This window comes from Scophthalmus maximus, chromosome 8 (assembly GCF_022379125.1).
Source record: "Scophthalmus maximus strain ysfricsl-2021 chromosome 8, ASM2237912v1, whole genome shotgun sequence".
In the NCBI taxonomy this organism is placed as follows: domain Eukaryota; kingdom Metazoa; phylum Chordata; class Actinopteri; order Pleuronectiformes; family Scophthalmidae; genus Scophthalmus; species Scophthalmus maximus.
Window position 1 is genome coordinate 18,756,824 of NC_061522.1, and position 70,644 is coordinate 18,827,467.

General features: G+C 43.6%; 4 protein-coding genes across 5 annotated transcripts in view; 1 reads left to right on the forward strand and 3 right to left on the reverse strand.

Annotated features, from left to right (window-relative positions):
• Positions 1-7,865: 7,865 nt before the first annotated feature.
• Positions 7,866-11,733, reverse strand: rps15a (ribosomal protein S15a). The gene is made up of 5 exons (XM_035638079.1): positions 11,586-11,733; positions 10,512-10,649; positions 10,187-10,266; positions 9,708-9,793; positions 7,866-8,002 (listed from the first exon to the last, which is right to left on the reverse strand). Exons 1-5 carry the CDS (start codon positions 11,686-11,688, stop codon positions 7,909-7,911), a joined length of 501 nt encoding a protein of 166 aa, XP_035493972.1. The 5' UTR covers positions 11,689-11,733; the 3' UTR covers positions 7,866-7,908.
• A 1,091-nt stretch (positions 11,734-12,824) lies between these two features.
• On the reverse strand, positions 12,825-21,213 carry notum2 (notum pectinacetylesterase 2). 2 transcript variants are annotated; one of them, XM_035638572.2, is made up of 13 exons: positions 20,421-21,213; positions 18,875-18,939; positions 18,394-18,721; positions 18,156-18,208; positions 17,729-17,824; positions 17,565-17,625; positions 16,929-17,041; positions 16,517-16,619; positions 15,947-16,135; positions 15,691-15,791; positions 14,918-15,065; positions 14,789-14,836; positions 12,825-14,277 (listed from the first exon to the last, which is right to left on the reverse strand). In XM_035638572.2, the coding sequence occupies exons 3-13, from the start codon at positions 18,717-18,719 to the stop codon at positions 13,974-13,976; spliced, it is 1,542 nt and encodes a 513-aa protein (XP_035494465.2). In that variant the 5' UTR covers positions 18,720-18,721; positions 18,875-18,939; positions 20,421-21,213; the 3' UTR covers positions 12,825-13,973. The 2 variants fall into 2 exon arrangements, with proteins under 2 accessions (XP_035494465.2, XP_035494466.2); XM_035638573.2 differs by lacking the exon at positions 20,421-21,213 and having other exon boundaries at positions 18,875-19,180.
• A 7,778-nt stretch (positions 21,214-28,991) lies between these two features.
• coq7 (coenzyme Q7 homolog, ubiquinone (yeast)) lies at positions 28,992-32,439 on the reverse strand. The gene is made up of 6 exons (XM_035638197.2): positions 32,266-32,439; positions 31,688-31,866; positions 31,091-31,205; positions 30,663-30,802; positions 29,944-30,012; positions 28,992-29,265 (listed from the first exon to the last, which is right to left on the reverse strand). The coding sequence occupies exons 1-6, from the start codon at positions 32,348-32,350 to the stop codon at positions 29,188-29,190; spliced, it is 666 nt and encodes a 221-aa protein (XP_035494090.1). The 5' UTR covers positions 32,351-32,439; the 3' UTR covers positions 28,992-29,187.
• A 16,131-nt stretch (positions 32,440-48,570) lies between these two features.
• The window catches only part of abcc6a (ATP-binding cassette, sub-family C (CFTR/MRP), member 6a), a 22,708-nt gene continuing 634 nt past the window's right edge, over positions 48,571-70,644 (forward strand). Inside the window, exons 1-30 of the mRNA XM_035638348.2 lie at positions 48,571-49,095; positions 51,873-52,049; positions 52,236-52,361; positions 56,179-56,316; positions 58,608-58,730; positions 59,815-59,876; positions 60,017-60,148; positions 61,214-61,420; positions 62,730-62,907; positions 63,124-63,285; positions 63,391-63,483; positions 64,064-64,267; positions 64,392-64,538; positions 64,649-64,736; positions 65,269-65,338; positions 65,431-65,557; positions 65,653-65,829; positions 65,922-66,089; positions 66,325-66,508; positions 66,616-66,700; positions 66,795-66,912; positions 67,530-67,737; positions 67,834-68,144; positions 68,441-68,640; positions 68,840-68,966; positions 69,171-69,272; positions 69,391-69,537; positions 69,655-69,813; positions 69,983-70,149; positions 70,283-70,477. Coding sequence (XP_035494241.1) covers positions 49,054-49,095; positions 51,873-52,049; positions 52,236-52,361; positions 56,179-56,316; positions 58,608-58,730; positions 59,815-59,876; positions 60,017-60,148; positions 61,214-61,420; positions 62,730-62,907; positions 63,124-63,285; positions 63,391-63,483; positions 64,064-64,267; positions 64,392-64,538; positions 64,649-64,736; positions 65,269-65,338; positions 65,431-65,557; positions 65,653-65,829; positions 65,922-66,089; positions 66,325-66,508; positions 66,616-66,700; positions 66,795-66,912; positions 67,530-67,737; positions 67,834-68,144; positions 68,441-68,640; positions 68,840-68,966; positions 69,171-69,272; positions 69,391-69,537; positions 69,655-69,813; positions 69,983-70,149; positions 70,283-70,477 — 4,424 coding nt within the window. The 5' untranslated portion in view covers positions 48,571-49,053. The remainder of the gene's footprint in view (positions 49,096-51,872; positions 52,050-52,235; positions 52,362-56,178; positions 56,317-58,607; positions 58,731-59,814; positions 59,877-60,016; positions 60,149-61,213; positions 61,421-62,729; positions 62,908-63,123; positions 63,286-63,390; positions 63,484-64,063; positions 64,268-64,391; positions 64,539-64,648; positions 64,737-65,268; positions 65,339-65,430; positions 65,558-65,652; positions 65,830-65,921; positions 66,090-66,324; positions 66,509-66,615; positions 66,701-66,794; positions 66,913-67,529; positions 67,738-67,833; positions 68,145-68,440; positions 68,641-68,839; positions 68,967-69,170; positions 69,273-69,390; positions 69,538-69,654; positions 69,814-69,982; positions 70,150-70,282; positions 70,478-70,644) is intronic.

Here is a 70,644-nt window from a genome sequence, read left to right on the forward strand (position 1 = left end):
CTCGCGTGTTGGCAGATGGGAGCCTGAAGACTGCACAGAAGAGCTCTGCGAAGTATACGGTGCATGGAGACGACCAAGAACTTGCAGGAGGTGCAAGGAAACGGCTACGTGACATCAACACGAAGAAAAGAAGCACTACATTTCAAGCCAAGTCAAGAGTGTCGAATATCCTGTTTTTGATACAACTAGGGGACGTGATGCTTTGCCATTCGAGTCGATTTAATACAATATACGGTCCAATGAGACTGAAAAAGGACAAGCATCGACCATCTGTGAAGCTTTGAGGGGGACGTCGGGAGCACAAAGTGTGCGACACACACACAAGAAACCAGTGCTCAAAATGTGCCACCGATCCTCGAGCGATCGGTCCGTCCAGACGGATATATCTCAATAAATATTTGATGGATCGCCGTGAAATTTGCTGCAGATATTTATGTGCTCCACAATGTGAGCTGTAAAGAAATTGGAGAGCAGAGATAAAAAAATAAATTAAAAAAACCTTGGAAAGCTCATCCAGCACAATCACCGGGTCAAAAAAGTTAAAGGGAGGAAGAAAGAAAAAGTAATGGCTAATCTGCACGCTCAAAACTTGAATGCCTTTATTGAGAATCAATTTTTAGACAAACTGCCTCATGCAGCATGAAGAATAAAAGACAAATGATGTCGCCACGCGTTCTGCTATATATTGTGTTTAGTGCTAATTGAAAAGAATGACATCACATTCACTTGCAGGGCACAGGAATGTCCAGAGTGAAAATGCCTCCGGACTCGACCCAAACAAGAGCTGATGGTAATGACGTGGTAAATATCACTCCTGCTCAGCATCTGCGTGTTAACGCTGAAAGCACATTAGCGTGCTGCTGACATTAGCATTCGACTTGTAGGCACAAACTGTGCCCGGCGGCAGCCTGGAGAGCATCTATAGCGAGGCGGCAGACCCCTCAGTGTTGTGTTGACCCCAACCACAATCTGTACCTCAACCTTAACCAGGGGCGGATCAAACATCGAACCCATGGGTCCCATGAGTGTAATGGTGTTTTTTATCCTGTGAGGGGGGGGCGGGGGCGTCAGGCCCGAATATCTTCACTTGGATCATTTCAGAAAGACAGTCGCAATCACTCAACACTGTTTGTTTTGTTATTTGGTGTTGGCGTTCCCGTCGGTCGCACTGTGATTTTTACCATAAGCGCCATTACATTACTCACTCATCGTTAATTATTCAAAGCCCGAACGGTAATCACTTCTTTCGCTGTGATTTACTGCGAGGGCAGCGTGCTGTACATCGTGCACATTAGAGGCCCAACTGCTCCACAATGCTCAAGGTGATCTATAGCGGACAAATGAGGGGCCTAATTAATAACGGCGGCCTGTCGCTGGCGCCCCGTGGCCTCCCTGTTATTATATGTACATTAACAGCTTGTGTTCATTGCCTGCTGATTAGCCGTTGCTCAGCATGCAGCGAGGGGTGGAGGAGGCCGGCTCCGTGGCAGTGGCGGCAGCAGCGGCGGCAGGGACCCCCAGCGGGCCGCCCCATCAGGCGGGGCCCCCGGAGAGCGCGGTGCCCTTGGGGACAGCCAGGGGACTGCAGGGCAGAATGGATGGACGGCTGCGTTCGCGGCCATAAATTCAACTGCTTCCTAACTATCTCATTCATCACATGCACACCACACTCCTTCCGTGCCGCGAACACGCCAGCAACAGTCCCACCTCCCGGGTTCGCCTCTACAGTAAATAAGGCATACGGACGCAGATAGGGCAGAGAGTGAGGAACATGAGATAAGTGTATCTGTGAAAGGACCATATGACAATGCGCAGCCCTCTATTTCTCCTTGGAGTGGGTGAATTCATTTGCACTGGGGCGGGGACAACAGTCCCCCCCCCCCCCCCCCCATCTCTCTATCTCTCTCTCTCTCACTCCAAAACATACATTTTCACATCTTCTTCTCAGCTGGTCACCATTTATTTCAGAATTTCCTCGGGTCTTTGTAGATACGGCGGTCTGTTGGAGCTGTGTTGGCTGGTGGAATAAATCACATGGCTGCTGCAATGCAGAATATGATCTCATGCAACACCACCACGATGGTAACATAAACAAGATGTGTATTTTTTTGTTGTTGTAAAGAAGCAGCCTTGCCCGAGACTGTGCAAACCGTACAGACCGAAAATAAATTTTATCTTGTTGTTTATCTGTTTTTTTTTTTATGTTTCTGGTTTCTAATTCTATTTTCACCTGATTCTCTATAAATACAGATTTACTGCGACAGAGGATGATGTTGATCAAAGTTTGAAGAATTCCTCTCCTTTGATCACATTTTTACTGGGTTGGACTTTTCGTATGAGCTGTAGTTATGAAGGTAAATATGTGAAATGCGGAGCGCCTGCAGACATGATATGAGAATTTGAAGTGTAGGAATATGAACTTATATTTTTTTTAAATTTTCACACACACGTGAGCTGAATTTGAACTCAGAAAAAAAACATTGGGGCTTGTAGGAAAAATAAATTGTGGGTCCAAAAGAATTAGTAAATTGTGGATTATACATTTACAGCCGTCATTACGTTGAATCTACACATTGGACAATTGTTTCTGTGACATAACATTAAGAACACGTGTGTGGCTATTTTCCATGAGTGAAGACTTCAGAAGTTCAAATTCAGCCCTCTTGTTTGAATATTTTATGCAAAGGAAAATGTATAGATGTGAGTTAAATCTTTAGTTCTTCAAGTTCAGACATCGAGTCTGCAAGTTTTGCACTACAGGCATGCTTGTTGAAGTCTGACAGACTTTTCCTCAGACGCTGTGTTTGAATGTGAAAAGCACATTTAATATATACATCCACGAGGCCGAAACTTAGCCTCAATTCACTTTTACACATTCCCTTTCAAATTTTTTCCAACCGTCTTTGTCTTTCGTCCCTCGTTTCACTGTGACCCGCTAAGTGATTTATGGTCGCAGCAGACAGTGTGAAGCTGGGCAAAAAAAAGAAATATCTTTCTTTTGAATGGATCCACGTTTCATACTATTACTGCCATTCCAATATTAATTCTGTTATCTCTGAATTAATCATAATTAGTCTTGCTGCTTGCCAACCAGCCTGGCCTGAATGCAGTATGACGACCAGCACTGGAGGAGGACTACTCAACAGGAGTACGCATGTTTCTACTGCCCTCAAGTGTTCAGGCGAGGAACTGTCAGAACAGAGGAGGCAGAGAGGCTGCTGGTATCAGACAGTGTAGTGGCCACATTCCAGCTGGACATGGGGCCACTGTGAAAACTGATGCCATGGCAAGGAGCTAATAAGTTTCCAGACTCCCGTGGTCCATCCCTCAGTTGTCTCGTGGTGATGGGTGTGATGTTTGCACAGGGACCTCTGTGTCAACTGCGAAAAATGTTGTTCACCCTGCCAGGAATTTGCAACATTTAATTGCCTTGCCCGAGCTCCATCACCGGCACACTGGGAAAGATCACCGGCGGAGGCCGAATCATTTCACAGTACGCTCATCTTTCACAAAGGGAATTACTCGAGGCAATGGAGATTTTGTCTGCAGAATGACGGGGGGGGGGTTAGCAAGCATAACAGAGATCAATGTGGATAATGGAGTCGTGCTATTTCAGCACCGGGGGGAACACAAAACAAAGTACGTGTTACAAATTACCAGAGTGGACTGTGATGTCCAGATTTTCTTCTCCATTTTATCACCACAAAAAGAAAAAAACTACACTAAAACTCTTGAATCCAGACAGGCAGACAGTATAACATGTTTCTGATGTTCTAAAAGGGTCATTTCACCCAAATTGTAATGATTTACAGCACTTTTGGTGTTATTTGACAACATCTTTACATTGAAACTATTTGTGTGTGTGTGTGTGTGTGTGTGAGTGTGTGTGTGTGCGCGTGCGTGCGTGTGTGTCATTCATCAGTCATGTACTTACTTTATTTGACAAAATTAATTTTAAGAATTTGAGTGTATTTATTTTACATTTATATATTGAATTGATGCTTTGGCAATACTGATCATCTCGACTTTCAGGCCAATGAAGCTAATTGCAATGGAAATAGAGAGAGAGAGGTGAACTGATCCTTGTTGTGATCTCCTAGCCCATGTCATCGTGTGTCGTCGTGTGGTATCATGTTTTCACGAGTACAGTATTTTCAGTCCCACACGTTCAACAAAGGCTCAGAAAGACACACGACCACGTTGCCCCCCCGCCCCCCATCTGCCTCCGGCTCTCTCTATCAAAGCGGGCCACACAGCAGGCTTTTTGTTTGGGTATTAATGCATTCTGTTTGTTTTGTGAGCCGCACGTCTCCCCTTCTCCTCCACGGTTGCGCTCGAAAACCCCTTCAGGGGCATCTCAGGGATGCGGCCGACATATGGCGAGGGCTGGGGAAGCAATGTTGGAGGCTGCCAGGCTGTGGGCCGCCGCTCCCCCAGATGTAGGGCGGCACATTGTCTTCAAACGGACTCCATCAGCGCGGCACAAACGCAGGGGGAGGCCCTCGCAGATATGTGTTTTCCAACTTCAGGTGTTTTCCTCCTCGAGCCGTCGTCAGATTGAAGGAGCTTTTTTTCCCAATGCACTCAGTGTCACAGTTGTGTTTATATACCGGAACACCTCCGTCTAATTGTATGCAAATAAAAGATGGATGAATGACATACAACATGTCCCGTTGAAAAGACTCTGAGGAACACTTTGCCACTTTCATCAGTGCCCTCTACATTTATAACATTCAATCTGCACAATCTGCACTGAGGAACTTTATATTACACATTTTTAATTTCTTCTATTTATTTAGTTTCCTGCATATTTCACGTACTGTACAGTATTTCCTTTCTATTGCACATTTTAATCTCTTTAGTTTTTACCATACCGTGTGGTTTTGCCTTACTCCTACTTTTGCACTATTTAGAATTTATTTATTGTATATATTACTCATCTTGTTTTTTTTTTGTACTATTGCACCGTGGGTCCGAGATAAACCGGTTCTCAATTCCTCTGTATGTCTGGAACATACTGCGGGAATTGACAATAAAGTTGACTTGACTTGAAAATGTCCTGGAAAAAGACGAAGCTGCTTTAGATTCTCAAAATGCTTCTTCATTTGGGTATTAGCTGCAGTTAAGTTACAATAAATGGATTTTTTTTACAGTGGGGAATTGTATCATTTTTCAAACTTGACTATGTGTCTGGTGTTTGATAATCCTGGTCGTGTCTGAGCCGCAGACACTCGAGATTCGCTCCGCTCTGTCGAGCTGGTGACATTTAACTCACTTTGGTCATGAACTAAAGACTGAAATATTAAATCAACAAGAACATAGGAATCAATTAGATGAACTATTTCCCATTAATATCAAGGAACATGCAATGAATAATATAATATAAATGGGACGGTCGTGATTTTTGACTGAGGTTTTATTTTTGGTTCTCTCATCCTGTTAAAGGTTTGGTAAGAACAGTGGGAATTCATCTACTGGATCAAACCAAGCAAACATAATGTACAAGTGCAGAACATTCTTTTCTTGCCTCTGTCATTCTTACGTCAAATAACAATGTTCGATGCTTTATCGTATGAACCTCCTCTGGTAATTACATCCCTACATGATATTTCAAAGCTCTGCAGTTTTCTTGTGGCATTTTCCTTTTTTATTTTTATTCTTGGGTAACATACTCATCTCGATAAGCCATTGGAAACGTGATCACGTATAATGTCCTTGAAATGCTGAAAAGCACCAGCGATTTGTTTTTCAAAAGCTGATTTTCATTCCGCAGGGAAGTATTTCTCTCTCTCTCCTGTCGTCCGACAGCATTTCGGCTGAAGTTGTCTTTCGGATAATCTTTTCACAGCCTTTTATAATTTCAAAGTGGAGAAAAAGACAAAAGAGACAGAAGTTCTCAAACCTTCTCACAGATTTGATACTCACAATAGGGTCCCGGTGCGGAAGTCGCTCTTTCACACCTCGGCCTCCGTCAGTCGGAGCATGGCAAAGTAGCTCACTGACACTGTGGCATCTCCCCACTCAAGTAGTATCAAACTGTTTACGAGCCATCTGAACAATTAAGTGTAACGCTAGCAGCCAATACGTCTGCCCCCAATAGCTTCAATGTCATAAAAGGCTCAGCGCCAACAGAGCAACAAAAAGTCATAATTCTCCAGCTCTCATGGCTGCTGTCCCCACACTTTTCAAAACAGCAGCGGCAAAAAAGCAGAGAGGTTTGTTTCGTCCTTTTACAAGGCAGCGCTTAAGTGCTGTGGGGCCACGAGGGAGGCAATCAGTCGGCGTGCTGGGCCCGTGAGGAGCACTTGGACAGAGCTACTGCATTAGCGGGCTGTTGCCTCCCTTTTCTTCAGAGTCCGGGGTAGAGGTCAGCAGCCGAGCTCAGGAGAGGCCGGGGGACACGAGGAAATACACAGAGGACCCTGGTAAAAGGTCGGAGTGGTGAGAGGGGGGCCTTTTACACGCCGGCAGCCGTGCAGCTCTTAATGGCCACTGGGGGCACGGCTACTGCGCCGTGTGGATTTCGCTTGAGCTTGGTCCGGAGTTGGAGCTTGAGCTCGGTTCAGTGTCGGGTGCGTAGTGTTCAGAGAGTCGGTCCTCGGAGGTTAAGCGCCCTCGTATGGCTGCACCAGACATCCACGTGCGTTTCCTCATCAGCTGCTGTTGGTGGGTCGACTGATGTATTATGATTTTTTTTCAGGAATAAGACTTAGGTCTTATAGTCTGGTCGCCTCAGGTGAAATGGCAGTGACCGCAGATCCAACTCCTCTCTTCACTCCCGTCACAAACATCCATGATTATATTTTCCTCATGCTCGCACAGTCGAACATGCATCCCATGTTGTTTCCTAAATTTAAATATCATTGAATCCTGAGTCTGCGCATTTACAGTAAGCTTTGGTTTTTAGTTCCTGCTGTAAGGCCACATATTTGGACTTCTGGCTTAAGATCTGTTATCTCATTGTCTTAGTAAACTGTTGTATTTAAGGCTCATTTTACACTTGTTATAGCTGAAACTAATGGAGTTCGACCTAGTTTTTTCTTCTTAAATTCAATTTCTAGCGTTCACGAATTCTTCCTTCCCCCTGTTGGAGTCTGGTCTCATTTGTGCATTGTAGCACGGATTTTTCTGGGAGCCTTAGTTCTTGGTGACATTTTTGCAAATTTATCAGCTGTTCATTCATGCGGTCAATCTCCTGCTCCACCACATCCCAGAGGTGTTCTACTGGATTCACATCTGGTGACAGAGGAGGTCTCTAAACTCAGTCATGTTTATGAAACCAGTTTCAGGCGACTTGGTGCATTATTGTACTGGAAGTAGAAGATGGTAGTAAACTATGTCTATAAGTGATCTGACCAGTCTGGTCCTTCTCCTCCAACCTCCCTCTCACTTGCTATTTTGTTTTTATTCTCTACACTCTGAATCAGTTCAGGAGACGGTTGAATGTGAACATCCCAAATCAACAGTTCCAGAATTACTCATGAAACTCATTTTCCATATTCATGTTTGACGTGAACATTAAGTTTAGCTCTTGACCGGTATATCTGCCATCCTGCTGCAACAGATTGATCGGATAAAGACACAGTACACAAAATTCGGTTTGTGGCTGATTATTTTCCTCATGTTCACCATGTTATGAGCCATTTGTGTCAATTATACCCATGTTACTTTAGACTTTTTGTCTAACCCATGCATTTCTGAATTTAATGTCAGAATAAAATGCTGTTTCAAGAGCAGAAGTGTACCCTGGACTGTTCACCCAATGATTTGATCATCAGTTATTGAACCTCCGACAATAGCTGCGGCATTGTAAAAAAAAATTTCTACAGACTAGTGTGTATATGAAATAACAACAGCAGACCAGCAGTTTTTCCCTGGTTGGTTTTTTTATTTGCAGTTTGTTACATTTTAGAAAAAGAATCCAAGGATTTTGCCTCCTGTGTGTTTTCGTCTGGCCTCTTCATGGTCCATGATGCCAGCTGAGGTGGTCAGCACAATGTATCTGTGGAGACAAAACGTCAATATGTTATGAGTGGATCCATCAGTGTTAGCATTAAGACAGACGGGGGCTTTTCTGAGGGTGGGGGGAGCAAATGAATCAAAAGCAACAAAACAAACGCGTCGTCACGTCGATGACCAGCTACAGGCGGGTGATCACTGAACAAAACTAAGCCAGCCAAGCAGCGATCAAATCTAAAATCTAAATCATTTCTGTATACTTTGTTTGAAAGAACAAAGTATACGTTTGTATAGGTTGGCATTATTTACGCACAATGCCAACCTGATAGTTATTCTCAATGTCAAGATCATGAAACTACCATGCCATTGGCTGTTTCTGCTAAATGCTCTAAAAACAAAAACTGCCATTTATAAAATGCGGTAAAGCCTCAACACACGACTATTTGATACTCCTGACCAGCTGTAACAAAGAAAGTTGAAAAACCAAAACTTAATAGCTTTACTTCACACTACTCCACAACAATAAAATTTCTGCAGTTCACAGCGTTTTCAGATAATCAAAACACCAACTCAGTTCAACAAAACAGAAGTGTGCCGCCTACTAAAGTTAAACTATATCAAAATCTGGCAATTTAAATTACTTTTGAAGTTAAATGATCAACGTCTGAGCTGCATGTTCTGATTCGGCACACAAATCAAATCATGTCAATTACCCACCATAATTGTGCTATAATGTTCATATGGAAGACAATCCCACGAGTACCACTTAGTAAGTCTTTCTATAAACTGTATGGACACTGCAGAAACTTAATAACAGTGAAGGGTTGACAAGGTGGTATAAAACAAAGACTACTTGTCAAACCGTTATTGTGTCCTCCTTAAATACCATAAACTGTTCTGTATCAAGAGCGATCCTGTGTTTAACAGTACATCGCAGCTTCTTCCTCTTGGATGTTTCACTTGAGACTGTACTTCTAAGCCCCCTATGACTCTGGAGACCCTATCAAACAACCACTGATCAAAATCCTACATTTGATATAAGGAAGCATTAAGCCCTGTAAAAGAGACGACTGACTGGCACATTATGACACTAACATAAAGCAACACGATGCATATCAATAATTAAAATGTTAAAAATCAATGCATTCAAAAAAAGGACAAATTATTGGCAAATTGAGTCTGAGCTTACACTCAACCATCCACGAGGCTCTTGATTGAATATACCAAACATCTCAAATCATCCATATTGGAAGGACAAGGGACAGGAAGCAAGTTGAGCACCACAGCGTTAACTCACTGATCAAACAACTGGAGTCTGTTGGACTGACTAACACCAACAAGCTTCACTCTGTTAAATGGGCAGTAAGGGATTTTGGGGAAAGCTTGATTCTCTTCTTGTTGATTTTACTGCACTGGCCGGGCCGCGAACCTGCAGCCTCGGTTACGGGAGACCGACGAGCTAACTGCTAGGCCAAACCGCATTCGCTACCACGCTGGGGAGAGATTTTTACAAACTGCAGTGTTGTGTGGTGTGCACCATTTTTTGTTTCCAATTTACAGAGCCAAGACTGCACTTTTTTTCTCCCCGCACACAAACAACAGCGAGCAGACTGAGTTATCATACAGATTTTTACAAAATGTGTATTGGTTTAAATTCGCTTATTGCACCTCTAACTCATTTCCAACATACATTACAATGACATTTCAGCTAAAAAGCTGTATAATAGAGTCGTGTGGGGGATTCTCACCCAAACTGTCTTGAGGGCAGCAGGTTGTTCTGCCACTTCTCCAGGTCCTTGAGTTGGAGATCAAAACGAGGACTGATCACACCACACTGAAAAGATAAAAAGAAACACGGGTTTATGTTTCACATCCACACACACAAAGCACCATACAGACAGATTGAAGTTTATTACATGCACCATCCGTTTGAGCCTCAATATGCCCCTCGGCACATTCAAAAGTTCAATGAAGACTCCACTTTGACTAAAAGAGTTAAAATAATAAAGGTTGCGAGAAAATATTTCATATTTTATGTCTGAGGAGACATTTAGACAACTGTTTGCAGACATGAGGGCACAGACAAGCAACTGTAATGATATTTTAAAAATCACAATTCCTAATGTAATCCAACACAGCCACTGCAAAAATGTAGTTGATTTTATCATTTTCAATATTCTTATAATGAGTGTAAAATGAAGAGGTTGGTCAACAAACAAGACTTTACCTTGTTCAGCCTGCCCGTGAGATTGACGACAATTTTTCCAGCTCTATGGTCATCGATGATCTCAAACTCACCAATGTAACCTGTGGGTACAAGTGACGGACGTCAACATTCAGTAAACAGCGCGCACATGAGCAAAGCGGCTCAGAGTTGGCCCAACTGAGACGCCAAGTTCCGCAGCCATTTCTAAAAGCCATGGAACCTTTTCAGCCCGATGGCGACATGTTGACCTGCCCAACTGTTACACTAGCTCACACATTAGCTGGGTCACAGTAGTGGAAATACTACTTCTTACATAGCCACAGTATTAGCGTCACCAGCGACTCACCGTGCTTCATCATGACGGTGAGGAAGCGCACAATAACCTTGGAGCAGGGCCTGATGAGGACCTGGCGTTTCCCACGCTTCTCTGCATTGTTGATGCACTTCAGGGCATCCGCGAGAACGTTCATGCGCACCATGATGCCTGTGGACACAGAGAGAGAGAGACAAGGTGTTTAACATGAGCCCTGTTAGCTTAAACTTACAACAACCACACTGTGCCTCACTTCATATCCCACAATTTCCCAATGTCCTCACACCGTAAACCAACGTATAGCGGACCGGAGGGGCAGAGCTCATTTCAATTCGGAGCTATCACATTGCCAAAGGATGTCCCTCGTGCATCTGGAGCACTTCTTCCTTGAGCACGGGGTCACATTCCACTCAGGACCCCGCCACCATTACGGATCGAGTTGAATTGAAGGTGCACAACCTGAAGCACTCGCGTGCCGTTAGCACAGACCTGGCTTGGCTCCGTTCGAGTCGCTACACTTCCGTTGGTGTCACCGGGAGGTGTTCAGCAACTGCGCTCAAACGAACGCGCCACGTTAGAGGAACGTTTCACCGACGCCGGCAGACTTCTGAACGCGGCAGGCAGCGCTGCTTCCAGTTGCAGTCAAGTCGGACGAGACTCCCTCCAACCGACGCATGGTCCTCCGTGAGCCGACAAGAGTAGCTAACTAGCCTCGCCGGCTACATTAGCCATGTAGAGCGCAACAGTAGCACAGACAACGGTCAACACGGGGGCCGGCCGCGTACAACAAAATGTGTCTCTCACCGACGTCAGCGGACAACCTACGAGTCTCCCTCGTTAACGGTGAAAAGAGATTTCTGAGGCCGTAAGCTAACAGCCCACCGACGCGCACTCAAAGCACCGAGTCCCAGGGCCAGGCAGCGGGACAGCTTCGATGAAATTTGAAGCCCAACCGCCATTTGCTACTTACACCAATCGAATCAATAATCGTCCCGAATCTTTATTATGATATTTCGCCTCAAGATGATCACACCGGTGCGATGTTTAACCTTCAGATGCTTCAGATACTTAAAAGATTGAAGGTGACGGTACAAAAAGACATCTTACCGGTTCTGCAATATGGCGGAAAGAGGAAGTAGAAAAAAACCCGCAATGCAATATGGGAAAAAAAAAATCGAAGACGCTTTCGAGTGAAGATGAGCCACCCCATCACGGAAATACAGTCGCTTATATATCGTTGTGCCCCGTATATACTAATGTATTTTTTTGTTTTGTTTTTTGTTTTTTTTGTTTAATTTATAAAAAATAAGAATAGAGTAATATAATAGCGCTGATGATCCACACTCCGTACTTGTTGGTGGCGGTAATGCACCAATTTGTTGTTTGCCAACCGCCCAAAATAAAACTCAAGAAGAAGAATCATACCAACGTTAACGACACAGAGAATTTGAAGATTTACCAGTTTTTCGGTAATGTCGCTTGAGAATTTGAAAGTATGAAATGTTTCATTGCGTATATTTTGAGTCATGTTTTGCCTCTTTGCCTTTATCTCTACATGGAGCTTTTGGAATACTGTACTTTGTTAGGCCACATTATATAAAATATATTGATTTTGTAACCATATGTCTTCAGTTATCAAGTATCAGATTTTAAAGCATGACTGAAGTTGAGTAGTAATATATCTATGTCTTACCATTCTGATGAATTTGGTTTAACCAATTGTTGGATTTGTTAGAAACCAGTACAAAAGAAAGGATTTTTATTGACTCACATAGGCATTGCTGATGACAGTTATGTAGCCTGGTGAGAGTCAGATTTGCCGAAGGCACACTGTACGTGCAACATTTGGAAAGCAAGATCATTGTCCGAATAATAAACAATGAAGTCCAGCCTATTCCGTTCATGCAACACATTGTCAGTTCAAGAACAGGAGTATATGGTTCATTTTAGATGAGGGCTGTACAATTTTCAAAAAGAACAATTTCTGCACAGTTCTCTCATCATGCCACATCCAACAGCCCATCCCTGTTGTTTTTCTGCTGCTCCCAGACTTGCTAGCAGGCGCCCGGGGACACGATGATCCCCGTGGAGCACATTTGAGAATTCTGCTTTTAAAAACGTAGTTGTGCTGAGGAATAGAATTTACTGTGCAAACTATTTCAAAGGTACTCACTGACATTAATATATTATCAAATCTAAACATGTAGTGTGGAGATCAAGCATGAATAATGTTATTTTCCTTTCATTAGGTCAACTGACAGAAGTTGAGAAAAATCACACTGTTTTTAACGAAAATGAACAAACAGACTTGGGTGAAGCAAAAATGCAGACCTCACATTGTCAGAGCCAGTTCATATTTTTTATTTCCTGCTTCAACATGTGCAATAACTCAGTCTACTACTTTTACCAGCAGGTACAATTGAGTCAAATCCTAATCATATGACATAGTTATTACAGTAGCTTGAAGAATTCAAAACACACAGTTACAGTAACATCTACAAACGGCTGGAAAAAACAACAACAACAAAAAAGCTGGTATTAAAATGTTGACGATGAAGAATTGCAATACATAGTCTGTATTGTGTCATTTTATATGGATATAGATTATCTTAAAAGTTGGGCGGTGAATAGTAGTAGTCTTTTTTTGTGGAGCTTTTTCTTTTGTCAAAATAGTTCAACAGTAAGTAACATTTTAAAAAAAATAATAATATTGTCCCCTATAAATGAGAACAAATTATTGTAATAGGACAGAGATTAACTCCCATGACCTACACAGAAATATATCAAATATATCAATAACTTTTGTCACACTTAATAATATGTATTTATATTTGTTAGCATTGCATCAGGAGCTAAAGACTAAAACTATGTCACAAAAACTCATTGTCTTTGTAAGTATGTGTGCAAAAAGTAAATGGATCAGTGTGAGTGTGTTTTGTTATGTAAGAATCAGAATCAAAATCATCCCATCCTGAATAATTGCTATGATAAGGAAAGTTTGACTATTAGATAGAAAGAGAATAAATTAACCTTTATTTAAAGCAAACACTAACAACTCCAGTATATGTTGTACACGTTTCCTTTCTCTCAGTCCTGTCTAAGCAACATGTTTGTGCCGCTGGCTCTGAAGTTAAATTTCCATGTTGAGTGATCAGGATGAAATTGAGCCGTAGATGGTAGAGTATGTCCAGCCACCTGCTAAAAAATGTAAAGCTCTTCAACCAGAATAAGTGAAACCCCTTTAGTTCGGGCCTAAAGCTCTTTCCTCCGATGTCCAGTAGAGGGAGAGCCAAACCACTCAGACCCAGACACATCGACATACCCACCAGCCACCAATTTAACAGACACATGGAGCGTAATGGAATGCTGAGCAGCACAAAACGTAGTAACCAGATTTCTGTACTATTTCTATGGTTACATTAAAATTTCAACACATTTTTTTCCTCTGTTAAGCCTTTGCCTGGCTATCTCATAGGCTGCTTCCCTACTTCCCACTTAGCCACCATTGCTGACCATGCTGGCCAGAGGAACCTCATCTCCCTGGGGATCCAAGCCCAGCCTCTGGAGGTCAAGGCCCATGGCGACTAGCATCTGGAGCAGGGTAAGCTCCTGCTGGGTGGCCTGGTCAACCAAGGCTGGGCAGGTGGGGTTGCACTGGGGCCACTGGCAGGTGTCGACCAGATGGAAAGGACAACCTTTGGCAGGCGTCCTGTTGTTGCGCGTTGCCTCCAGACTCCGGTCCCAGCAGTGCAGGGCCCTCGGCAGAGAAGTGCCTCTCACTTGGTAACTCATCCAGTTACTAGATGAAGAACGACACAGAGATGTCAGGGAAATAAATAAATAAACAGAGACAGAGGCAAAGTTTGTGAAAGAAGCAAAAGACTAGATGAGACTGTTGGATTCGTAACCGTGGACCAGAAAAAGTGTAATCAGCCATTTCATGGTCAAATCAGTATTGGTCAGTTTGGTATGAAGCACTTTTGGCTCATTGTCTAGGTGCAACAAGTGTTACATCACTGCACTATCAGCGCACAACCAGAATAAGTACACTCATTACAACTTAGACTGATGATGTCAACTTAGCCAAGACTGCACTGACCTACCAATGTCCATGTGTTCAAGGGGTACTACCGAGAGGTTAGGGAAAGTGTGAAATAGCATTTGGTGACACGAAGAATGTGGCATGATGAACGGGCGAGCAGAAACAGCAGCATTAGCTCAGTAGGTAAAGATGGCCACTGGAATATGCGAGGGTGAACCAGGGATGGCAAGTGTCAGAGTGCATTCACGAGTCACATAACCATTCTTACCTTTTAGTAAGCACTGTGTGGGACAGGCAAGACGGAGCAAATACAGCCCTGGAAAAAAAACACATAGAAGATTACAGACATTTCTTGTTATTGCAATATGCTGTTCCAAATAAGTTGCAGGGAACTCACGTGACATCTCTCAGGGAGTTCTTGAGCTCCGTGCCCAGGTTCTGTATGTACTGCCACTGCACCTCAGACAGACTCTGTCCTCCGATGTAGATGTTCTCCACCCTAAGCTGCTCCTCATCGAACAGCCACTGCACAACAAACAGGGGGGCTGCAGGGAGCAGGAAGAGTTCAACATTAAAGCTGCTCTGATCCATATGTTTCTATGTTAACAGTGGGTCAAATGTGTTGCTATGTATAATGTGAACAGAGTCGCTCGTTGTGACGACCCCACAAAGAGTTATCGCTCGATCACTCTTCAGTTCTCCTCAGTCTTACAATGTTTAACAGCTTGTTTTAGTTACACAAGTCTGCGGCCTTACTGTTTCAGTTGATTGACAGCTCACATTAACATTGTTTCTAAAGGCAGATGGCAGTTGCGGGCTACCTGCTTATAACACTAAACAGCAGAGAGACAAATTGAGGCTCTAGCTGGTGAATGAAATGGAGCATTTAGCAGCTAAAGAGCCAGATATTTCCCTCAGGAGATGGAAGAGACCAAAACAGACCTAATGGGAGAAAGGCTATTGGACTTACATTCATTATCTGTATCCCCACGTCAAATTCTACACATGGGTTTTTAAGCTCAAATGTCAGATTAAGTTTCTCAAGGGGTTTTCACCAACAATCGGAGAAACTTAAAATCACAGCTCTCATATTAATGTGCACCTTACTTCTAAAACATCTCAAGTCCATTATATAGCATTTGATAAACCTTGGTATCAACCAGCACTCACAGGTCAAGGTAGAGTAGAGTCTGTGTCCAAAGAAGCACTGCCACTCCTCTCCTTTCTTATAGAGCTGCCGACACCTATCAGGCACAACCCCGTTCCACAGTCTGGGAGAAAAACACAAACATTTCACACCCACACAATGTACTGCTTACAAATTTATACTGTAAAACCCAATCGAACAGCACAGTAAAAGAGCGTGTTTCAAATTCTACGCTTGGCCTATAAAAAGCGACTCTCTCTAGCATGAAATTGTCTTCACCTGAGTCCTATCTTGATGGCATCTTCGGGCGAGCAGGAGACAGTCTCGGGACAGTTGGGCGACCTCTGCTGCTTGCTCTCTATAAACCAGCCGGAGTCCACAAGGCCTCGGACCTGAGCCTCAGCACCGAGCTGCTCCAGCTGACTGGCCACCCTCTCGATGTTCAGCAAAACACCTGTACCGCCAGCACTTCAGGGGAGCCAAAAACATCAATTAATAGTTTGGCTCCGAGAGACATGTTAATATTAGGGGTGTCAAAATGACAGTGCATGACAAGTAAGGGCGGGGAAGTGAAAATTTAGCAGCTCTGCATCCAGACAGTGGATCCCGTTTTAGGACCTGGGGGTGTCCTAACAACCATGTTGCTAACATGGGAGGAATGTTCACCATTACAGGGCAAGGCCCGTTAATAAACATTATGTCATTCTTCACAGTTGACGGTAAACATATTTATTGTTGACAAGAGGATGCACCCAGAATAGGGCTTCTCATGTTTAATGGTAGGCATGGAGATGGGAGAGGGGATGCAGGCTCAGGTCAGCATCAGAGCTGGCGATGAAACAAGCTCACCTCGAGCCAGACAGCATTACAACCTTGGCCTGCTTGATTCCTTTGGGGATGAGGTCTTTGATGACCTCGCGGATGATCAGGGATCCCATGAAGGTGTACTCAGCTGGTAACAACAACACAACAACATTACATATTTCGAGCATAACAGACAGAAAAGTTAAATCTATTGTGTTTTGAAAATGGACTGCATTTACATTACTCATTCACACAGTGCTTGTGTTATACATATAGTGTGTCACTAATATACACACACCAATGGTACATCAGGAGCAGTTGGAGGCTCCCAGGGACACCTCAACATGCATACTGGAGGGGCCAGGGCCCGAACCACTGACCTTCCGATAAGTGGACAACCCATTTTCTCTCCTGAACCGCAGCTGCCCCCGCACATCTAGAAGGATAAGAAACTTACTTGCATTTGCGCTCCTCTCTCTTTCTTTCTCTCTGCCTTGTCGTGGCCGGGGAGGAGGGGTCGGAGCCGGCCCAGTACCACTCCATACATCACTGGAACAGTACGGGATGAATCTGCCAAAAAGGGAGACAATCTCACATTTGTTAAACAAAAAACCTTGAGGCCATCAAAACAAATCGTTTTCTCCTCTGTAAAAATCACCTCAGGCTGCAGGTGGCCTTTTCTGTTATATATTGGGACCCTATGTTTCAGCCACTATAAGCCGCCGGCCATACCAGACCAAGTAAAGCTGAAGCAACTAAAGAGTCTCACATCAAAGCTGCACTGAGAAACATATTTTTTAAATATCAATAACAGTAAATGTGTCACTCTTTGAGAATTTTCATCTCTCTGTGCAGTTCCCCTCAGCTTTGTGGGGCATTTTGTTCCACATCTCCACAGGTGCCAAAAAAAAATGCAATGAGTGAAGCTATAAGAACACATCTAGAGGCACAAACAAAAGAAATTTCCTGCTGCATTTTCATGATAATGATATAATTTAATGTCTACATAACTGCGAACGTTGTCACAAATGGCAGCCGTCACTCTGTAGACACAACAATAAAACACACATAGGAAGGACACACAGGTACTTACACAATGTTTGCATTATGCCAGTGAGCGTTTTCTTCTGCTTGAGGAGACAGTATTCCAGTTCCTGTCAATCCAGCAATCAGAGATCAGACTGACAGCGTCTTGTCTCACTAAAGATAACCTAAAGAAAGTAACACTCCTTTTTAAAACATGGCCGCCTGACCTACCTCTTTTTGTTTGGGGCCAACCTGATGAGCTCATCAGTCGCTGGATATTTTGGTACCTGGAATCGCAGGTCTCTTTGCTGTAGCAGCACCAGCCGCCTAAAAATAATAGACACTAATATTAGACATTCACAAGGGAGACCGTTGTTAGCCGATCATAGAGGCCTGTGAGGAACGGAGAAGGAAAGTAATGAGCTTGTAGTCTGGTCTGCTAACAAGACTATACCATACTTTCACTTTTTTACTTTCATGCACAACAACCTCAGTAAAGTCAAGCAAACTTCCTCTATACTATGTCTGTTAAAGGAGGAAAACAGAAGATGACACGACAAGATGACATCCCCATCAAAATTCCAATGGGGGCATTGCGCCAAAACCAGCCGACCTTTGGGGACCAAAATTAACCAGTTGGGTTCTGAAAAAAACTCACCTTCCAGAAATAACAGCCATCGGCGGCTTCCTCTGAACTCCTTGAGGTAAAACCTGCAGAACCACAAACAAACAGGATTGAGGAGATGGTGAGGGGAAATCAGCCCTGTGTGGACATTAGGATGCTCAATGAAGCTACTGAAATCACTGTATTCATCAGTAAACAAATTTGACCATCCAGTTTTCCATCTCAGTCAGTTTCAGGAAAACAAGGGAGAGAAAATATGAGAAAATCGCACCCAGCTGCTGTTCCATCATTGCATGTAACTTGGGTGTTCTTGAGGAAGTACAGCCTCATATCATCTGTCTGCTGTCCAGGTGCTCGGGCTCCCGCAGCGCCCTCCCGTCCGGCTTCAGCTGTACCACCAGCAGTGCCTCTCGTGCTTCCAGAGCCTCCAGTGCTTCCAGGAGTCAGTTCAACAGTGGGGGGTGACTGGCCACCATCACCTCCTTGGTTCCCACCAGACCTCTTGGTGGACTTGCCACCGGCTTTCGCATTACGGTTGTTCTGACACCAGATTCCCCCAAGCAGAAGCAAGAAAGCAATCTGGCCCAGTATCTTCATATCTGTGGCAGCACGACAAAAAAAAGATAAATTCAAACATTCATTCACTATAACTTAATCATGATCTGGCTTCTTAAGCACATCTTTTAATCTCAGTATGCATAACTTGTGGTCTAAATGAAATCCATCACTTTTCAACCTAGAAATGAACTTACCTCTCTAAGAAGCGTTGAAGCCTGTTGCTGAGGCACCTCTGGAGTCCGGCAGATCACTGGTGCTGCTGAGGGAGGATTGAAAAGTTCAGAGCGCAGCGACCAGGTGTGAGAGAACGATGCCAGTCACGATTAGTGATGAAGTCTTGACCAGGTTTTGATGAAGCCTGCAAATCAGCGGTGAGCTTTATAGTGCCACCATATGGATCAGATTTCCTCCTGTTTTCTCATCCATCTCCTGCCAGACCCTGAGATGAAACTGCTGAGGACACACCACAAGGGGAGGTACTGGAGGGCCATTGGCGAGGAGAAAAGATAACACACGCGTCTCTTCAACATATTTCAATTCGTTGCACCCACCCACCACCCCAGCGCTCTCCCATCTGACCACGGCTCAAGAACAAGCTCTCCTTCCAATTCCCCACTCGTCTTCTCCCTCCCACCATCTACCTCTGATTGCCAGTGTTTTGATAAAAAATCTATGGGATAACTGCAGGGCCCTCTCTGTGTGCTATGTGACCCAGAGGTCATTGGAGCACACACCTGAAGCACTGTGCGACACAACAAAGAATAGTACTGCGGGGTTCTCGAATTGAACAACAATTTAGTGGACACTCTCATGGCACAGGCGGACAGTCTGGTTGGCTGTGGCACCAGGATTATGCATTTCTCAAGCTTTGTTAAACAAGTCTCAATATTGTAAGTTACAATAACAGAACATTTTCCGAACAATAGCTCTTCGATAACAACCTTAATGCACTGTGTTAATCTACGAGAGAACAACCATTACATAACGAGGAGTTTGGTCCTGTTTGTTTTTCATGCCACATCCAAAACAGGGAGTTATTTGCAGTGATTTAAAAAAAATATTCTTAAACAAGTATAAAGCTATTTATCTGTATATTCTTTGATTTAATATAAAAAAATAGCATTATTACACAAAGGGGGAATAAGTCAAAATTAGAAAGGAAATAAAAAATATGTTTTGTTTCCATTTTTAGAGTTAGAAAAAAACTGGCTCAACCAAGTCTGATTGAAATCTTTTAGTTACTTGTTGGATGGATATAGGCCAGCTACTATTACTAACATGCTCTAAAAGAATTTTATCAACTCAAACAGGCTACTTGAAATATCCTTATGTAATTGCTAATTACATTTTTACACAGATGATACTATTTTATTCTTGTCACAGACTCTTTTTAAATATTCACTGAGAAATGACTGTTCTCCTGTAATGCATTACATAAGAGGTTTATTAATCTTAAACTGGTATATAGTAAAAATGAAACAAAATCCATGCTGTTCCTGGGATACAAAGATATAAGTTACCTTGAAAGGAAGATTGTTAAAGAAGTTCTGTATTATAAGGATGAAACCGATACAGCATCCTGCTAATTCCACTCTTAGATTCTTAGATCGCATTCATCATTCTAGTCTTCGGTTCATCACCAGAGATAAAAGTTTCAATATTCCAAATAAAGAAACTCAGGTGAAAGCATTTCTATCCTTCAGATTGAAAGGTCCCATGCATGGTGGAAAGTGTCTTTACCTACAGTTGCTTCCTACAGGTTGTCCTCTGCAGACTCCTGGATGGCAGTTTAGGTTAGTTTGCCTTTGGTGAAGAAAGAGGCAGAGTATTTGAAACCGATCTGTGACTGTCCCCCCTGGGATGGTTGTAGGGTGACGGAGCACCGATCCCTGAAAGATCACGAGCCCCAGGGCTCTAAAATTCTCATCAATGAAATGCACACCATCCCAACGTGTCAATCACGGCCAATAATGATCACTCGGGAGGCCAGAGGCTGCACAGGGCATTAGTGAGCTGCTGGGACTGAAAGGGCTGCAGGGTGGCATGAGGGCTGAGAATGAGCTCAGCACAGAAGACAAGAATAATTACACTATAGTAAAGGCGATAAAGTTTCAATTCACATCCTCTTCAGAAAACTAGACACACTGACAGCAGGTTTAACCTACATTCAAACTTGAACTATGAAACACATGAAGGGCAGTGCAGCAGTTTCAATTTGAATGCACAAATGATTAAGTCCAACGGTGGAAAATAAAATGGGGAAAAAACTAGAAGTATTTATTCTGGATGTGTGTGTTGAGGATTATTCATCTTGTTTAGCAAAAGCATGCAGCATTTATCCGCAATAATGAGCAAACCATTTAAAGACTCAAATAAGGCAGACAGATTTATCAAGGTTTGTCTCATTGCTTTGGCAGGGAGAAAAAGTGGTATTCTTGTCCCATTTTCAAGCATTTCATGCTGTTTTAGCTACTTTCAACTATGGCCAGAAAGAAAACAAAGCTACTCAAAAATATGTCTTTGAGATCGTATGCACCTACAATAAAAATGCACCCTAAGGACATCACTATACTGAATTTGATCTACCGAGCTGAACAATTCTTCATTCCTGCAGTTGTCTTGAGGCATGCACACCACCATCTGTCTTCCCAGAAATCAATGCAACAATCTGTTTAACAGATACCTCAAATAGCTGAAAAACGAAAGAAGTTGCAATAAATCTATCACTGTTTCGCCAGAATGTCACGAACAGACAGACGGCATTGCTGCTATTTTGTTTTTCTTTGATATGGGATTGGACAGAATGATACGTTTTTCGGGGCAGGCTTCAGATCAATGGATTAAAGTGAATTTGTTCTCTACACCTCTAGTGGTTCAAGCTCCAGAGCGTGTACTGGGACAAACATCGTCCCTATCAGCGTCTACAGATACAACCACATGCCACACACACCAAAAGTCTGGAGTCTATTACATTTGACTCTTTACCTTTGAAAAACAAACATTTTGCACCCATATGAGGCTCAGGGCGCATATCGAACTTCACTCTGACAGGGGCAGCAGCTTGACCCCTTGTGCAGCATAGGAGGCATTCTTTCTCCCCTGTGTTGTTATTTTTCACAGCCAACCTCCAAGGTCAGGACACCTAGAGCCCGGGTGGTCCGGGCACTTTGTCTGCTGAGCATGTGTGTCATCACCGGCCTCGATATCTGAGGGCCCCGGCCGTGAGCTGGAATATTTGTCTGCTGATAGCTTCAAAGAACAACAAGCCAGAGGCAACAGTCATACGCTGGATTCTTAGGTCTCCACGCAGTGCAGAAAGGTTGCGACCCACAGGTAATAACTATAAAATCCAACCACATGAACAACAGATTGAAACCCAGGGAGTGGTCCAATCCACAGACACCCTGATTTGATACAAATGAAAACAGCTATGTTGTGTATGTAAAACAAGAAAACCTTTAAATAAAGCTCTGCTCCATCCACAGTCAATGCCTTGGAGCTCCGCTTGCCGTGTTGCATGTAATGTGACAATCTGCAAAAGCATCACTCCGAATCTATGTTGTCACCAGCAGTGGAGGGCATAGCTGGGGAAAGAGGCCCATGATTAATAGGAGATTAGAGTGGCATTTGTGCGAGCCACATGAAAACGAGCCTTAGACGAGGGACAGAGACATGGCCAGAGTAACACTGCCAGCGCACTCCATTCAATCTGAGAGGAAGACAGACGGGGTCTTAGTGGGATCGGTGTAAAGTGCTGAGTCACTGCAGGAGGAGAGCAGGTGGGTTGGGCAAATCTATCCCTACAACCAGGTGTTAAGAGGCCTTGCGTGGAAACCTTATGCACACCGCCGATGCATCAAAGTGATGAATGGAGGGATGGCAGGGGATTCAAAGTGTTGGATTCAGGAGGGTTTGCCGGGGAGTGATCTAACAGCCACAGAAAAGGATAGGTGACAAGTAATAATGTGTGCTGCGAGAAGCCGCAGCTCCTCTAACAACCAACTATGTGTTCTGTCCACCTAACTGGCGTGCCAGACACATCTTCATCTTAGTAAAGGAATGCCACAACCACAAGCCTAAACAGCCAAAGAAGAGCATCATATCGCAAAAATCTGTATTACCAAATGTGTACAAATGAACTAAATATCAGTGCACATGACATATTCCTGTGTTTGTCCCAAAACATTGGCTTTCCCCATCTGAGGGGAGGTACCATTTGGAAATCTTTGTTTTTTCTCAAGGACTTCAACACAGTTAACAGTTGTTTGCTGCTTTGCACTTCAACCTAAATTACACACTTTACATGGGTTCTATAGGCCTTGATTACTCTCCGGTTGCCTATGTGGGCCACCTGTTTTTGAAGAGGCGGGCGACATACTGTGCTTGAGTGAACAGCGTGTCTTTTGGGCTCATGACACAGTGGAGCAGCAACGTGGCCTTGCAGTCATGCTGGATGAACCACCGGGCCTGTCAGGGCAGTGATGGATCTCCCAGGGGAGGGGGCCACACCATGCTCATCTACGGCATGCGACACTAGGTCCCTCACGTATAGTAAGCCCTGTGCAAGCCCCATCTGATAAGAGTGGATACGCACAAATGTCACCTAATGTAGGAAAAAAAAGTCAGAAAAACTTTAGTGCATGAGCCAGCAGGACAAAAGGCTAATCTCAGTAAATTGACAGCAGGACAGCCGAGCTAGCAGCTCTGCAAGGATGTACGTGGAGCTGAACGCCAACTTCATCGTGCTAAGGTTCAGGCTAATGTTTACCATGTTCACCATCATGTTAGGTATTGGGCCAAAAAAAGGAATGGACTAATTAAAAACTGAGACACCACTGAGATTCAACGTTTCCTGTAGATGGTGAGATATTCTGGTTGGGACCAAAATGTGGAACGCCGGCATGATCAGGCAGAGATTTTGTCCGTTGTGTCAATTTAAGGTCTTCATATCGACCTCATGTAAAAATTACAGTTACAGAACATTCACATGAACAAATATATTTACATTTAAAGTGTTACTGGAGCCTGTCAATGGAGAGCCTATCCACTCCCTATTAATCCCGTTGTGAGAATGGAAGCTCTCCATATATTAGAAATTCTGTAGTGTAATCTCACTTAAAAGTCGTTTGGCTTTGTGTCAATGTCCATGTGCTGTAGATCTATATTTTACAAAGCGTATTGAAACAGCTAAAGAAACAAATTGTACGTACACCTGTTTAATATCAATACCATGATCAGGGTTGCTTTACCTTTGCTGTGTGCCTGTTGGTTAAAATGGACCTTTGGTGATATGAACAGGGTGTGACACACAGTTTGTCAGGACGGAATTCAATGTTAGAGATTACATACGGATGAACCTTCCATGAAAAATGACCTTGTTGGGGTTTTTTTTTTTGTTCCTTTCTCCAAAGCGGCTTGGTAGGCGGCACTATGTGACAGGCCGTAAATCACAGATTCCAGCCGAAGTGATGTCAGCTCTGTGCATCATGTGTTGTCACTTCACACTGTGAAGACACGTGGACACGTGGTCACAACTCTTTCAGGCCACACACCCCTCTGTCAGCCGAAAGATTTGATCACAGGTTTGAGTAGTCACATGCTCATGTGCATAGTATATAGTATGTAGCATGCCTTTCAGCACAGCAACTGAATATGTATTTACTTCTCAGCTAAATGACAGATGAAAATAAATGCATATGAGAACAAACTGCGTTTGAGATTTACTTAACTGAGCCACTACGTGAAGCACAGCTATCCAAAGTATACAGTGACATCACATACAGTATGTACTGTATGTATGCGTACATACATGTATATGTACAGACATACCGCAGGACAGTAAAAATGTTTGCTGTTCACTATTTATAGAGCGGCCTGTCTGATGGTGCGTGGCCGCACTGCTGTTTGTGAGTAGTTGACCTGGATAACCAGAGGTACTGTATATCAAAGCTGAAATGAGTCGGTTCAGCTCATGGCCCCACACTTCTGGGAACCCCTTGTTAAAGGGTCAAGGATGCATACTCTAATATGTATGCACATCAAATTTATGGTGACATGACAGTTATCATCTGTGTTAGCTTTATCACTCCAAGCATTTGACTGGGCTGAGCTCATCGGACAAAACATAACATCATCATGTTGCCAGAGTGCATGTTGAATCCGTGCTTAGCCGTGCCACGCCAGGATGCAATGCTTATTTAAATTTTTTCCTCCCAAGGCCGACAGATTTAGCAGCATGAGGGACTTAGTAAGTAATTATATTCTTGGCAGATTAAAAGAAAGAGAAAGTGATTGCGGGTATGAGTTACTAAAGACAATTATTCTTTGTAAAAAGGGAAGCTGTGGGCTGCGAAATGCAAGCAGTTGTATGCCAGTGTGAAGATAAGAAGTCTGGTACTACTCCCATGTCCGTACGGCGAATGTGAAGCTACAGGCAGCAGCTGGCTACCTCAGCTTAGCACTAAGAGTCGACATCTTGTTGTATGTTCTTTGCAAAAAACCCACATTTTTTTTGCAGAGGGTTGGGTGCCAGACTATTTCTTGGCTTGACTTTCATTTTTTTTTGAAAGTCAGGGTTGAGATAAATAGGAAACATGGGGAGAGAGAGTGGGGCACGACATGCAGCAAAGGTCAGGGGTCAAACTTGTGGCCATTGCAGTTATGTAGTTATGTGTCAGCCGTTACGGTACCAGGGCGCCCTTTACACTTTTTTTCTTTTTTTTACTGATAAACAAACTGGATGTAATGTGCTTTGCAATGCATGTGCTTGGATTTTTATTTCTGGAACCAAAGTGAATTAATTATAATGTTTGTCATGGTTTTATACTTAAGAGAGCTGTTTACTTTGCAGACAATGCTGTTGAATGGAACAATGAATTATGAGGCATATGACTGGAATAAATTTGAATAGGAACGCAATCAAAATGCACAAAGATAGGTAAATCATGCCTTCAAGGAGAAAGTGAAGAATACTGCACTGGGCATTCAATGATTTTCTAAACGTGCTGTGCATTGTGGGCTGGACGGATAAACGTTATTGAATGGCTTGTGCACATGTCCAAAACTGTCCTGGAGATGATCATTTGTCTTACAGCTCACGTCTGGCTTCCCAGAAGGCATGCTTATGTATCATCAGAGAACAGGGGTATGTTTGTTTAAAGGGTGATTCTGTATAATCCATTATTTTAAAGGGACTAAGATTTAAATTCCTTGCATATAAGTGCATTTACAAAATCTGAAAGAAAACACTTTGACAAGTTGTGAGACATCAAATAAATACTATCATATTCCAAGCTGCTGATTCAAACTTGAAACAATATCTCCTCATTCCCCCGTGGTTTCTCAATGCTACAGATGGAGCTTATGCTACCTATTACTTATAAATCCCACAAATGACTGACAGTCTGAATATATCCAAGCCAAGAAGCAATACAATCTGTATCCGAAAGCTTTTATGACTTATAGGGATTTGTATCATTCGTGCTGCTCAAAATTTACAACCACAATTATTCACGGGTAGAAAGACAGTCCTCGTTTAGTTAAGTTTTATTGCCCTCTTCAAATTCTTGCTGCCAATTTCTCAGTCGATGTTTCAGCAGATTCCTTTGGACGTGATTCTGAGAAAAGAACCTAAACAATCGACATGGACTCCTGACGGCCATAGATAGACGCGGAATCAAGCTGTCCGATGTACTTGTACTACATGGCAGCTGAGTTAGACGTAGAGTTGATGGTTTATGGGTATTAATACTGGCACTGGGACTGAGTCATGTTTATTTACTGGTATCATTTCGTCACCCAAAATGGTACTACAGATGGAGCTGTGCATCTGTTGCTTTATTTAAATGGTTGCACCTCACTATGAAACTGTCAGCGCCATTAATCTGGGGCTGAGACAATGAATGATGCTCTACCTTTGATTTGCAGAGCCGTCCACTGTCTCATATTGCATAATCAACGGGAGGCATGAGCAACATGAGACAGTGATAGGTGACCATTATAGTGCGTTTCGTGCCGGGTTTTTTGTCCTTGTCACAACACAACAAATTTGATTTAGTACAGGTAAGAAAGTGAGAATGCTTTTATAATCTTAAAAAGGAGAAACAATTGTTGCAGCATACACTAACCAATTCATATCATGTCAATACAACAAAGAATTTATTCGTACAAACACTAATACAAGTTAAAAGAATTGGTAGAAGTCCAACTGATTAATTCTGATTAAGTGATGAACATTTTATTGTATGAAGAAATGTTAAGAGTGTCCTGTGATCACTGACCAAGACTGCGGGGCGGGGGGTAGCCTAACTCCAGCTTTTACTTGGACTGATGGACGGTACAGATCGAGCATATTTTTAAGGAATGGAGGCCATACGGCTCATTAACCCCAGAGGTCAAATCCGATATGCAAACCCACCAGAGCTGAAATAACTCCTTTGACCTCATGCTAGGCAAAATAGATCACAGAGCGTGTGAACCTGGGTAACAGCTCACCTCCGTAAGACACTTCGAGTGCAGACATTGATGTGACAACTTGAAGGGAAGGCCTGAATAAATTGGAGTGGAGAAACAACAACGAGAGGTCACGAAAGCGTTTCATGCGGTGCTGCAAATAACGATTTGCTCATTACAAACTCCTAACACCCAAGCACGTGTCTTAAAATTTCTTGTTTTGTGAGAACAGTCTGAATATTTAGGATATTCATCTTACTATCACTGGATGGAGAATAAAAGCAACTTATTGACACAACTGTGAGGTTGGAACCATAGACTGAACATAAAAATGGATGTAGTCAGCTGGTCTGTAAAGTGAAGCCAATGTGGAAGTGCCTGAAACCTGTATTCTCTGAAATGACCAGCAGAGGGCGACGCAATAGGTCGCAAAAAGAGGTTTGTTGCGATAAAAGTCTATTAGAAAATGACTCAACATCTCACTTGATTTATGGCGTCAGTAAAAATTTTCTCGAGGAGTTTATGGTTTCAAAATCTTTTCCAATACAGCATGATGTTCATTTTGTAAATTTGTGAACTATTATGTCTAATTTAGTGTAAAATAATAAACCACCGTATGCATTGGGAGGCATGGAGACAGTGTGATTGACAGTTAGTATCGTCCAATAGATGCAGTTCGCAGGTGTAGATGGACGTGTAGTGGATGAAACCCACCCCCCGTCCTCCAAATATGGTTACCTCTGGTTTCAAAAAAACAGGATGGCAGTTCACAAACCAATGAGTGATGACGTCACGGTGGGCTGCAACTTGGCTGGAACAAGAGACTTAATGGCATTTCGGCATCAGATATAATATCGTAATGGGTTGTTTTAATTTAAATGATATGACATTCTGGCTCATGAAACAAAACTGGAAAAATGTAACTCAAGGTCACATGTAGCCCTCACGTGTTGTCATTAAATTTAAATCACAGAGCTAAACCTCTTTTTATGGAGGATCTTTCAGACAAACTAGCATGTCATTTAACAATTTAACTTCCTCCGATTTCTTTGAGAAGAAAGGTCTCCCGTCCATCTCGAGTTCGAGAGACTCGTAGATGGAAGATTGTCTGCCGGTTCATGGTGACATAACATCCTGCTACATAATCTTAAGGCTCTATCTGTTGTTCTTTTTCTCTTTCATTTTAATTATAGGCACTTAAACTAGGCATGTAAACCCCATTACTGCCTCCTAGAACCGATAGACAAATTACCATTGAAGGATTGCATTTGAGTCCTATCGGCTCACTACACTACACTGCCATGTCCCCAGTGCTTGAAAAGTCTCAAGCATGGGTGAAAAGGCCTGGGTCAGTACGCAATGTACACGGAGGACAAACTAATACTGACTAGGAGGGGGAATGAACACTTTGCTCAACCTGCTGAAAGGCCTAATAGATGAGGGGCCCCTGGACAAGCCCCTTGTCAGTCCTTCTTTCTCGGTGACCTAATGTACCCAGAACAGCTGTGTGAGAGTGCTTAGCAGTTAGGCCAGGATGACAAGTCATTGCTCAGCGTGATATATGAACTACTACATGTGAAACTGGAGAGTTTGTTGAAGGGTACGATGGCACGACTGCACTGGTATCAATATGTTCTTTTCATGCGAGTATTTATCTTTTTGTTCAAGTGCACATTGTCTTTGCAGGCACAAAACTATCCATCTACTATGAAATATCTTAAGACAAAATAAAGGCATTACAAAGCTGTTGTGTACAGTAAAAGGATTATAAATTCTGTACACCCATGTCATCTGAGTTCAAAAGCAGTTCTTTTTTTCGTCAACGTCACTTTAAAAAAATGAAACATTTACACTCACAAATCAGCATAGAAATTTATAGTAATTTAAATCAGGGAGGGTCATCTTCGTCATTCAGAATTATATATTGTACAAAGCAAAACAATTTCGGTTCATGTACATAACTGAATGTTTGTATACAATTCTCTTAATCTGGCAAAAGTACAACTCATTTACAATGACTTGAGTCAAGATACCAAAACAAACATTTGAGAGACAATTAGACACGTTGTGATACATATATAGCAGCTCTGCAGCCGAGCTGTATTGCATTTTTTAGTAGCCAGTATCCAGGTAGCTGAAATAGAAAAACAAAAAAAACCAGATAAAACATATTGAGATCACAGTGGTTTACATGACATTCGGTAAAAACTGCAAGGACAGAATTGTACTTAATATTTTCATATAGTTTGACACTATTAGGCATTTTTATTAGCTATTGGTGTGGACTGTGCGGTGAAAGTTAGGCCCCTGCTCAGACCTGGTATTGATGTGTCCATCGTCCATGTGTTTGTGTGTCAGTCGGTGTGTAAGTATGCATGTCTGTTTTGGCGCGAGCGAGAGAGAATGAGAGAACAGATTCAAGAAAGACTGAGCGGATAAATGCGCGCAGCTTGACCAGTCAACAAAAAATGGAGATCATTACGTGGTGGTCAGTGTTGATAATGTCTCTTTGGCCACAAACAAATCATATGAGCACTCAGTGTTGATTCATTGTAAAACTGTAGCGGATCAGAAGCCATCAGCGGAGTAAGCCATCATTCAAATGTGGCTCGGGGCACGTTTGCATTCACACAGCTAAAAAAAATTACAACACGCGTCCCAGACAACCTCCGTTGTGTGATCGGATCTCAAGACGCAATTGAGGATGCATTTGAGTTCATTCAGGGTCTTTTTTTTCATCATTTCCTTCATACTCAGTATTTTTAACTCACGCAAATATTATTAACTAACCAACATTATAAAATATACTCACAGTTTCAGCATCGTGCGCCAGTCCTGTGTCATGATGTTCCATTTCATCGTCTCTGAATTCCTTTATAACCTTTCAAAGTAACACCAGGACATTCATTAGAGAAGTGAACTCGTTCAACTATACAGTAACTCGAGCAGAGACCCATTGTATGCACTGGGTTCTGGTTTGACCCATCTGGAAAATATCCAGAGTGTTGTGGGAAAAATCTCACAATCACTGAGCAATCCTTTTGACGATTTCATTTTTTACATTCCCTGAGAGAGAAAAGTGTTCTTCTACATTCATTTTTACTGTTACAATCTTTGATTGCACCCTAATTCTGGAACAATGCAGTTGCAGATTCATACCCATTCTTCTACACTCTTTGAAAACACTGCTGGAATAACCTTTGAGCAATCACATACCCCACTTGAGACTTTTTCCCGTTTTCTTCCTTTTTTACTTTCTGGTGATTACCACTCTATGTAATAGCTTCCTCAAGTAGCGGTGGAGTGCACCACTTCCACACTCGAGTGAAATTGCCCTCACACTGACAAGGGATTTGCAGGAAACAAGGTAGATGTGTAATTCATGCAACAGTAATATTTTATTGTTATAAACAGTCTCACCTATTCCTGTTCACTCTCTTCACACTGTAGCAGAGCTGTGTTTGATTGCTATTGCTGCAACCCCCCCCCCACTGCTTAATAGATATATTCAGTACATAGTTGCTGACTCACATTTAAAAGTTCAATGTATCTCTCTGGGTCCTTTTCCATCAAAGCTCTTATCTGGCTGTTGTAGTGCTCTGAGATACTCTCCTCCACTGCCACAGTGCAGGCCATGGCCCCCTCTTTTCCCAGCAGTGCACTGGATGCCCCTAGTGGAGGTTGGAAATAAAAATTTAAATCAATAAAACATGAAAACAGACAAACTAGTAAAATAAGTTTTAAGCTCAGAAACCTACAATAATTTGTTTACACCCATTGGTTCTTACATCATGTTCCAAAATCTTTCTCTTTACAAAAAGCAAATCTTTAACCATCAGGATGCAAGCAAAGGAACCACTTTTAAACGGTTACAAATACATTCTATTGGCGTAGTGTCTCTCCAGAGCCAGTTATCTTATTATTTTACAAACTGCTGTCTGCTCATGCACGGCACCAACCTAATGCAAATCCAGCGATATTCCAGAGGGGTAACAGTGCTGTAGGCCGAACTCTGTTCTCAGCGAGAATTTCGTTGAATTTCTCGAGGTGCTTCTTTTCTTGATCCCACATTTCCTAAAGGAAAACAAACGTGCACGAGGCCCGTTGCCATTACAATCAAGCTGAGTGAACACACAGCCTGTGCACTTGTTACTTTCAATTTTAATTGAACTCATTCAAAGTTGACGAAAAAACATTGATTCTTTGTTGCAGGTGATTTTACATATATGATCACACAATTATGGACAATATATTAAATTTCTGTGAGTACGTTCTTCTAAATATTACACACTGTAGCTTTAAGTCCAACAATGATTCTTATTCATCCAGGTCATATTTATGTTGATTCTTGAAAGAATCTACACCTGGGTCCACTTGCTCCTGATCCAACGCCCTTTGCACATGAGACACTCCCTGATTTTTTAAAGTGAAAATATTGTGTGTACTCCTAACACAACCTTTTCTCATTGATTCTCAGCACAATGTGAACTGTTCAAATAAAGCAGCACACTGTGATCGTCCTACTTCTAAAGCTGCGTGTCGCACTGTCCCCACACCTGTATGAGAGGTCCGACTCTGGATCGACCCAACACCGCCATCTGGCCGGCGTAGATGCGGTTGGCGCCGTATTCACCCGCATGGTCCACGCGCAGTATTCGGTCCAGCATGTCCTTCTCCTCGCCGTCGCGCGGCGGCGGGAGCACGCCGTAAGCGCGCGTGCTCGGCCGCAGGGACGCTGTCACCGCCGCGGCGAAGGGAGAAACGTGACGTTAGTGCTGACGTTAGCTAGACAACAGACAACGTTCGGGTTCCTTCACTCGCGAAACCTCAGGGCGCTAGAGTTTGGTCTTGGCTAGCAGCTGTCTGACGTTGTCACTTCGCCAACAGGTCTGTGATGTCCACAAAGCTCCTGCTACACTTTGAGCCGTGACTCTCTTACAGTAATAACGGCGACAAGACCGTACACACACACACACACACACACACACACACACACACACACACACACACACACACACACACACACACACACAGTTTTTAGCATTTTAGCGCCTTAGCTGTTTTTAGCATTTTAGCACCTTAGCACTTAGCTGTCGCCTCTCGAGTCAAATCCCGAGCCCGCTGCTCGGCTTACCTCTGCATTTTAAACACTGGCGGGTCGTCGCCGGACCGACGATCTGAGACCACGCGCGCGGAGCTGTGTGCGCGGCTCTTTGCATGGCGGGCGGTTTATTCTTCAACTACTCGCGTTGGCAGAGAAAACTGTCATTTGAATGTCAGGAGGTGGACGTGGCGCACGGGGATGACGTCAGCGCGTAACGACTTACACAACGGCGTCGCTTTGCTCATCCAAATAATGCATATACTTTATGTATATCAAGACCAATGTGTTACATATGAAAGTCTCTTGTTATTTATATATAGGTTGAAATATGTCTGATGTGTCGGCCAATCCTGAACATTTCTATCAATTTTGAAATTGATTTATATTAAATATTAAACAATCTCTGACTCTTTATTATTATTATTATTATTTACATATATTTTATGTTACCTGCAATTTGGTGGGCCTGTGAACAAATAGATGCTATGGATAAATATGTATATTCTTATAAAATCACCATGACTTCTTTCAAACTGGACCCTGGTTTTCAGCCTGCAGATCCGGGCTTTGTCCCTAGATGGCAGTACCATATAGATGTTTGTCTTAAAAAGATAATTCACAAATAAATGGAACAATTTAATGTTAGTCAGTAGAAATTAACAGGACAACGATATGTTGGTAGGGATAAAATATTCAGCATGAAGGCAACTGCATTTCATTTTGGCTGCAGGGAGAAAGGATTAAACTGGTGTTCAAAAAAAAGGCACCAACTCATTAGGAGACGTATTTCAAAAGTTATTGGAACGATAAATAAATTGGGATACATTTCACATTTTAGCCTTGTTTACTAGTTGTAGCTCACATCAACATTGGTGGGTTTCTTCTCAGGAGATTTGTTGTGAAATCATCCATCTGGTATCTATTGCTGCATATTACAGTGGACCGTCACAGGGTCATCCTGAGTCTACCACAGCATCCTGGACAGGTCACAGGGCAAACACACATCATAAGCAAACCCACACTTAACTGGCAGTTTGGAGTTTTCACAGTTCACCTGGCCCACATATCTGTGGTCTGCGGAAGGAAACCGAGCATAATAAAGTAAATACAGACAATTATCTTTTTTGGCCAGACAATCTCTGCCTTTCTGTGTCAAACGAATCATTAGTGCATCCTTTGTTTGGGCTTGTTATGTAAGACTAAACCTGACAATAAGGAGATTAAGCAAGTTTGTGGAGCAATCAGAGTTGTCGTTGATGGTCTACATATGGCAGCGTTGTACAGAATTAGCCTGTCTGTGGCAAGTTTTACCTCCAAACACCTGCAGGTCCATTTCATTTGAATTGTTCAGAGGTGCAGTGGCCCTCCAAACGAGACAGCATGCAGGATTCGATTTCACACATTCTAATGCAAAAACAAAATACACAAAGCCGTCAGTTTCACCATCATTTAATTTCATTGTACTAGTCAGCATTTTATAATTCCTGTCTTTGAGAAAAAAACAACAACGCACAAGTCTTTCTGGAAAGCACATAAAATAGTGCTGGGACACAGGAATGTGTGGAATGATGGGGTTGACTGCTGAAGTGCGGTGATGGCCATGCGTAAACAAGGCCCAGGACGGTGAATGGTGGGGTGTGTCGGTTTTGTCTGTGTGTGTGTTTGTGGTGAGACACTGGTTATGTGTTTCCTTATCTGTCTGTCTGACTGTGGGTGGCTGCGCACGTGTGGCTGCACATCGGGAAAAGTGGTTTGCCTTTTGGCCTCTTTGCATGTGAGAATGCGCATGAGTAGGTCAAAGTTGTGACCGGATTAACAGCAGAGTGACGCAGACCCCCGAGTGACCCAAAAGTTCTAGGTTCACTACGTCTCATTGTGTTTGAGTGGGAATTTACCGGAATTACTGAACTACAACAAAATATCAACTGAGATACGTCCCATATTGTGACCTAGTATCGTGGCTGAGACTTTTAAAGGGGAACTTTCTAACAATCTAGTTTTGAAGGGCCATTCACCACAGGAAGGTCAGTGTATTTGTCATGGCAAGTATGACATGTGTGGCTCTAGAAGGAGCTTTTTCCAAACAAATAACCCCAATGATGTCATACACTTTATAAAATTAAAGTGACCAGGATACTAGGGAGTAAAAGTTAAGATATCTGGAACTCTACTGCTCAAATATTTGTCTTTTTAACCCTTTTTTTAGAAATGCTGCAGTTGTTTGTTTGTTTGATTGATTTTTTTTTTCAGACTGTTGGCATCTGCAGGAAAGAGTCTCTGAACCCTGCAGAGCCATAGCATCACCTTTTATGGTCAAACACATGCAGCATTACAGAAAAAAAATTAAAAATTGATTTGGAGTCGAGATTTGTGTCCGCATGATGAATGTAAGTCCAATATTCACTCTCTTTTAGCTCTGTTTTTTAGTCTCAACCAAATGCAGAGATAAATATCTGTCTCTTAAAGCTGCTGTCGGTAGGATTGAGAGAAGTGTGGACATAGTCTCAGAATAGTCCCCCCCCCTCCGCTGTTCCTCGGCTCCTCCTCCACAGCTCCTCCCAGCCCGCCGTGCTCGCGCACGCTACCATGGCAACCGAAGCCAGGCCAGGTACATAACATGACGTTCCCACCGGTAAGAAGCTAACCTGAAGCTAACACGGACAACTGTCCACATTGATAGACTATAAGACGTTTTTTTAGTTATCGTTGCCTCACGTTATTACCTGTCACTTTTTGTGAAAACAACATCGTCAGTGTTTTTGAACGTAGTTCACCGTAAATCAGTTTATATTAACTTGTTTACGTACCTAGTGTTAGCTACTGCAGTGTTACATGGTAGGCCTGTAAATTAACAGCTTTATCTTCACATACATCATTTGATGCTTTGCAAGATGACTGACACTTTTATCTATGTTTTATAACATTAATAGAGCTTTCAAAGTTATATTTTAATATTTATGCAACCTCAGTATTTGCTTTGCAATAAAGTGTATTTTGAAAGTGACTGGTTTCTCATTGCATAAATATACAACAATGTGAAGATTACTTACTACTATCAATATACTTTTTGAATTACAAATATATTAATTTGGGGTAATCAGATTCACTGGTTCAGTACTACCAATGCAGTAGCTCAAAGAAAAACATAAAAAATGTATCAAAGTACACAATGATGTAATATTGTCAAGCTTTATTTTGCACATTAATAAAATACAGTAGTTGTGTTGAATATTCCTTCCTCAGCTGTTCCCCCAGCAAAGTCAGCATCTGTGGAGAAAAGCAACACGAGTATGTGAAACTGATGCAGGAAAAAATATTCATCACAAATTCATCAAGCATCTTAGCATTTAGCATAGCATGGGATGCTACGTTGGTGATAAAATAGTGAAGCTAAACAGTCCGACACAGATGGGGGAGCATTTGGTCGCGAGAGCACAGACAACGACACACACGTCTGGAAAACTCTCAGAAACAGATTAGACCGCTTGGACACAAACATATTTTCAGCTATTATGCTACAAACACCGCTAACTAGCCGTAGCACTGTTGGCCTAGCAACTAGCAGCCTGATTAGAACTAGCAGCCTGATCACAACAGCACAGTAGCACACGGTCACAGAGTGCGACAATAACATGGAAAATAAAAGATAAATGAAACAATATTATCATTTGTGAACCCTGTCGGTGTCGTTGCCTCTGTGGAGCCGCTCCGATGTTTACATCTGCTCGACCTGTTTCCCTCTTTTTAGCTCGTTTTTGCCCGTGGTCTTTGTCGTATATGCAGTTTCTGGCAAAGGAGCCGGGCAGTTTTTTCGATGCTTGGCGTTTCTCTGGCGCGGCGTTTTCAAACTAACTCCGCTTCTGCTGCGAGCTCCTCGTTGCGAAGATGTGAGCTGGTCGTGACCGAGCGAGTGAGGCTGTGCACAGGTTCTGCAGCGCTGCGCGGCTCGTACCCGGATGATTGACAGCGTGGAGAGACGCCCCCTGGCTGTGATTGGACATTTTTGCTCGGGGGCGGTGGATTCTGGCAAATGGCATTAAAGGCAGTAGGGGGGAGCTGAATGACCCAGAGTCTATCACAGACGATCTGTCTCACATATTACCATCATCATATAGCGAAAGTTTCAGCAAATATGAAAAAAAGTTATCTTTGCAAATCCTACCGACAGCAGCTTTAAGTTGCAAAAAGCGTCCTCACAATGTTCATCCGTTAGCTGCTGTGTCTGGCAATGTGGTGTACAGTGGGGCTGCTTGCTGCCTTAAACACTACGACTACGAGATTGAACGAAAAACATTCAAGTATACAGTGAGCTGAAATTTGCTAGAAAGCTCGTCAAGGTTGAGGGGTGTTGCAAGTTCGCTGGAAATCATTCAAGTGAACCTGCCAATATTTGTGAATACCAGCCACGGTCATAAATGAAACCAAAGTGACATGCAACATGACTTGTTACAACCAAAACTCTTTAGGCTATTAACATCATTTTCCTGTAGCGGATCTTGCCCTCTGACATTTGAATGAAGAGGGTCAAAGCTATTTTGCTATTCGATATTAGAATTGGTAATGAGTTGCTGGTAATAAAGGTGATTAGATCTTAAAATCATGATTACAGTGACACAAGTCCTCGATAATTAAATTTGTCACCTCACAGTAAGGAGGCTTTTAAATCAAGATTGGGTCTTCAATTAGTCCTTCTATGTGTGTGTGGGCGGCCACAGCACAGCATCCAACTAATGCAGGTCTGGGGCCTTGATCAGGTGCCCTCACACCATGTGATTCACTATGATATCTGGTCCAGTGGTTTTGATGTTTGACGATGGACCGGAGTGTGTCTGGCACACTCTGGTCATACGGTTGTGGGGAGAAAACTGAGCCATTCAATACAAGTGGTTTTCAGACGGGCTTTGAGGAACTGTCTGACAGGTGTACCATCTATCCCCAAATAGCAAAAGACTCCCTCTCAGATTGTAGAGGATGTATGAAGGGATCAACAGTTAAGTCTCAAATGTGTTAGTTCAACTGGGGGAAGGAAAGAAGAAGAGAGAGTGTGTGTTTTTCTTGCTCTTTAGCCTGTTGTGAGTGATGAGTGGATTAAAGAGCAAACCACAGAGCTGGAGAAAGTGTGAGAGTGACTTGTGTGTGTGTCTACGTAGCTGTATGTATATGTGTCTGCCTGTGTTTGTTTAATGTCTGCATGCATCCGTAGACATGTGTGAGTCTGCACACCCTTGCTCCGAGGCTCTGGTCAGACAGTGCATAGCTGCGGTGGGACACGGGCGTGAGTCAACAGTGTCTGCTCTCGAGAAGACATGATAGGTTTTGTCTCATTTGGTCCTTGACTGGTGTGGTGGCAGAAAGTGTGTGTGTGTGTGTGTGTGTGTGTGTGTGTTTGCGTGCGTGTGTGTGTGTGTGTGTATGTGTGCGTGCCAGATATATATTTACAGGCAATTAGTCACATGCTGCGATGTGTTCAAGTTAAAGACACTGTTGTGGTTTGTAGAATGTGTCAAACTAGAAAAGACAGGGACCTGCGACACAAGTCAGTAACAAAGTCACACTGTTTACTGTAACTGAGATACCAGTTTTGCTGAAACCGGTATAACAAACGTGGAAGAACTCTTTGGAGGTCAAAGGATAATGGCGCTCATATTGGTCCCATATAAGCCTTGAGGTCACCATGACATTCTCTCGACCACTAACCATGTGTATTCTCACGTCATCAGGGTCAATTCTTTTAGTCTTTGGTGCAAAACAGAGATGTTCTCATGACACATTGAACTTTGATGGATAAGATTGCCGGAAGGCCCCTTTGAAGTGGATTTAGTAAAGGTTGGACTAAGACACACACATTACGTGTCAGTCAATAGACAATAGGCTATGATTCATTATCTGCTGGAGGAAGAAATGAGTGCTTCCCTTTATCGCATTTGAATGTGTCCATACAAAACATCCATCCATCCACTGGCTTAACCTTTGAGGGGGGGGGGGGGGGGGGGGGCTGACATTGGGCGGGAGACAGAGTACAACCCGGGGAGGTCGCCAATCCCCCATAGCACCAACAAACAACCATTCACTCTCGCGTTAACACCTTCGGGTGATTTCGTATCTCTAGTAAATCCCGCTGTAAGCTGCATGTTTTCGGATTTTGGGAAGAAGCCGGAGTTCCTGGAGAAAACCCACAGAGCCCGAGGGAGAGAATGGAAACCCCACACAGACGAGCCCTCGTTCAAACACAGAACATTCGTGCTGTGAGGAAAAAACAGAGGTTACAGCGTTAAATAAATGATCTTTTTTTAATTTCAAACGTCTATTTATAAAAAAAAAATCTTCCCACTCAAGAAGGACATAACTACCCAAATTTCTTGTAAAAGGTTTATGTACATATTTACGATAGGCATTTGAAATAAAAAAACACAACAACCTCCAAGATTTAGAAAAGAACATAACCACACTTTCAGATCCCACAGTAGATATGGAACTGGTCACTGACTAAAGAAATGCAATGAGCATGAAAAACACAGGCAACAAAAAAGACCCGTCACACGTGTGACCCTGTAGCAATTATTGTTCCGTAGACAAGCTCTTTCATGATTAAACTTAAATGCACAATTCATGAATATTCTATAGCCTCCCCTTGTAATTCATGGTTACAAGTTGGCTTCTCTCCCTGGACAAACTCTCACATGTAAGGAAAAGGCGTCAGTTCACCAAATCCATGTGTTTTTAAGACTGTGAGGAGAAGGTGGGGCACGCAAAGAGAAATATGCACAGCAACATGTCGAGAAACAGTGACCCATTCGGATGGCGGCTAAGTTGCCATGTGCAGAATTTTGTTTTTGAAGCATGCTTCCATATAATTAATACTCCTGTCATTTCACCTAACCTCCATTAGTTGGATGATGTGCTGTGGCCTCCCACCCTCACACAAAAAACCCATCGACGGAGTAAGACCCAGTCCTGAATTAAGAGCCTCTTTACTGTAAGGTGACAAATTTAATTAGCGAGGACTGTAATTGTGATTTTAAGATCTAATCGCCTTTATTTCCAGCAACTCATAATTAATACCAGCAACTCACTAATATCAAATAGCAAAACAGTTTTTGAGCCTCTTCATTCAAATGTCAACGGTCAAGATCTGCTACAGGAAAACAATGTTAATAGCCTGTAGAGTTCTGGTTGTAACAAGTCGTGTTGCATGTCACTTTGGTTTCATTTCACAATTATTGGTGGGGCTGCAATAATTTGTACAATATAAATTCTTTAACTGCATGGTATTCCCCTTAAAAACAATAGTTATCCATCCCAAATTGCGTCAAAAGTGGGCTGAATGAGAAATTAGAGTTATGCAACATTGTTTAAAAAAGCCAACCATTTATGGTTTGGTGGTATCCCTCTGGAACAGGCAAGCTGTCTCATAAAGTAGTGTAAAAAGAGAGGTTGATTTTCTGATTTAAATTCACCAAGTCTCCTTAAAAACCATCTAACCATTTTTTTTATAGATGGCTGTACAAGATCAAAACCAGAGAAAAGTGATTTATCTTCCATTATTGAATTGTTTACACTCAAAAATAAATAAATACATCTTATGCACCCTGCAGACCTAGTTAAAGCACACTCTAAACCGCCTGTTTTCATGGACACTGGAGAGTGTATTTAGCCTTGTCTGGTACAAGTTAAATGGCCCTTGTTTGTCTGGAACTGTTCCTTCAGAGATATTTTTTCTCACTCCTGGGAGAGGAGACCATGTTTACATCTGTTGCTTATTGTGGGGGAGCTGAAAAATTCATACATGTTCAGGTAGTGCTCATCAACAGACATGAGGAGATTTCTGAATGAAACCAGTAAGATAATAACTACTTTTTATGATAGGAAGCCAATAGAGAAAACATTCACGGCATAAAGGAAACAAGCTTGGGAAAATGAGTCAAAAGTACAGCCTAGTAATCAGAGATTATATTTACCTGAAGTTCAGACGCACCGGACAGTTTATACAAGGGCCTTCCTGGTGTGTTCAGGGTGAGGATTAACATAGGAAGGGGATGTGTTTGAAGAGAAACTGTTGATTATTGAATTATGAATTATATTCATCATTTTAGCTTACAGCTGATTTACAATGATATTCGCAGAGACAGAGGCAGGCAAATTTGGGGAAACAATCCATTGGAAGGGTGTGATGGCGAGCCAAGCAGCCCGTTATTTATGAAACCTGTCATTTAACCAACATTTCCTGTTAGCCACGGGATGTGGCTTACTTTGCTTTGCCATCCCCGTCCTTTGCTTTCCTATATGGTTTTCCGGAAGTCATGTTTGTGCGCTCAGATTTACAGAGTGCAAACTGTGGGTTACCAGTATATGAGTACATACTGTAGTACAAATGGCCCCCGCAATGAGAAGTTGAGTGGTGAGGACTACTTTAGACTTTTGGATAAACCATGTGGGCTGAAACACAATTTACTCTAGTGTGTGGTTCTTTTGTTTCACTGGATGTAGATGAAGGAAAATAGTGGATGATAGTAGGAATGCATATAAATGATGGCTTGTTTGTTAACCCCCAAGATGGAGTCCTTAGTTAAAGCACAAAAACATTCAGATGCAGACATTTAATATCTTTTAAGGTCACTTTTGCCACTTTGGTGCTGTTGTTGGGATTATAACTAGCAAGCACCCATTGACTGTCTTTGGTGTAATTGGAAAACACCCATGACTCAAACAGTGTGCAACAGCTGGTAGCAGTCGAAAAGACACAAAATATGGAGTGAAGCAGACCAGGATTAAGGCTGTGGCTGAATTCTGTGGTAGTCAGAACATAATAAAATAAAAAATATGATATTGTAACAACAGCAGCCAGTGGTAGAATATTCTGCTGGTCATCTCTTCAGTACTTTACCACATTGTACTCATCCCATTTGTTTTCCAGCCTGAAGAGGACAATGTTTTTACAGCGCGAAGGGAGTGGACGATTCCCTAATAAATGTCACAACCACAATTCCGGCCTCCCCCTCAGTTTTTCTTGGTGATATTTTTAGAGGGGAATCGGCCCAAAATTGTCAAGTGAGAAGGCGAGGAATTGTTTTTGTCGATGCTTGTCTTACCACTTCAGTGTGGTGACTCGTGATGAGCTGTGCCTCCGTCACAAGAGGCTAGAGTGAGTGGGAGTCAGGCTCCAGGCTCTATTAAGGGAGGAGCCACTCACCCAGGTTATTGGGCAGCTAGTGACGGGGGACCGTCCGTGGATTTCCACTCGGTGCTATTTCGGGGCTACAGCGGGTCTGTTTTCGGTTTAGTGAGAAGCCACAATATCCTATTAAGAATTGTTAAAGTAATTGAGCAGTGTTTACTCAGAGAGCCTGCCTGGTTACACTGAAGCTCCTGAGGCTCTGCAGATGGTACGTGAGACAGAACAAAGCTGGGGATCTGTGAATGGATGGAAAGTATGAGGATGGATGGATGGATGAATGGATGGACAGTATATGGATGTGTGGATGTATGGATAGATAGATGGATAAATAGATGGATGTATAGATAGATGAGTAGATGGATTGATGGTTGGATGGATGAATGATGGACAGTATATGGATGTATGGATGGTATATGGGTGGATAGTTGGATGTAAAGTATATAGATGGACAGTATGGATGGATTGATGGATGGATGGATAGATAGATGGATGGCTGGATGGATAGACAGTATATGTATGTATAGTAGGATGACATTATGAGGATGGATGGTTGGATGAATGATGGACAGTATATGGATGGTATATGGGTGAATGGATGGATGTAAAGTATATGGATGGATCGATAGATGGATGGATGGATAGATGGATGTAAAATATATGGATGGATTGATGGATGGATAGATGGATAGATGGATAGATGGATGGATGGATGGATGGATGGCTGGATGGATGGATGGATGTACAGTATATGGATGGTTGGATGCTGGGGCTGAGGATGTCATTTTACTGCCAAGCCTCATTTCAATCTGCTCCTGTTCCAGAGTCGAAGGGCCGCAATGGACAAGGAGAACCGGAGGTGAAATGAAAACAACTCAAGTTGATGAACAACAATGCTTGTTACTGTCAGTGCAATAAAAAGTAAAAGGCTAATAAAGCAGACCACATGTTAAACACTACCGGAGGAAAAGTTATTTTCCATTGTTTTCTCTGCTCCCCCCAATGTAATGTTTAACACAACCACAGTTGATTAAACGCATGTAGAATAGATCCAAAGAAGCTGAAACAAAGGCTTTAAGAATCTAAACACTCTCTTGTTTGATTATTTAATCCAGCCCAGATTTTAAGAAAACACCAAATCTGTATTTTGCACAACTTCATTTAATCCCTGGTTTCCCTAGGTGTTTCACACAAATTTAAATGTATGCTTACATTAGAGGGTGAAAGTAAATTACACCAGAGATGAAGCAGTTGGAGAGTTAACCTTGGATTCTGCAGCTGCTCCTGGCTCACAGTTAGTGTCTTCACTTTGTTTAGAGGCTGCCTAAACCTATTTGGACTGTGGCTGGAATACTGCGAGGCACAGCTGGGTCAGACCGAACCAAAACCCACCACTGGCTGACACATAAAGCGCTGCTAGCCAGCATTGTGCCTGTGGTCCTCCAAATTGTTCTAAGAGAGTGAAAGTGTTGGTGTATCCTTTGCTCTGATTACATGAGGTAAATGCTGGTGACTCACTCTTCACAAATCACAATTGGGTTTTTTTCCCTAGACCTTTGGAATAAAATTAATCTGTCATGCTTCCTATAATAAAATCTCATTTTAACTAAATTCCTAGTTTTTAGGATGTCAGGAGATTTAGTTTCAGCAAAAGGGCACACTAACAAAACAAGTGTCACCAGTTATGGTCACTAGAATAAAATATATCAGTCCATCATCACTATCATTGAAAAACCAAATGACCACATCACTAGTTTTCTTGAACTCAAACCTAGAGAAACAAATGACACATGCTTACGCAACTGCTAAACACGTCAGTCAGTCTGTGATGAAACCTGAGTCGAGTGGAAAACCTTTTTCTATTTCAGTGACATTTGTTTCGTTTCATTGCCTCTTCTTTACAGCAATAAGTGATTATTAGCTCTATAACCAAGGAGCCGACACATCTCATTCTCGTATTGAACTATTATTATTTAAATGTAATTTCTTGAGAATAAACCATACAGTATGCACCATCCAATTGGTGATCCCTTTTTTAAAAACATATAAGCATATATCAGCAAGCACAATAAATGCAGAAATACAACAAAAAAGTGCATTGAAGTGTTTATTTACACTTTGAGAGCAGTTGCTCCAAACCCAGCCACGCACCACTCTCTGCCATTCCCCGACTGGCCGTCAGCTCGCGTGGTTTTCCTCTGACGGGTAATCACAGCATAGTCTCATTCAGACACCTTCTGGTTCCAGGGCTGCTGGGGAAAATGATGGCAAGCCATTTGCTGTCTGAGAAGAAAAAGAGCATCTTTACTGTGTCTGAGGTTTGGAGATGTCGGGTTGAGATATAAAAAACCCCCACAAAAAACAAACAAAAAATACTGACCCTGGTAATTACAGTCCGAATTCTAAATTGGTTAGGCAGCTAATTAGTTTCGTTGCATGGGGTGACTGAAATAAATAGAGAATATATCATGTGCAAGGAGCTGGTTGAGGTTGATGTATACTAAGTAGCGATGATGTGAAGATGTATTGAAGAGAAGTCCGCCAACACCGTCTTCATTGTATATAAGGGTTTATTCCAAAAAGACCAGCATCAATACAAGCCCTGCAGAGGTTGGGGAGCATCCAGCCAAAGGGACAACTTTGTCCACACTTCGTAAAACATAGACTTATATAGGACTTCAGAAGGTATTATGCAACATCTGGCCATGCAAGGTAAGAGAAGATCAGAGGGGGTTTCAAATGAAAGGTCAAAAGGTTATCAAGAGGCCCCTAATGTAATCAGCCAAAGTACAAATGATGTGAACCTCATCGACTACTATCTCATTACATATGTTGACAAAAATACACCACAATACACACCGTCAATTTTGGAGCTTTTCTGATGAGGCTTTAAATACGTGGCCCCTCCATGGCATTACTCTGGCATTTTGAGAAATACGCTTATTTGCTCTCTTGTTGGAATATACGGTCAAAACGGCCATTTAGCTCAATTCGGTAAAAAAAAAAAAAAAGACTGGGAAACAGCAGAAGAACAGTTTTTTTCTCAAGTCATTTGCACAAGTCAATGTGTGTGTGTGTGTGTGTGTGTGTGTGTGTGTGTGTGTGTGTGTGTGAGCGCATCTCAGCCTAATCTTAGAAACCTTTATCTTTAGCAAGGGGTTTCCCTCTGTTTCCAGTTTGTCTTTTTTCAGCAGTAATAATAATAATAATAAATTATTATTTAGCACTCTTCATTGCTAAACGCAATCACAAAGCAGTGTGTGTGTGTGTGTGTGTTCACTTCTTTAAAATAATGCAGCCTATTTGGACCTCTGATGAATGAGTAGCTCCTCAGCAGGTGCCAAGGCAGCAGGGTGATAAATACTTTTAGGCTCATATCACTCACATAGACTTGCGAGATGGGTCTAGAATGTGAGGACTGAGGAAACAGGTCTGACACACAAAAACAATACACACGCGTGCGCACGCACACACACACACACACACAGTATCATTCTCGGCATATCAACTTGCACTGCACAGCAGTCCTGCCGACAGACGAGAAGCAGGTCGGAGTCAAAGCTCAGACTCAGTCTCGGTGCGGAACAGTGAGAACAGGTTAATGTGGCACTGTGGGTAAAAGCGGGAGGGAGGAAAGCGGAAGACAGAGCCCAATCATAATTGCTTGCGTAGGCTGACACATGTGAATTTACAGGCTGCGCTGGAGCCGTGGTACTCATTTAAGACTGCTTATTTACAGTATGAGCAAAGAGAGACAGAAAAAAAATACTGAACTGATATTGTTCCCTTGTTTCTTAATCTGTTTCACGGCCCTCCTTTTTGCTTTGCTGTTGCTAAATTTGTCCTCTGTTGCTCAAACGTAAGAGGCCAAAATGACACCATTATTTTGACTAGACTGTTTTTCCTCCCAGGGAGAGAAGCCAGAGGAAGTGTAGGTGACCTAGACTGGTTAACCACCGCTTGACCACGGATTGGCTGGGACACTGCCACCCCCGCAGCCACCCTCTGCATCCACTGCCTGCCAGGTCCACATTTCTACTACTACACACTACGACCACAAGCGGCCTCGCTCCAGTGCCAGCGTCCCATCGGGGCCACGCTGGGTGCTCTCTCCCTTCCAGTTGGTGTAAACAGTCTGCAGTCGGGCCCTCGGCTGGCGCAGAGCTCATTTTGGCCGTATTCGCAGGTCGGACGTGCGTATGTTTTTGTACGTTGACCCGTACCGGCAGTTTGCACAGGTCTTGCTCTTTATTGCAATTGTGTGTGTGTGTGTGTGTGTTGTTTGGTGCAAAATTCTTTTTCCAATCATTGCAACACACCCAACCTCGAGCTCCTCTCTGGTTCAGATCAGCTGAGGAGTTCTGGCTCAGAGGCTGCCATGAAATTTCTTCTATACGCAACGGGGGAGATTTTACACAATCCCTCGTCCAATCAAAAAAAATCTCCAGAGAGTGTTTGAGCACATCTGTTAACAACCAACATCTACAAACAGACAACACAGATTTCACGACAGAACATGTGGACTCACCCCAGGCTGGGGGGGGGGGCACAGTGCACGGGGCCCCTTCCGTGAAAAGGTCTCACACGGCCATAAAAACATCCTCCTACGGTGCAGCCAAGCAACAGATGTTGTCATCAGTCTACTGTTGGTTACAAAACACAAACACACTCTCCCGCAAAATCAAGCATGTCAGTTACGTGAGTTAAAACAGAAAGGGGAAGGCAGGTCAATTCTCCATCTCTCTCGCCCTCTCTCCCTGTTTTCACCCTAGGTATTATTTGGGACAAAACGGTGCACTGTAAACACTGCTGACTGTGGTACAGTCTCACACACGCAAGCACACACACACACACACACACACAAGCACACACACACACACACAAGCACACACACACACACACACACACACACACTGTACACTTCACCTGTTGTGTTATACCACCTGTGGTGTTTCGGACCATTTCTGGTGGTAGCAACACGAGAGGGAGGCCGGGGGACTGAGACATAATACAACAATCGGTGAGACCATGGATGTTCACTTTGTTTAAATCTGTCTGACAGCTGCATTAGACTTTGTTACACTAATTCATTTTCTCTAAAAGGGCTGCGCAAAGGCCGAAGTCAGCGGTATAAACTCTGGGGACAGCAAATGGTCATTTTGAACTTTCTGACCTTCTTACCAGGAACACACCCAACACAAAATATTTACCTCTGACCAATACTACCGCAGTTATACTTCCAGTTTCCTGTCTACAATGTCACCTCCAATTAAACCATGAAACAACACATTCAGATCCAACTTTTATTTCTTTTAATTCCTTATGCAAATGAATTCACATTTCATGTTGCATAATTCTCAAAAAAATTTGCACCAGCCTGAAGTGCTGAATAGAAAAAACACGTGATTGCCCGAAAGTGATGACTCACCTTCAAAAGAATAATAATCATATTTGCACACGGCGAGACACAGGGCCTGGTGGTGGTCCGCCTCTCCGCCGAGTGTTCCATGTTTCTTCTCTGCGGTGATGATGGCAGCGGTGGTGTTAGTCCCAGTCGAGACGCTGTCATACTTTCCTGTGCAGCTGCTGTGTGGAATATTTCCCCGTGTCTTGACCAGAGTGACCATCATCACGCCATTCAATGATGCTCTTCAGCAGACTACAAAGAGCTTTGAAGACACACTCTTGTTATTTTTTGCTTCAAATATTTCCGGAGATAAATGTTGCTTTTTAATTTTGTATTTTTTTATCCCAATGTAAAATGCCAGAGTGACTCAGTTTAAGTATTCACACACTTGCCCTCAACAACACAAAATCGTGCTCATTTGCATTATGGCCAAAGACTTTAAAACTCTCTAATAATTCAACATGCCACTTTGAGACACAGCTGCACTGTGAGTTCATGTTTTCCACTGACAGTGCAAGTTTCAGTCCAATAAGATGACTGATTAACCCATGCATTGTATTTCCTTTCTATGTCAGCAAGTTGTTTCGCAATCCTTGGAAATACATGTGATGGATGGCACAATTGAAGTGACTATACATGTTCCACTCAACAAGAATAGTCCAATTAATTTGTATAATTCTGGACAGAAATCTTAATTACCTCACTTGTTCAATATGTTATGAGTTAGTGCTGGTGTCCACCAGTACAGACAGTCTCATGTTTAACTTTGCTATGCTTTGCACTAATGAATAGGAAACTATGCACACAAGTATATAATAATATTATAATATTGGGCCACCCAACACATACAGAGACTTTAATGGCCCATTACATGATATTTTTCTATTAATATGATGTGCCTTGTACGGCGCCCCTAAAGTCCTGAAAAGCCCAAAGTAATACCCGTCTTGTGTGCTCATTATACTCACGCATGCAGTCTTGAGTATTCAATATGAGCCACATTGTTAAAAAAAGAAAAAAGTAAAAAAGTAATACATTTTTTACTTTTAAGCACAGGTGAGTGTTATTGGTTGACATAATTATGAAATGATTATGACTTGACAATTATAAGAGGGATGGCAGGTCAGTAAAATGATAATACATTGATAGATGAGAATGAGCCGGCGAGCATAGTATATTTATATTTTTGGGCAAATGTGTATAGTGAAGCTGACAATATCAATAATGTATTTCAAATGCATATGTAGGTACAGTATGTGTGCTTACAATGTTTTCTCCATACATTGGCATAAGGCTAAAAAGATCCCATGCTGTGACCTTGACCTTTGACAGATTTGAAATTTAAAAGAAAAAAAACTGACAGACAGATTACACTACACCCAACGACAACCCAAGAAGTGCAAGTGGAAACCTCAGGGCTCTGAGCCTTGTGATGCGAATGTCATGGTTTAAATTTTAGTTAAAATCCTTAATCTATGGCATTTATGCTGGTGTTGCTTTAAAAAGAACGTCTGTGCACAAATACAGAGTGTGGTTAAACGACTGGTGGTGTGCCCTATGGGATAAAAGGGCGAAGGGGGGGAAAAGAGAGAATGTGTAAAAAGAAGTAAGGGGCAATGAGTGAAAGTGGGAGGAGTGTGTCTGGGAGAGGGACTGTCATCCCATTGAGGGGAGTAGCTGTGGTGTTTTGATTGAAATCCAGTAGATGTGGGAGAAAAGAGTGGGGTGTGGGTGAGCGAGAGAGAGAGAGAGAGAGAGAGAGAGTGAGAGTGAGGGAGAAATATTTCCACCCACCCAGCAAGGAGACATACTCATAAACAGCGGGCGGGCAGAGTGAGAGGCAGAAGGACACAGGATCTCAGGGCAGCAGCAGTTCAAACAGCGAGGCAGACAGAAACAGTGAGTTTCATTGAGGGAAGATGGTTTATTAAAGGGCAGGAAAAGTCACACAGGCACACTCTGACACACGCGCACTAATAAATCCAGAGCGTGCCACCCAGATAGAGTCGCAGGAGCCAGCTACACTCGAAAATACAACCATTTGCTAGAGAGAATAGGGTCTTACAGGGATACACACATACTGTATAATTTCTCCCTCCTTGTCACACACACACAAACACGCTGGTGCCAGTGCCGAGTGTGTGTGTGTGTGTGTGTGTGTGCGTGCTACCCAGCGTGAGAAGCGGGGTCGTTCAATCCCGACAAGTGGAGCATCTGGGAGGAAGCGGCGAGCGGGTGGATGGATGCCTTTTGCCGACTCAGTGGCCTGGACCCTCTGTGGGTGAGTTTGCGATGAGTTCACTGACCCTGGAATCACGTGTAGATACTGAGAGTGTGTCTTCTCTGTCACGGGCAGATTGTGTAAAGCCTCATCCAGTTCAGTAATGATGACTATGGGTATGTCAAGAGTACAAGTGCTGCAAATGTCTTGCTAATTTTCCTACAGTAATGTTTATTAATTACTAAAAAATGTTTTAGTAAAAATGTGTCTTTCTCAGGCTGAATGATGAGCGCCCACACTTGTTTATGGAAATATAAAGTGCAAAACACGATGAGATAATTATGATCTTTTGCTTGCTTAGTCTAAACACGTTTTACTCTGAACAAATAATATGATCTGAAGAATATAAGAGTGAGCATTAAGCCACAGTGTCATCATGTAGTGGCCTTCGACAGGTTTTGACTTTCCTGCTGAGAGTTTGAGTAAATGATAGGATGAAAACATTTAAACTTGTGTATGTAAAAGAGGACTAGGGGGCAGGGGTCTACATAAAATGTTACCTGACCTCATTTTGCACAACAGTTTCCCTTTTTGCGTGTGTAAGCACATTTGCAATCCAATCTAGAGCAAACATCCAAATCAACTCGTGTCAGAGTAGTGTTTGCTGTCACTCTGCTGTGCGATTCAGCACAATGAGATGCTGAGGAGTGGGGTTGCGTCACACCGAGTGAGCTGCTGATAAACCCGTTAGACTGTGCATATTAGCAAACCCCCACAAAACTCTGAATCCCGGCTCAAAGATAGAAGAATGGCTGCGATCCAGCTGGATACCCAAAAATACCTCCCCACCCCAGTTCCTCGCTCCCTCTGTTTCTCATTACAGCTGCTCCTCTTGTTTTTTTTCGGCCCTGCAACCAAAACTTCCGAGGCAACAGCCCGGCTACCTTTGTCTGGAGAGTGAGCGTATAAACAGTGTATCATCTTGTGCAGATGCAACGCTTCTGGCCACAGGACATCCATCACACGGCACTGAGACTGTTCTAAAAAAGATGTTTTTTTGTCCCGTGTTGGCTCTCGAAGCTGTCAGTTATTAACCGCAGCAATCAACCCTTTACATACTTTTGTTGAGGCGTCACCGCTGACTCATTAGTTCCGGCTGTGGGGTATTTTCTGCGGGATTATGCGGCTTTAATACTGAACTGTAGCATGCACAGTCCGGGAGCGAACAGTGCGTTTAGCTTCTTTCACCTTTTATCGATCCATCCTGTAATCTAAAGAACAGGTCAAGGTCTTGGTGAAACTGTCTAAAATGACACAGTCCTTGATTCATACATGCTAAATACTAACATTAGGTGCATCATCCTGTTTTCACTACAGTTTTTCTCGCAACCTGGTGGAAGATTTCCCTTCATTTAACTCATTATTGGCACAATTTGCATCGCAAGGGGGTTGATGGGCACTGGATTGCAAAGCAGGGACATTCAGCGGATTTGCTGCAAAGTGTAAAGTCTCTTTTCTCCACTTTCACATCCCAGCGTTCAGCGGGTAAAAATAGGCGCCTTGCAACACCCGAGCTGTTTGCATCTCCTAGTTTACTGCAAACCATTTCGGCCCAGGGTGAGAAACAGGATAAGCACTGAGCAAAATGCACAAGAAAAAGGCCTTGGAGTGTGTTCGACAAGTCGGATTTCGTACATAAAAGTGCCCTGTTCGTCCGCCTGCCACTGACCGCAGGAGTCAGACGGGTCTGTGAAAAGTAGCCACCCACTCACTGCTTCTCAAGGGATTCATCGCTTCAACACATTTCGGTACATCAGCGTTCACACAGGGACCACCAGTATGCAGCATGTGCAAAATGGCACGTTTATTACATAACCATAACCGGCGTGGTTATGGGGATTTATGTCGGGATACAACTGTTTTACTTGAGGTGAAGTCGGCGCTGGCTTTCATTTGAACTCAAACAGGTAGCCTACAGTCACGCCGTGGATCCAGACATCTTGTGGATTCCAGCGGCGGCAGCGCTTGATGGTCGACCAGTTTTGATCACTATTCATCCTCTCCCATCTGTCTGTCCGAGGTGCGCCGTCTCACCTGCCGTGGTCCAATCGCTGCCCGGCTGTTGGCATACAGTTATTGCGTAATGATCCCGCAGCTGCCACCAATTTTGGCCTCTCTCCCTTTATCCCATTTGGGAGTCATGTTGCGAATCTTTGAAACCGCTTCCTGTGGCGACTCCGCAGGGCAGTGTCGTTAGCGCAGCCAGACACCCTGTCCCTCATTAGACCAGTGAGGTGATAAACAAGAGAAGCAAGACAACAACAAGTCACTTAGCTCCCTGGGATTTCTTTTAAGCGATAGACAACCCATCCTGGTTCTGCCGCTGCCATTATGTAATCTCAAATGTTTGGCAACATTCGCCCAACCCACCTTGTCTGCATTTGGGTTTTTATTGTTTATAGGCTTTGTTATTAGTATAATCCTTGACCTCAGCATTTAATGTGTTGACAGTTTACACTGTCCTGCTCAAATTGGGAAACAAGCTCGCGAAGCCTGGTCAGAAAAATCCCAAAACGGATCCTTGTACGTCTAAAACTCTCTCAGGATTGGGCGCAGACACAATTTCTGTAAACTTGCTGTGGTTTCACTTGCCCCTGGCTTGATGGATGACACGTACATAGGACGTGTACCAAGTCTTGATTGTCTGGGCTTGGCCCCCACCAGCTCTCCCTGTCTGATGATGAATATAATCTCACAGTATGAACACTATTGCTGACTTTTAAGTATACGCAATATCAATCTGTATTTTCGACTCTCTAACGTTCTGTCTGTTGCAGGACTGGAACCGTACGTGGTACACAGCCAACCCAGACCTGACTCAGTGTTTCCAGAACACAGTGCTGGTGTGGGTTCCTTGTATCTATCTGTGGTTGCTGGCCCCTTTCTACTGCCTCCATCTCTACTGCCATGACCGTGGACGAATTCAGATGTCCTGCCTCTGTTCCTCCAAGATGGTGAGACTTCACACAGACTTTGGCCAGTCTTCAGAGTACTGTTCCCTTTTTTCACATAACTGAAAGCAGATACAAATCCCCAAAAAGCTGTCAGATTTCCTGAACTATCAACAGAAATATATGAGCAAATGTGACGGTACATCCTGAAAGTTTCTCCAATCAGTGTCTTCTTAATTTCCTGTTCAGGTGTTGGGTTTCCTGCTGGCCTCCTTCGGCTTCGTGGAGTTCTTCTACATCCTGCTGGAGAGGAGCCAGGAGATCCACCAGCACATGGTCTTCCTACTCAGCCCCATCATACGCAGCATGACTGTGGTAAATACTGTGGCTGCTTATACTAGTGTTTGCCCTCACATCTACATATATATGTCCAAAATGGATGCATATAATTTTGTGTTGCATCGGGCGGTAAAAAGCCTGTACCCACTCCTGACCTTGCGTGACACTCGGAAGATCAAGGGTGGAGAAGCAACATCCTGCCAGTTGATAAATTCATTTTTCAAAATTGGCAGTGGCTTAAATCAGCTGATGCAGGCCTTTCCTCACCTACTGTACCTAAATATAACGAAGAACGTGCATAGAGTTTGAACAATTAAACAAACAGCAAAACCACATTTTAACGAAACCACTGATTGGATGTGATATTAAAGCCAAAAATGTTACAAGGCTTTAACCTTAACCCCTAACTCTTCAGTTATAAGTGAGCAAACTGGGCCTGCTTTATTCCTGATCTCTTTTTTGAAAGGGTTGTTAAACAAGACTGCACTATCTAGTCATGTATATGTGCACAAAGCCTCCCTCCAACGGCACACCTGTATATCCTGTATGGAGGCTGAATCTTCCTGTGTCAATATGTTTAGGGTTTTGTTTGAAACTATGTAACAACTATTGTCATTGATTTGCACTCCTGCGTTGCTCTGGGTAATAGAGAAGATTGGGGAATATTCCGGCCTGTGCACTGCTCGCTCACATGTCAATGTGCAGACACATGAAAGAATATTTAGCGTACGTGCAGTATGTTGGCCAGACACCGAGGCGCAAACATGCATAACAGGGATAGATTCATGGCGTTGCAGGCAAAGCAAATATGACATTACCCTGAAATCACAGCCTTTATTTGACCATTGCTCATCAGGGTACAGGGTATATATGAAGTGACATCAGATACTATTTGATGTGGTTCAGTGTACATAGATGCAAAGTTCCAGTGTGATGAAAACGGGATTGTTAGGTGTTTTGACAGTGATAGAATGTTTGTCCTAAAGAAACAATTTTGCATCATGTGCTTTAAATGAAGTTCATATGGATCTCTTCCAAGCCTTTAGGTTCATCTTCGAAAAACACAAAACCACCAAATACAAAGGTGATGACTCGCAATTGTAGTATATGTTAAACCTAATTACACAGAAATACACAGATACACAGATATACACAGATATTTCTGTGTAATTAGGTTTGTAATTAAGTCCAACAGGTATTCCATTGGACAGGTTCTGATGCCAGTTTCTACTTTGAGCGCCAATTTCTCTAACCAAAGCTGTATTTAAGGTGTTTAATTGCAATGCCTCCACAAAAAGGAAGAAAAGACAAAGGACAAAACACCCATCCAGTTTACCTTGGAATAAGAAAAATACCCAAACGTCACAGAATGCATAGGGGCAACAGCTCAAACTACTGAAATGGTTAGACCCAAGTCAGTACAAGGCCAATACATATTTATGTTGTCTGGTCAGGCCTTTCATTTTTACAATTGCTGTTTGTCTTTTCTCCCTCTGAGCATCTTGAATCAAACCATAATGGCCCCTCACACTCGGATCAGGGTGGCGTGTAAGGTGGACTACAGAACATTATTTATAGAAGACAAGGACCGGTGTGCAATCAACGAAATCTTTTCGATGTGTCGTGTTGATGGAAATGACCCTGGATGTTTCTCAGAACATCGACCTCGCTCATTTCCTGCAGATTTTAAATGATGCTTAGCTGATGTGTAGGCTCAAACAGAAAGAGGGGTGCAGCTCACAGCATGGGTGGCATGACGAAGTTCAAAATGCTGTTTATCCTGTGCAGGAGTGATATAAGAATTACAATGCAGTTGAAGGGTGCACAGCCCAGATAGGGCGGATTGCTGCAGTCCAGTGAGCCTCTAAAGTTGGCCCACGGGGCTTCATAGCTTTATTCACAAAGCTTCCTCTCTCTGCAGCCTAGTACAGGTCCTGCACAGTCTCTCTCTCTCCAAGTCAGACAGCCTTGCCCACCTGTGGTCTTTTTCAGACTCCTGGGTAAATACCAGAACGTGTTTACACTGAGACGCCTCTTGTATTGAGGGATGCATTTAAAAAAAGAAGTATTTTAAGGACATCATTTATCACACCGGAGGGCCAGATAACAAACATGATTACGAGCATGTCACAAATCTTGGGGATCTACTCGCCAGATCTATCTTTATTAAAATACGTCTTCATTTTCTAGACGTTGATTGTAGCCACCCTCCACCGCCCGTTCTCTGGGCGCAGGCAGGGGAACACTGTGCTCTTGTTGCTCCGACCAACTTGTTTTGTTGCCCCTTCGACTCAAGCTGATGTATGGGAACGCTTATTTGCCTGAGTCAGTTAGCCCACAAACGAATCATGGTCACTCACGATGGAAATCGTTGAAAGTACACACATGACACTGACTATGATCAGAAATAACATTACATAAAGCTCCAATTCCTTCCCTAGCACTGCACACATTACACCCATGTAATTACAAGGTATGGTTTTGATTTGGGGCTGAGTAATGGACTTAGTTCCACCCACTGACTCGTGCAAACCGATGGGCTGATGGTTTACAGCAATATGGCATCCGGAGCAAGGGCTAAAATCGGCGTTGAGAAAGTAAAGTAAAGGAATATGTATAGCTGGGTCAGCTATACATATTCCTTAATTAGAGGTTTGGATTGAACTGGATTGAGTACTTGTAATCAGAAACATTTTTTAAAAGTAGAAAAAAAACATGACGAAAAATTCCTTTACGATCACGTGCTTGTCATCTACCTCTCCCTATGTTCACATCCCCTCTATAGGTGTGCCCTCTGGCCCCCACATCCCAAAGTCATTCAAGTGAGGTGGACAGGGATCTCCAAATTCCCCATATGTATGATCACGGAGGGGCCGTCTATTTACAGCCATCCTTCTGGCAAGAATCAAGTATGAGGGGAAAAGTGAATGAACACAAAATAGAACAATCACTTCACCAAATAAACAACCAGGACACCACCGTACAGTAATCTGCACAAATCTTTACATACAGAGCATCTGCTTGTTGACGGAAAAAAATCTTGTATAATCACCAGACCACAATAAACAGGATGATGCCGCTGTGGCTCATCCCAAAGTAGCCAACATGGCTCTCATCATGAAGCCCAAAGCAGCCCTTTCACCGCCCGGTGATGAGCTAGTATGACAAAGTGACGTCTCAGTTGGCCAACCACTTGAAAGAGGAAACAATTATAGATGCTTCGGGACACAGATAGGTAGCAAAACACAGGGTTTTAGATTTCTTTTTAAAACAAACACGCTATAGAATTTTGCCCTTTCAAAGGAAAGTACATGATAACGTTGAGCAATGTGTTTAGGGCATGCCTCGACCATACATGTGCAATTTTTTTTTTGTAGGCGGATGTCTGCCAAATCAAATCTCTGCCTGCGGCCGGGGGAATCCCAGAAACCCAAAGTGCTTTCTTAAAACCGCCATCGGGTACATTAGATCAGCATAAATTCTGACTATATCCCTTATGCTCTGTTAAAAAAAAATTGGCAGTGACATTGGCCGCTAATACAGGAGAGCTGTGCACTTTATTTTACTTCAAATGAATTAAAGTGGTGTAGCCTGTGATGGTAGCAACTACACGTTTTCTAACTCTTCTGCTTCTTACTTTTGCACGAAAGAGAAAAATAAGGATTTGGTGGGAATACAATTTAGAACTTCAACCAAATGGAAATTTAGGTTTTCCTGTCCTCGCTTTTGTCAGTGGAGCTTTCGCTCTCTGCTCTCTGGCTCCACGGTGGATTTATTTCCTCTCCTGTGACATACGAACCCCACATGTGAATTCTCCAATTCAGTCGCTCTGTCTTTCTGTGTCTCTATCTAGATTCTGGCCTTATGCATCATCCAGTTGGAACGAATGAGAGGCTGTCGCTCATCGGTATTCCTCTTCCTGTTCTGGGTCTTGGCTGTCGTCTGTTCCCTGGTGCCTCTCAGAGCCAAGATCCAGCTGGCCATGGATGAGGTATGAAGTTTGCCTATTAATCCGGATGTAATACTAACACTGTGCCATACCATTTAACTTGAACCGTACATAACCATTGTAAATCAGGGAAAAGGGGTAGCCACAGTGAGTGTTTTTCAGTTTTGAACCCGTTGAACCTGCAATGTCAAAACGCCATGCGGGGATATCTAATCAGGTCCGCTCCTACTCATAGTCTGGACACACAACTCCAGCAGCACAAGTTGAGATATCCCTGTGTCAGCAAAGCGTTTTCTTCTATTTCATCCCCCAATTTCAACCAAGGTAACCTAAAGTTAACCAAGTGTTGGAGGATGACACCGCCAATTCTGGTCAAGCCTGTGTGTGTTTAACTTTCCCTTTTCTTCCTGTGTCTCCTGTCAGACACTGCAATCATTGTTGCAAGGGATGAGTTTCTATTTAGGCGCACACAGAGCCCTGGGGCAGTCGCATTTGCATTTCTATAAAAAACAGCACACACACACATACACACATCCATATTTCTGTTTTATCGCCCTCAGTGTGACATTCCCACACTGCTTGGGGGAGAGTAATGATGGCCCTGGGATAACTGCTGGTGAGACACGGCAGCCCAGGGTCAGACCAGAGGAACGCCAGCGCTGAATTTATGGGCCTACACAGCCAGATGGAAATCTATGCATCCTCACATAATACCATTTGGATTTTAAGCCCCAGATGTTTTCATTTCATACAACCACGCACACACGGGGGGGGGGGGGGTTGTACACATGGGTACCCATACGTTTCTCCTCCATACTGTATATCAATCGTTTGATGATTAATTAATTCACTTTTAAGCTTTTAATACCATCCAGCCACTTCCTCTCTTTCAAAGACTGTTGATCATGGGTGCTAATAACACCAATATTTTTATTCAGGGTTATATTTTCAGGGCAGGTGCATCAGTGGGGCAGTGTTTTTTCCGCCACCTTTTTTGTGCAGATTAAACAAACAAGATATAATGTGTTAAGGGGTGTACTGGAGGGTGGGTTTTTTGTTACCTTTGTACAAAAAACAGGCTGGCTGTTAGTTGAACTAACCTGCTGGTGCTATCTTATATATTTAGTGTACAGACATGAAAGTGGTAACACTTCTCTCATCCAAGGAATCAAATAAATAGTTCAAAAAAATGTTTTTCCAACTCTAGTCAGAGTTTATATATATATATATATATAAATATATACATACATATACATAATGTAAATTGCCAGATCAATTACAAGACAAATGATTTACATAATACACTGATGCACCTTCTATATACTTGTTAAGAAAGTGTCCAGTCCACACTGCAGCGCCGATGGCTCGAGTTGACAGAGTTCATGTTTGCGGACCCCTTGGCCATTCTTGACCTACATTTTTCCCACCCACTCTCCGACCATCCTGGCCCCGTTTTTCACCATGTGGCCGGATCCGTTTGGCCTCTTCATATCTCCTTTCTGAGCACAGCGCCGCCCTTTTTCAGAGAAACTCATTTCACTGTTTACCATGGCTCTGATTTCCACGCAGCGCCCATGCTGCTGCACAACAGGCTGGCTGTGGCAGCGGTGTTGACCCAGTAGTAAACAATGCCTCTGCCAGAACCCGCAGTTTCTGTACGTCAAGAATAACACGCCTGCGCGACATTTCACAACGTTACCGAGTGGTTAATATCACAGCTGTTGCCTTGATTTGAAAATAAGGGTGCTGGTTTGTAAAACCACAATCTCCCTATTTACAGATACGTCCGCTTAGCGTGACCGAGAGGCAGCTTTAACTATTGCTTCACTTATGCATAAAGTAAAACCATTAAAGTCTTTGGGTTTTCACCCGGATTTAGCTTAAAAGTCCAAAATAATCTTTATTGTGTCTGTGATCCTGGTGTATAAACTATATCCGCTGCTATACAATGTGCAGGTTTGGGAAGAAGAAACGAAACCATATCATGAATCTAGTGCTGTTGTGAAACTGCACACAAAGCCACAAGATGTTGTGATTTGTTAATTAATGTTGAACAGCGATTAAAAAAAAAAACAACCAAAGCACATTTTTTTATTCTTTTTGAAAACCTTCAATGTCTTGATGTAAGTACAATGTTATTTTTCTTTGGCATGTGCTTTGTCTATGAGGCCAATTAATATTGGCCTTGGTTTCAAGTTAAAGACACATTTCCGAAACTTGTCTGGCTTAGTTTGGCGCAAATAAACTCAAGGAACTTTTCACTCGAGGATTCTGGCATTTTTTTAGGCCCTGTAGCAGCCTTCTCAGTCTGTGTTTTCATATGTATTCCACAGGGCTTTGCCTCGGACATTGTGCGATACCTAGCCTTCTTCTCCTACTTCACAATCCAGCTGGCCCAGCTCTTCCTGTGCTGTTTTGCTGACCAGCCTCCAGTGGGAAAAACCGTCTTGGAAAAGGTAGGCAGAGGAGAATGCATCCCACTTCCGTCAAAGACGTCCATTACCCGGGACAGCAAAATGCCTTAGCAAGTGTCTTGTGGTTTACTGCTTCTTCTTTATTTTTTGTGAAGAAACTTTTCCCTTTTAGAGGGAATGATGTGATTCACCTCCCTCCCTCCCTCCTCGCTCTCTCACTCTCGTCTTACCACCTTGGCTTCCTGTGAGAGGAGTGTGGATGAGTGCATGTGTGTGCGACAGTGTTCTCCCGCATACCATCAACACAATTCACACACATCCCCGTTGGATATAACATCACGGCCGCAGCTTGGAGTCAGCAAAGCCATTATTTAATACAGAGTCCCATCGAACGCAAGCCTGTTGCAGGACAGCTGACAGGTGAATGAAAACGAGCTTCTAATCAATCAAGCAGACGTGGGATGTAATGTTTCCCCGGCAATACACAAAATAGCTGGAAAAGTCCCTTAAGAAACTCCTGGCGGGCGGGCCAGGAGGCAGAAGCCACAGTCTGGTGTGGCGGACACACCCATTGGTCGCTCCTTGGTGTGTCCTCCTCTTCCTCCTCCAACCTCCTCCCTGCCCCACGCTCTGGTCAGAGTTACTCACAGGAAGAGAGGAAGTGAGGAGACAAACGGCAAGGGAGCTGGTTATAAAGAGAGCAAAACACCATGGTGAGGGGATGGAAGGGTGGAGGGGTGCCATGGAGTGAGTGTCCGAGGACTTACTTTCTGAGTTTCTGCGTGTGTGTGTGTGTGTGTGTGTGTGTGTATCTGTCTGCATGTGCTTGTCGCACAGCTTGTGATGACACATTTCCGCTCCGTCTGCACAAGACCTCAAAACGTCATCTTCGCCCTGAGCTGAACACTGACCTCTATTTATTCCGTCATGTGGGAGTTCTTGGCGTCTTTCCCCCACAGTGGACCACCTGATTCCACAGCGTTGTTTGCACACATCAGCATTCTCACACTCACCCCTCACAAGTGCAGCACTCAACCATCAACCGACGGCCTCGGCGAAGCCGTATTTCCCAAAAGAGAGATTTACTGCGAAAACAACAGTGAGTCTGGTTTTTAATCTGTTGCAGAATCCCTGTCCCGTGAAAGATGCCTCTTTCCTGTCCAAGATCCTCTTCTGGTGGTTCACTGGGTAAGACTGGTTCTTCAAAACCCTCTAATTTTTAGGCTTTTCGGCTGACTCATTACGGCAACAGTTTGTACTTGTTTACAATAATATGTGTGTTCCGTTGGCGATTACGTGCGTGAATCATCACTGCACTCCCTCCTCAGGCTTGTTGTGAAAGGCTATCGCACCCCACTGGCAGCGGAGGATCTGTGGACCCTGAGAAAGGAAGACACGTCGCAACAGATCTTGTCTGAGCTTCACCAGGACTGGACAGCGGAATGTGCCAAAATTCAAAAGTGAGAATCCTTGATGATTGATGTGTGACAGTTTCAATTGGGAATCCCATCATAAAGTTGGGGGACTCACAAAAAGTCACAGTTGAAGCAGCAAAGTCATCTGGAATTCTTGTCCCTCGTATGGATCAAGTTCCAAAAACACTGGATCCAACATTTCCACAATGCAATGCATGCTCATCTTTCAAACACAAAGTTGGCAATGCAGACTCTCTGTTATGAATTTTTAGTCTCCGAGTTGTGGACAAGGTCACCCTGGTGGCATCGTAAGCCCTATTGACATCACCAGGGTTATTTGCTCAGACAGAAAGCTCCTTCCAGAAGACATAACACAACCGTTATCTCAGGATGAACTCACCTTTACATAAAAATCTGTGGAGTGCCCCTTTAATGCCCCCTGTGATTGTGCTGCCCAATCTGTATCCAGCCAGGAGTTGTAGCATGAATGTGTGACAGAGGACCAATCGGCACAGGGAAACGACACGCACGGGGCCATGCTCCTGTCGCCCTTCGTGTTTCCTCTGGCTCATATGGCCTGATGTTGGTGACACAGGCCTGTTAACCACGACACAGCTCTCACTATTGTCACAGTTTTACAGCCAAAGAATCAATTCCCTTTTATTGCAACGCGGTCAAACGTTAAGCTGGTGCTAGTTGAATTAATGACCCAAGCGGAGCATGCCTTAGCCATGATTGCGGCGAACTGAAATTTGGTACGTCTCATTACCAGAGGCCTTCAAGGCCAGAAATAGGCCCAGAAGAGTCGCTTGAGGACATACTGTACCATAATGTCAAGACAAGAGCCCCGTGTCATTTTCAAAGCTTGTTAACATGAGCCAGCGCTTTGAAGATCTGCAGCGAAGTCCAATTATTATGTCACTGCATAATGGCTTTTACTGGCTGCTGGCAAATTATTCAGTCCATCAGTGATGGCAGGAAAAAAATACTTTTTTCTTTTTTCTACAATCTGTTTTACATTAAAGGCTTGAAAGGCACCAGAACCATGTCGGGGCATCTCTGACACCCAAAGCCTCGTCTGTAACTGTGTGCATTTTCTCCCGCTGGCAGGCAGGAGAAGGCCCTGGCGTCGGGTGTGGCGCTGGGGAGCCGACTGCCAGACCAGGCTCAGCTCCTCAGGAAGCTGCAGAAGGAGCAGAGCTCTGGCTTCTTCCTGCTCAGGGCGCTGGCACGCAAGTTCGGCCCGTACTTCCTCACCGGCACCCTGTGCATCATACTCCACGATTGCTTCATGTTTGCCATCCCCCAGGTGCTCAGGTAAGACACAAAGGGGGGAGAGCGCGCGTACACTAATGTCAATCTCACCATGATTATTATATGGCAATAAGTAGCCGTGTCTTAACTTAGCTGCATTTCAACCCAGTCTCACAGGGATCTGGGATGTTTGGTTTGTGGTGCTGGAAGTTGTGGTTTGTATAAAGACAGAAATCAGGCAGTTGTACCTTGATAGCGAGAGGTTCTCAGGAAAACTGCTCATAAGCAGCCTGCTATTGCAAGTAACTCTGTCATTATATTTGGAAAGAAATGTTGTTGTCGAGTTTATCACATATAACTTTTTATAACTTATATTACACAAACCAAATGACATTGAGTGCACTGTATTAAGAAAAGTTGCAGCAAATGTTTTCCAAACCTCAGCTCAGACTGAAATTACCTGGATGGATGACAATCCAGGCTGGACTAAAAAAAAAGATTTTATTGTTGTTGTTGTTGTTTTTTTGTTGAAACGGTGCAATTCATTTGGGAGATTTGAAAAAGTGAAAAAGATTATATTTTCCCTGGTATGATAATTTAAAGAAATATGGGTTTTTTTCACTGTGGGGAAAACAAAAATACCACAGTCTAAATAGATAAACAGATATTGCTGCATAAGCAGCTCCTGATATATCACCTTCATTGTTCTATTTTAAACGATTTGTTACACGGACAACCAAACAACAACAGACGCTGGCAGCAGCGAAAAACAGGTCACGGCTGACCCGCCACCCCTCCGCACCGTCCCACTATAGCCAGACTGGAATGTTGTTGTTGATGCACAGCACAGAATCAGTGGAAGTGTTAATTATGGTCATGGAGCTGTGAGCAAGAAAAAGTCGACGGGACCACAGCCCTGTGTGCTCCAGCACGGAGGACAGGCGGGAGAGGGAGAGGAGGCTCTAAATGGCAGAAATGCAATTGGACCACAATAAGGGAGCCGCTGGCCAAGTGTGAGGGCAGCGTGGCAACAGGCTGAGCACTGTTGTGCAACCCGAGCTGCTTTGCGCGGGCCGGTCGGCCAGCAGCCACAGCAGCGTTCAGGGCCGTCGGTTTAAGACACACAATGGAAGTCAAATAACAACCAGATTGAATGAAACAACACAGTTTAGAAGAAAAAAAATCATGTTGACAGTAAAAACCCGCCTGTGTATGATATAATTCATTTCGTTCGCTCACTTTCCAGGGAAAGTCACATGATTCAATTTTAGTCAATGACCCTTCAGTGCACTGAAGTATAAAAATAAAAAAAAAACATATTTGAAACTGCTGTCAATCCTGTATTAATCCCTTTGCTTCTCCTCCACCTCAGCCTGCTCCTGGCTTTCATGAGAGACGAAGACGCTCCGTTGTGGAAGGGCTACTTCTACGCCACCCTCATGTTCCTGCTCTCTTGCCTCCAGTCCCTCTTCAACCATCAGTACATGTACACGTGCTTCACCGTGGGGATGAGGGTGAAGACGGCCGTCATGGGCTTGGTGTACAGGAAGGTGGGTTCGACCTGCGTCCAATGCGACGCGTAACCTCGGCGACGTCTCATAAATGATCTTTTGACTGTCAAAAGCAAAAGCCTTCTTTGCTTCCAGTCTGGAGAACACAACTCTACGATGAATGATTGTCTGACATCTTTTTACGCGGGTGTTGAATTATATTGTACACAGCGCACTGAGGGCTAAATGTCATTGTCTCTTTTGTTGTCAATCCAGTCTCTGGTGATAAACAGCGCTGCCAGGAGGACTTGCACCGTGGGCGAGATTGTGAATCTGGTTTCAGCAGACACCCAGAAGCTCATGGACTTTGTGGTGTACTTCAACGCTGTCTGGCTGGCTCCTATTGAGATTGTGCTCTGTCTCTTCTTCCTCTGGCAGGTATGCCGAAATGTAGCATTTTTGTTTACAATGCCTCCCATTCATGCACAGATGCGGTTTCCTGAGAGGCCTTTTTAACGCAATCCTATCTTTTCTTTTATTCAGCATCTTGGCCCGTCAGCTCTGGCAGGAATTGCCACTGTCATCCTCATTTTTCCACTCAACGGATTCATCGCAAAGAAAAGGAGCAAGCTGCAGGTAACGGCCGTCTCAGGAATCCTTCAACGCTTTCGCTCCGGTAGCACTGACATCTGGCGTGTTAGGTCAGGGATGCCGCAGCTGGTTTAGATAGTGGCTGAAGAGCCGTGTGGGTGTTTGGCCTGGATGGTACATTCTCTCTTGTCCTTTTGATGCCTGCACCATATAACATGTTTGAAAAACAATGACAGGAAAGGGTGGGCAGTAGGAAGACATGATTTTTTCATTTCTTTGGAAAAACAACAGACAGTTTCTGTAAATGTGGATGCCAATTTAATCGAACTATGGCTTCAATGCAGTGACCACATTCCTGGCCCTTTGTTGTTTCCTTGTCATAAAAAAAAAATAAAAAATCACTTAAATGTAACAGGCAGTAAATTCTTGCTGAATTTAACAAGTTCTGTGATGTTCGGGGAAAACTGCTGGAGCTGTAACAAGAGCATGTTCACAAATGTATGTATTTGCTTTGGTCTTGATTGGTAATTGTCTTTCCACTGTGCCCGTGTTGCAGCTAAGGATAATGAAATGTAGAAAGAAAAAGGAAACTTGATTTGAAAAACATTCTTTGTCTGGTCAACAGGAGATCCAAATGAAGTTCATGGACGGCCGCATCAGACTGATGAACGAGATCCTGAATGGAATAAAGATCTTGAAGTTTTATGCCTGGGAGAAGGCCTTCCTGGAGCAGGTTTTGGGCTACAGAGAGAAGGAGCTTGAGGCCCTGAAAAAGTCTCAGATCCTTTATTCCATCTCCATTGCATCATTCAACTCCTCTTCTTTCCTGGTAAGGGCACCAAACTGAAATAGCTCCAGCCAGCCTTATACTTTAAATTGTGACTCTGAAGATCCTTCACCACACAACATTCTGACTGTGAAGCTGACATTTACCATCTTTTCTTTCTCCAAAGATCTCCTTCGCTATGTTTGGCGTCTACGTGATGCTGGATGACAGGAATGTCCTGGATGCACAGAAGGTTTTTGTCTCAATGGCACTGATCAACATCCTGAAGACCCCACTCAGTCAGCTGCCATTTGCAATTAGCACGAGCATGCAGGTTGGTGATGTTTCACTTTTGTACCCACCACTGGTCTGAAATACTTTTGTCCTTCCACGGTGCCTGGAGACGTACCCGGGTCGGGTAACTAACGTCTGACTCTGTTTCAGGCTATGGTTTCACTCAGACGTCTGGGAAAGTACCTGTGCTCAGAAGAACTGAAGGTGGACAATGTCTCAAAGTCTCCATTGAGTTCTGGTAGGAGCCCAACCCATGTATAAACTCTTACACTGAATGCATGAAATAATATACTGCACTGTTTAGTTTCAACCATACTGCCTGAAATCATAGGCTGTCATAATCGATAAAAACAGCCCTCAAGATTTTGTTGTTTATATCTGTGGAGCACCGCAGCCTTGTATGTATCATGTGCACTGTCACTTCCTGGGTCTCGGGCTGCCTGGTAGACACGTTAATTATAGGATGTTCCCCATTTAGTGGTCGATCGTAAATCACAGCATGAATTCAGACGTATGATTTATAGAGAAATTAAAAAAAATCATACTGCGCTCCTACAGTGTGTCTGTGATCCGTCAACACTTCCTTAGACAAAAAGCAATGGCTCTGTAATTTGTATGATCAAGCAAATTCACTTGTAATTACGCCCAGGCGGCACTCTGACAAGTGACTTCAAAGTTTGTTTGTTGCTCAGGTTGAAAAGAACACGTCATGCCTTTCGTGTTTATTGCGGGTTTTGTTCATTTCACTCAGTCTGTCTTTTCATGTTCAGATGGGGAAGACGTGGTGATAGACAACGGCACTTTCAGCTGGTCTGCAGACGGCCCTCCGTGTCTTAAAAGGTATGAGTTGAGAAAAAAGACAATGAAAAGAATAAATTGTCATCAATCAAATCAAGAGATACTTACGGGATGATTCACGTCATTGTTGACAGGATCAACATCCATGTGCCACGAGGTTCCCTTGTTGCTGTGGTGGGACATGTGGGCAGTGGAAAGTCCTCTTTGTTGTCCGCCATGCTCGGCGAAACAGAGAAGAGAAGCGGTCGAGTCGTTGTCAAGGTGATGAGCTCATGTTCCATGTGCGAGGTCTTCGTAAATGGTGGGCTACATTTGATAAATATTGACAGTCTCTCTTTGGACATCTGTCCTCGCAGGGCTCTGTAGCGTATGTGCCTCAGCAGGCCTGGATCCAGAATGCCACGGTCCAAGACAATGTCATATTTGGCCGTGAGAAGCTGAAAACATGGTACCACCGCGTGCTGGAAGCCTGTGCACTGCTGCCTGATCTGGACATTCTCCCCGCTGGAGATGCCACTGAAATTGGAGAGAAGGTATGGACATTTTTAGTCCCTTTAACATAAATTTTCTTGCCTCAAATCATCAGAGTTATGTCTGAAAGTTTAAAATGATCATGTTCATACAGGGACTGAACCTCTCGGGTGGGCAGAAGCAGAGGGTGAGCCTCGCCAGGGCCGTCTACAGGACGGCTGATGTATACCTGCTGGATGATCCGCTGTCTGCTGTCGATGCGCACGTGGGCCAGCACATCTTTGACAAAGTCATTGGACCCAAAGGAGTCCTTAGAGACAAGGTAATGCATGTAACAAAGCCTGCAAAGTGCAATTTAGCCTCTTCAATTCAGCAGCATAGAGCCAAAACATGGTTTTATCACACCTAAACCACTTACAAGCACGTGACCAGTACCATTGTTATCGCCATACACAAACCAGCACTTTGCTGACACTTTTGTTTTGAAGAAAGCCACAATTAAGTGTTGGATTGTGCTTACATCCTATTTTTTCGGACTTGTGCGGCTCGCTGTTCAGACCCGCATCCTGGTGACCCACGGGATGAGCTTCCTGCCGCAGGCTGACCTCATTCTCGTCATGGTCGATGGAGCGATCACAGAGAGCGGCTCCTACCAGGAGCTCCTGAGCCGCCACGGTGCATTTGCTGACTTCATCCACACCTTTGCCAGCACAGAGCGAAAAGAGAGCGCCATACAGAGAGGTGAAGAGACACTTTCAGCGCGAAAGTCAAAAGACACTGTCCTGTTTATTTAAACTTTTTGGTTATTTGGTAGATTTCTAAGTACTGAACATTTCATTTTCTCGTAGCTGGCTCCAGGAAATCCAATGCTCGTCTCAGCGTGGTCGACTTCATGCCGTTCTCCAGAGACCTGTCACAGGACCACCTCGTTGGGTACGTGAACAACTGTGTAAACTGTCATAGAGATGTGTGGCACCCCGAGCGGCTTTTTTATAACACTGACTTTTGGCTCCTCCACATTCTCCAGGGGTGACACCAATAATTCCAACCTGCAGAATATGGAGCCTATGTCTGAAGCAGACCAGGAACAGGTACCAGAGGACCTGGGCAAGTTGACTGTGGTGGACAAGGCCCGCACTGGAAGAGTGAGTCTGACAAAAACTTTTGACTTTACTTTTAATTGTGTGAATTTAGGCATTAATGCGACTCCCCATAAAGCTGCTGTAATCAATATTTTTGAATAAACAAATAGATCAAATGACTACTTTACAGCTTCCTTTCAGCTCATTGTTCTGCTTTTCCAAGCCACAACCTTGATGTTTCGGTTTACTCTCATAGCCACTCTTACAGTGTTGTTTTTTGGCCGCAGCAGGTTGCTGTTTTCAGTGAAAAGGCTCTTTAAACCTACTCTACACTTCCTCCTCAGCACAAAACAGACACATTTAGCAAATAGCTGGTGAACACAGTGGAGTGTTAAGAATCTTAAGTACCAGATTTTCCTCAGACGTTGGTGGAGACCAAAGTAGAGCAAAAATGAGAAGGAATATTAGACCTCCATCTATCAGGTGACCAGAAACGCGATGTTAAATGATGCCAAGTTTGTTCCATATCTGTTTGGTGTCTAAACTGGCAAGTTTTTGCTAACAAATTCAACATAACTTCTTTTATGGTGATAATATCAGGCTTGTTTAAAACTTGTTTACATCAAGTTTCTTTAATTCCTTGGGACTGACTGGTATTTCTGTGTTTCTTTCTACAAAAGGTGAAGTTGGAGATGTACAAGAAGTACTTCAAGACCATCAGCTTGGCCATCATCATCCCCATCGTCTTCCTGTATGCCTTTCAGCAGGGCGCCTCGTTGACCTACAACTACTGGCTCAGCATGTGGGCTGATGACCCCGTTGTGAACGGCACCCAGCTTGATACAGACCTGAAACTGACTGTGTTTGGGGCTCTGGGCTTCGCACAAGGTCAGTTAGTGAGTCCCCATGGACTGACCCCCTCCTCGAACAGTTCAGTTTAATGTTTGGCTCCGGTTTGATCAAACTTCCCTTCCCCATGTTCAGGTATCGCAATCTTTGGTACGACCGTCGCCATCTCCCTCTGCGGCATCATCGCCTCTCGCCACTTGCACATGGACCTGCTGAATAACGTGCTGCACTCCCCGATGTCCTTCTTTGAGTGCACGCCCAGTGGCAACCTACTCAACCGCTTTGCCAAAGAGATTGACGCCATCGACTGCATGGTGCCCGATGGTCTGAAAATGATGCTGAGCTACGTCTTTAAACTCATGGAGGTCTGCATCATTGTGATGATGGCCACACCGTTCGCAGCTGTGATCATCCTGCCGCTCGCCTTCCTGTACGCCTTTGTCCAGGTACCATTTTCCACCCTGACATTATAAACTGATGACTTTGATCCTTGGTTTTTCCTTTTGAGAGCATTATTTTAAAGGTGGCTTAGCAAGAGCTGGATTCCATTACCTTATGTTATTGGAAAGCTCTTAGCTCCAAAACCAACCCTGCTGATTTTGCCTTTCACTTGTATTTTGTTCCCCACCTGCTGACATAGATGTAACGCACATTCCCTGTGAATTATGGGAAAAGCCCTCAGCGCCGCCTCTTGTTTTCACTCATTAAAGCTGGTGTTTTACTTTTCCACTCTGGGCTACAGAGCTTCTACGTCGCCACATCCTGTCAGCTGCGCCGGCTGGAAGCCGTAAGCCGCTCGCCCATTTACACCCACTTCAATGAGACCGTGCAGGGCGCAGGCGTCATCCGGGCCTTCGGGGAGCAGTCCAGGTTCATTCTGCAGGCCAATAAGAGGGTCGACTGCAATCAGACCTCCTACTTCCCACGATTTGTGGCCACCCGGTGAGATGATATGTGATAATTATGAAGTGCTTTCACTTAACGTATCCATTAATTTGCTTAGTTAACAGAAAGGAGTTATCAATGACTGCTTTGTGCTACATGATTAAACAAAACTACTTCTGGCTTTAGTATACAATGAGGACGTTTTTTTGTTTTTTTTACTTGCCTGCCAACAGCTAAATGATTGTTTTATCCACAGGTGGCTGGCAGTCAATCTGGAGTTTGTGGGTAATGTTGTGGTCTTAGCTGCTGCCATTCTCTCTGTGATTGGAAAAAACACACTGAGCCCTGGCATCGTTGGTTTGGCTGTGTCACACTCCCTCCAGGTAAGAGGCTCGACCTACATGCACGCTTCACACAGCGGTTCTGGGGGGTTGTCAGTGCCCAGCTCACATTTTCACACACAACAGAATCGTGGGAATTTGCTCAAAGTCGCATGTGGCAATGAAAGGTCAAACCGGGAAAAGTGAAATGTAAAGGAGTCGCTCTCAAAGAAATCAAAGTCAACTTCGTTGCCTTGGACATTGCAGGTGACTGGAATCCTGAGCTGGATTGTGAGATCCTGGACCGATGTAGAGAACAACATTGTTTCTGTGGAGAGAGTAAGCGAGTACGGTGAAACTGCCAAAGAGGTTAGTGTTCCCACCACGCCACACCACACACATTCAGGACGGAGGAGACTAAATCCAGCACTGTACAGGTGGGGGGCTTTTGTGTTCTATACTCACCCTTTGTCACTGTCTCCTTTAGGCCAGTTGGAGTATAGAAGGCAGCTCCTTGCCCCTGGCCTGGCCCCAGAGAGGCACTATAGAGTTTCAGGACTACGGGCTGCAGTACCGTAAAGGCCTTGAGCTGGCTCTGAAGGGCATCACCTTGCATATTCATGAAAAAGAGAAGGTGAGTTATTTTGAGTGTGTCAAAACAATCTTAACTGCACCAGTCCTATTCCTGGATCGCTTTAAATTGCCAGATTGTGTCATAGATAAATTCTCACATAAAAACCTTGTTTCACAGGTTGGAATTGTGGGTCGGACGGGAGCAGGGAAGTCCTCGCTTGCCCTGGGAATCTTCAGGATCTTGGAGGCAGCCAAGGGAAAGATCTTCGTTGATGGCATCAACATCGAAGACATCGGACTCCATGACCTCAGATCACGCATTACCATCATTCCTCAGGTATGACAGTAGCAATAACAGAAACTGAGCCCTGGCTTTCTTCATGTAAACTGTTTGCAAAAGCTTCAATCCATATCCAATCCGAAATGAGCCGTTCGAAATTGCAATGATCCCGTTACCAATCTGGACTGCTCAGTGTCGAATAACAGCTGTTGCCCTCTCTCCCCAGGACCCCGTGCTGTTCTCAGGCTCCCTCCGGATGAACCTTGACCCCTTTGACACCTACACCGATGAAGAGGTGTGGAGTTCACTCGAGCTCGCTCACCTCAAAAACTTTGTCTCCAATCTGCCTGACAAGCTCAACCACGAATGCTCAGAGGGAGGAGAGAACCTCAGGTACATGAGAACAAACAGCCATTGTTTTTGCAGCAATAAATGGCTATAAATAAATCTACAATAAACTGCAGGATGCAAACAGTCTAATGTGTGATTCTACTCGTCCCTCTCCAACTCTGCTTTGTCTGTGCAGTCTGGGTCAGCGCCAGCTCGTGTGCCTGGCCCGAGCCCTGTTGAGGAAAACCAAGATCCTGGTGCTGGATGAGGCGACGGCCGCTGTGGACCTGGAGACAGACACACTCATCCAGTCCACAATCCGCACACAGTTTGAAGACTGCACCGTCCTGACCATCGCTCACCGCCTTAACACCATCATGGACTACACGAGGTGCGTTATTATCCACGACACTGTCACTTAAGCATCTATTGGAAGCTGGTCAGTGACAGCAAGCCATTTGTCAAGTAAAAAAATACCAAATATATAATGGCAACAGATTCTCATATGTGAGAGTGTGCTGTTTTCTATCACAGTAACCTGCATACTTGTGGGCTTTT

Bases quoted from the DNA above. Each gene is read 5' to 3' on its own strand.
- coq7 (XM_035638197.2), bottom strand. From the start codon at position 32,350: ATGCAAAGAGCCGCGCACACAGCTCCGCGCGCGTGGTCTCAGATCGTC. The intron at 30,803-31,090 runs GTTGGTGCCGTG...AACCTCCACTAG, and splicing joins TATCGCTGGATTTGCATTAG to GGGCATCCAGTGCACTGCTG. The intron at 29,266-29,943 runs GTGAGTATATTT...TTTCTATTTCAG, and splicing joins TGGCGCACGATGCTGAAACT to CTACCTGGATACTGGCTACT.
- rps15a (XM_035638079.1), bottom strand. From the start codon at position 11,688: ATGGGGTGGCTCATCTTCACTCGAAAGCGTCTTCGATTTTTTTTTTCC. The intron at 9,794-10,186 runs GTAAAGTCTTGT...TTATCTTTTCAG, and splicing joins TCACGGGCAGGCTGAACAAG to TGTGGTGTGATCAGTCCTCG. The intron at 8,003-9,707 runs GTGAGAATCCCC...TTGTCTCCACAG, and splicing joins CTGCCCTCAAGACAGTTTGG to ATACATTGTGCTGACCACCT.
- notum2 (XM_035638572.2), bottom strand. From the start codon at position 18,719: ATGAAGATACTGGGCCAGATTGCTTTCTTGCTTCTGCTTGGGGGAATC. The intron at 18,209-18,393 runs GTGCGATTTTCT...GTGGTTCTGCAG, and splicing joins AATGATGGAACAGCAGCTGG to GTTTTACCTCAAGGAGTTCA. The intron at 14,278-14,788 runs GTAAGAATGGTT...TTCTTCATCTAG, and splicing joins CACACAGTGCTTACTAAAAG to TAACTGGATGAGTTACCAAG.